Genomic DNA, 72,089 nt, shown 5'->3' on the forward strand with positions numbered 1-72,089 from the left:
GAGCCCTCATGGATGAACTTGATGGTACTTACTGATGATTATAGTACTTGTTGTTGCTACATGTTGAGTTTTATAGTTGATTTATGATATTACTTGATATATACTGTTCTCTATTTTGAGTTGGCCGATGATATCTACTCAGTACCCGTGTTTTGTACTGACCCCTACTTTTATGTTTTTCCTTCTTGTTATTTGTGGAGTGCAGCAAACGTGCCGTCATCATCGACTCAACAGTAACTCAAGCCAGTCTTCGTCACACCGGATCTTCAGGGTGAGCTAACGCTTCTAGCTTGGACTGGATCTTCTCCTTCATGTCTTGATGCCTTGAACTTCCGGCATGGACTAGCTTCTTATGTATTTTTAGCTTCTTAGAAACTCTTAGAATTAGTGGTTTAAAGTAGATGTTCTTGTGATGATGACTTCCAGGTTTTGGGAATAATAGATGTTGAATATTGATAGTTATTGAATTGGTTTTTATTAATGAGTTTAAGTCTTCCGCATTACTTTCTGTTTATATTATATTGAAATGTTAAGGTTTAGATTGGTTGGTTCGCTCACATAGGAGGGTAAGTGTGGGTGCCAGTTGCGGCCCGGAGTTGGGTCGTGACAGAATAATAAGATAAAATCTAACTAAAATAACAATTCAAGAATAGTGTCTTGTATGTATTGGTAATTTTTTCGTTTAGAAGTCTTTTTAACGGATGACCAACGTTAGAACTCAACTTAATGCTACTTGCCGGACCAAGGATGTAGATAATAGGAAAATAATTATAAAACATAGATTTAGTGTACAATATCTAATTGTATAGTATTGATTGATACGAGGTAATAACTTAGTCAAATATCGAATACAATGCTTAATATGAGGTAAAGGTAAGGGTTAGTATAGCAACACACGTAGCCGGACCAAGGTGCGGAGTGAAAGTTTTTAGATGCCGGACAAGTATTTAAAAAATAGTTCAGGCTTAAAATTTTCCTCGTGGGAATGATCTTAACCTCATTAGTTGGGTTCTTTACTTGATATGACCACTTTACTTCTTATTTGAGAAGTAAGTTTGAGCGTATCAAATTTTGGCGCCGCTGCCGAGGAAAGTAGCTTTTAGATTAACTTAAACTTATTACTATAGTTTAGTCGATATTTTCTTAATTTTACTTTGAACTATCTTCCTTGTATGCCAAATACATGGAGAAGAAGAGAACCCTTGTTTCCCTACGATCACGAATTAGAGCGTACACTACGCAGCATTAATCGAAACTTGGGTATTAATGATGATGATGCAAACCAGAACATCCTAGCTCCGGTTGATGTTTATGGTCAGTTGTTACTCGATGCTCCGAGTGAAAACCAACAAAGGGGACAAAATCCTGCTCCACGGCCCCAAGAATACTACAGAGGCTATGACAATATAGCAGACTCCGATGGGCCACTTGTATTTCCCCCTCTACCACCAGGCCACACCTTTGTGGTAACTAGTAGCCTGATGCAAATGCTCAATCCCAGAGGTTTGTTTTAAGGGATACCTTCTGAGGATCCACATGCCCATATAGCTAAGGTAAAGGCAGTGTGTAAAAGCTATGTAGGGAGGCCTGACTTGGACTTGGATGTAATAGGGCTAAGAGTGTTTCCTCCCTCACTGACGGGAGAGGATGCTATTTGGTTCACTGAGCTCCCTTATACCTAAATTTTCACTTTGAACCAACTAAGGGACTTTTTCTTAGCACGCTACTACCCGGTCTCCAAGAAACTAAACCACAAAGACAGGGTGAACAACTTTGTGACACTACCAGGAGAGTCAGTTAGTAGTTCTTGGGATAGATTCACCTCGTTTTTGAGAAGCGTCCCCAATCACCGTATAGATGATGAGTCACTGAAGGAATACTTCTATTGGGGAAATGATGATAATAATAAAGCGGTGTTGGATACTATGGCAGGTGGTTCTTATGGGGAGTGTCCTTATGCTGAGATTACCGAAAAGTTAGAGAAAATCTTCCGGAACAATAAATTTTGGAGTACTAGGAAGTCAGATACTGGGATAAATATCTTCGCCGTACAATCCACTCACAACCCAGCCATAGATGAGATTCGCGAAGAGATGGCTCACATGAGAACTGAGATTGGGTTTTTATTAAAACATAACACTGGGTGCAAAAAAGATAAATGCAGTTAACTACTTGTCTAAACCACCACCACCAAATGATGAGTGTTATTATGAGGAGAATTACTATGCGGTAAATGAACAGACGGGGGGTTTCCGACCGAGTGCCCAAGGATCAAATAAGAAGAATTGGCACCAAGGCCCTATGTCCCTCCTCAAAATCGTGAAGTTAATCCTAGGAATGGTGGAGATAGTATGGCGTGAGTTGAGGATATGTTGCACAAAATGATGAGGAGGTTCGATGCTAATGATGAGAACATTAAAGAGTTAAGGAGTGATTTAGAGATATTGAGCAAAAAGTCGATACACATGCAATATCGATTAAGCAGATTGAGTTGAAAATGGCCCAATTATCTGCTACTGTGAACACACGGCAACCAGGCACTCTTCCTAGCAACACTGTTCAAAATTTGAAAAACGACGGACAACGTATGGCAATTACTACTCGGGGTGGTAAGCAGACCATTGACCCACTTATGCCGTCTAAGGAGGAAGAGGTGATAAAAGAGAATGATAAGGTGGTATAGGGTAGTGGAGAAGTAGAATATAACACTAGAAAAAATACGGAAGTGCCTATAAAGGTAGTTCCCATGCCTAGACCACCACCACCCTTTCCTCATAGATTAGTGAAAAAAGCGAGGATGGTAAATATTGAAATTTTATAACAATGTTGAAGCAGCTTTCTATCAATGTCTCTTTGTAATAAGCTATAGAACAAATGCCCGGTTATGCGAAGTTTATGAAAGATCTGGTTACAAAGAAAAGATCGGTCACTTTCGAGGGTGATGATAGAATGCAACATTGTAGTGCTATTGCTACAAGATCTCTCATACAAAAGAAAGAAGATTCGGGTGCGTTCATTATTCCTTGTACAGCCGGGTCATTACATTTTGCGAAAGAATTATGTGATCTGGGGGCAAGCATAAATCTCATGCCCCTCTTAATTTACAAGAAGTTGGGTTTTTGGTGACCCAAATCCCACTGCCAAGTGGCTACTGATGGCCGATTGAACAGTGAAAAGGCCTATAGAAATACTCCACGATGTGCTAGTAAAAGTGGAGTCGTTCATATTTCCAGCATATTTTTTTGTCCTTGATTGTGAAGTCAATTTTGAAGTGCCTCTTATTCTTAGGAGGCCATTCCTTGCTACGGGTATAGCCTTAGTTGATATGGAAAAGGGGCAGATGAAATTTCGGTTGAACAATAAAAAAGTGAACTTCAATATTTGTAGGGCCATGAGGTAGAGTGGTGAGCTCCAATCGGTATCTGCTATATCCTACAAAGAAAAGATGAAGATGAACCATGACCTAAAAAGTGAAAAACGAGAGTTTATGGTTGGGGATTTGGTGTTTTTAACCAATTCTAGGTTGCATTTGTTTCCGGGCAAGCTTAACTCCAAATGGACTGGCCCTTACTTGATTACCCATTTATTCCCTCATGGAGCAGTTAAGTTAGAAACCAAGGAGGGGGTGTTGTTTAAGGTGAATGGAGAACGAATAAAACTCTATTTTGGGCATACTGAATTGGCATATGAAGTGATCGAGGCATATCATCTTGATGAAGGCTGAGTAAACAAGTGTCCTCATTCGTGCCGCGATATTAAATCAGGCGTTGGTTGGGAGGCAACCCAATAATTATAGTTTTTCTTTCTAATAATGGTAGCATTTTCTACTAATGGGTTTTAAATTTGTAGGCACATCGACGGTCCGTCACGAACGCGACGGACCATTGCATGAGTCCATCGTGCCAGGTACGTCTTTAAGTTATCTTCAAAGCTAGGTCACACGCGACGGAACCAATGACGGACCGTCGTCGAGGACTCATCGCGTCATTAATGAGCGTACCCGACCCGACTCGGGTGGGAACTTTTAAAAAATCTCAACCTATAAAAACCCCCACCCCTTTATTTGAACGGTTTCTTTCCCTCTTTCTCCCTTTCCCTCTATTTTAAACTTCCCATTTCTTACCTCTCTTTCAACCAATAATTTCCCCAAATTCCCCAATTCCTAAAATCCACTCTTTACTAGTCAGAGTCGGCTGCTGTGGTTCTGTTATTGCTAACCAAGTGCCTCACTTGCTTGTCTTTCCCCTGTTCTCAGGTATGTGTCTCTGATTACTACCCATTTACATTGCATTTTTGTTTTTCAATTAGTATTAGCCAGGTTCTTATTGATGGGTCTTTATTCTTTGATCCAATTTTGTCTAAACCTAGGTTGAGAATCCTTAAATTGCCCTTTTAAAACTCTAGAAATAGGTGCTTTAGCATTGCTAGTTTACTAGGTATTTGGGTAGAAACGTATAGGTTAACACTAAGTATTCCATGTGAGTCACAGGGGATGAATGTGGCATCCTCTGTTCTGCCACTGAATGACAGATCAAGACCCCGATGATGGACCATCGTACCCACGACGGACCATCATAGGGTCCGTTTCAACATTCCCGACACCCCACTGTCCAATTTTCTCCAAGTATCCACGAACGGACACATGCGAAGGACCGTCATTCCCACGAAAATCCATCCTGCACAACCATTCTGGTTGTTAGAGACTCTATTCCTAAGGGTCTCTCACTTTTATAAGTGTCCTCCGACGGACACATGTGACGGACTGTCGCTCCCACGATGGTCCGTCCTGCACAACCGTTCTGTTTATCAGAGACCCTATTCCTAAGGTTCTCTCACTTTTTCTAAGTGTTCTTTTATGGACATATACGACAGACCGTCATACCCCCGACGGTCCGTCCTTCACAACCGTTCTGATTGTAAGAGACCCCGTTCCTAAGGCACTCCAACTTTTTCCAAGTGTCCTCTTATGAACATTTACGACGGACCATCATATCCTCGACGGTCCGTCCTGCATAACCGTCATGACGAACAGAGACCCTCTCCGAAGGGTCTCCATAGTTTTTCCAAGTGTCATTTGATGAACACCTTTGACGGACCGTCATACCCTCGACGGTCTGTTCTGCACAAACCGTCATGACGGTCAGAGACTCCTCTCCTAAGGGTCCCCATACTTGTTCTAAGTGTCCCACGACGGACATCGATAATGAACCGTCATCATCACGATGGTTTGTCCTACTTATTCGTCATAACTGTCAGAGACTTTCCTTCAGGGGCCTCCACATAAACATAGTTTTAAGTAAGACATGACGGACCCCATGACGGTCCGTCGTACTCACGACAAATCGTCACCTGATTCGTCGTGTTTCACTGTTACTATAGAAACATCATTATATCTTAGCTCTTATATATTTATTTTGTTTCATTTTTGCTCCTCTAGTTTTCTCCTTCTCGTACTTATATTTATTCTTTACAGGTACTACCTATTATGGAACCAAAACAAGATCGAGTTTACGCACGTGGGCGATCAAAGTCTGTCGCCCCGTCTGCTCGCCTGGTCATTAGCTTTGATGATGACCGTGACCCCGAGTACGTGCTCCCAGGCACTGCCACTCCATCCCGAGCTGCACGTGCTGCCAGAGCCACACCCAAATAGGTGGCGTCTGGCGTAGTCACTGCTTCCTAGTCTGATGAGGAGCGCACACTGATCGACACACCTTCTGGGTCAGCTACCCATGAAGAAAGAGAATCTGACTCCTTAGGAGTTTCGTGGTCAAAGGAAGCCTCAAGGTCTGCAGAACTCCCTGCACCCACTACAGCTGCACAATCTGCCTCGTCCGATGAGGCTGACAGTTCTAAATCCACACCCAGCTCACTAACTCGTGCTCTCACCCCGATTGCCGACCAGCCCAACCGGTGATGTGTCGACGAGCAGTATCAGGTTTATTCAGATGCAATGTTTCTGAATGATAAAGGAGTCATGACACGGACCCTTACATTGGAGAGGAGGGTCCTTACGGGAAGTCTCACTACTATGCCAGAGATCCACAATCTCTTCAGCAGACACCGACTGGAGTGGACAACGCGTTCTTTGGGCCGTTATAGTGAAGAGTTGGTCCGAGAGTTCTACGCCTCCTACGTGGCTATTCTCAGATCAAAGATTGATAGGCGGGTTGTCCCCGCTAAACAGGCTCCACTTGAGCATGTCTGAGTACGTGGCATTCAGGTTGATATCTCTGTGCCTTCCATTCGTCGATATCTATATGGCGAGGATGTTGATTCCAACCGGACCCCTCTCACCTCCGAGTTTGACTACCGGTGGCAAATTGTCAAAGATGGCCAATTTTTGCGTGAGCCATCGCTGAGAGAGACCACCAAAAAGTGGATGGTCCTGCTCTTGTCTGTTGATGGATAGGGTGCCAACTGGGTAACCGAGCCGAAGGGAGCCATCCAGAAGGGTAACCTGACCTTCACGGCGAAGTTCTTATGGTTGATTGTCCGCCACTGCCTTTCCCCCACAGCCGCTTATAATATAGTCACATGGAATTGTGCAGTTCTGATGGCGGTGATGATAGCCGGGTTTGAGGTGGACTTTGCTTGGCTTCTACAGGCGGTCATGCACGAGAGGTCTTTTAAGGTCACAATTAGTTACCCTTTTCCGTGCATAATATTTTCTTTATGCAGGTTCGAAGGTGTGCCCATCTGGCACATTGATAAGCTCAAGACTCCGTTGGGCACAGTTGATATCGGCCGCGTCATTGATGAGGCCAATGAGTTGGCTCCACGCAGAGGGCCCTGTACAGAGTTTCCTCCACTTGGTGATAATCTGGCTGATATGGTAGCACAGGCTCGCATGGCTACAGAGGCTGCTTCTAAAACCACTGACACTACCCCGGTCGAGTCTATCCCGGGTAGTAGCACTGCTCCGAGCTCCTCTCGCTCAACCCCTTTCCCCGCTCTGGTCCCGCTTTCTAGGGTCCAGAAACTAAAGGCATAGATGGATACACTTCTGCATCACATTCAGCCTTGGATGCAGAGGTCTATTGTTGATGCAGAAGAGCGCTTGGAGCGGAGAATGGTCTAGCACATGGAGCGGAAGATCGCTGAGGTTCATCAGCACTTGGACGCTTTTGAGTTGCGGATGCTAGCCCTGCCATCCCCTCAGGTAGATGTGTCGACCCTTCAGGCTGCAGTCGAGGGTCTTTGAAAAGACATTGATATGATCCTAGAAGCTAGGGTGCCTGAGTTTGAGGCTCCTTTTGCAGAGCCTGCTAAGGACACAGTGATGGCGTCCTTATTTGCTACTTCTGAGATTCCACCACCTCCCTCTCGAGAGCATGCCAAGAGTTGTAGGGGTCGAGAGGAGGATGAGGCTAGAACACGGAAGAAGGAGCGCCGTGAGGAGAGCCTCGCTTGTTGATGAGGATGCGCGTCGGATCAGGGCCATAGAGTAAGTTGCTGGGGCATCTAGCTCTAGAGATGTGGCGATAGCGGGAGGAACTGCTGATAGTGATGTTTCTAATGAGTACACTACTGAGGGTGTTCATGCTACAGAGGTAAAGGGTTTCGGGGAACCAGACCCACCAGCTTGCTGATCATCGGCGCTTTGCATCCCCAGGTTTTCTTCACCTACCACTCTCGTATTTAAATTTTTTTATGCACTGCGGACAATTGCATGTCTTTTTGTTGGGGGTGGGGTAAATGAAAAGTGAGTGCTAGGTGAAGTCTTAGTAGCCAAATTCACTATCCTCTTTTGGGGTTTTCTTGCCTGTATTCTTTTTCCCCAAGAGACTGATTATTTTTACTGTTGAACCTCATGTCTATATCTTGTGTACATAGTTTAACTCTGAAGCATGATGGATAAGATGATATCCTGATGAAATGAAAATCATGCATGACTAGGCATAGTTATTTATAAATGTGTGGCTCTAAGCATGACATAGAGATACACCACTGCATGACCCTAAGTCTAAAATTCAAACTAGGTGTCTGATAATCAGGTAGAGTAATGAGATGTCAAGTGAATCTGAGGAAGATTTTAATAGTGTACTATTTGTACTAAGCTAGAACTTGCCTGCTTAGTTTTGCTAAAAGTAAGTTGTAATAGACAATTAGGAAAATATCATAGGCTCTTGTTCAATATAGCCCATTTTTAGCCTAAATAAAAAACCAAATGAAATTAATCCTTCTTTGATCCAAATGATTTGAGATTAAACTAGACTTTTCTTTTTCACCCCAACTGATCTTTTCTGGGAATAATGTGTTGGCCCTGGTCCCTCCTTGGACATGTGCACCTCAGCTTATGCCAAAAGCATAAGTTAAGGGTGGCTAATGCAGTAAACAACCTTTTTATGACCCTGACCCAACTTTAGGTATAGTGTACTTTGATTCATGGCAAAACAATGAGTTGAGGGAGCCTATTATGAGGAATGCTCTGGAAAGTGGGGTTGAAAGAATAAAAAGAGAGAAAAAACAAAGGTAAAGTGACTCAAGAACCACTTGAAAGAAAAGTGAAATAAAAAAAATACAGTAAATACAAGCCAAAAAGAAGAGAGTCACTTACACAAATGAAGAAAGAAGGGTAGATAGCAAAGTGAAAGAATATGAGAAATTGGGCGAAATAAAATGATAAAAAGTGGTATGTTTAGCCGACATGTCAAGGAGGGCAAAAACTCACTAAAGTATACCTAAATATACCCTACCTGACCTTGATCCTATGTTAAAATCTAAGAAAGTCCTATCGTGATCCTAAGAGTTGTATAGCGAACTTAAAGTAGTGAAAATAAGGGAAAACTTATGGCAATATGTATGAATGAGTTGTGAATTTGTTCTGAGAGTGAGTGTTGAAAAGTATTCCTTAAACTCAAACTAAAATCATTCTGTAAAAGATGAGGACGTTTTTTTGAAGTGAGGACACTAGTCGCAATACCGGAAATATTAGCACCCCGCTGAAAAATTCAAGAGGATAGGTGTTAGTGTGTGGTGAGTCTGTGTCAAGGTCTGGTTCCATAGAATTCAAGCCTAATAGTTATAACATGCATAAATATGATGAGACTGAGTGGGATTGATAGCCAAATGATTGCGAAAGATAAAACATAGATACTATTGTACTAAGATTTTGTAGTGAGTTATAGTGCGTCGCTTGAGGACAAACAACGAATTTAAGTTGAGAGTGTTGATATACCGTGGTTTCACGATATTTTTAATGCTTTTTCCTTAAGTTTAGTGTGTGTCCAAAAGCCTTTTTGTATTAATTTTTATGTAAGTTTCTCTTTATTTGCAGGAAATCTGTCTAAAGATTAACGCGGAAGATTTTGAGCAAGAAATGTAGAAAAGTACCACCTACGGAGCTTGTGATGCTCCGTCGTGGCTGTAACGGTCCGTAGGTGGCATTTTAGTGAAGCTGCTGAAAGAAGATGGGGAAGTCTGACCAAGTGTGGGGTTACGAAGTGCGTGACAGACCGTAGTAACCATGACGGTCCATCCTGCGTGTTCGTCGTGATGATTAGAGAATTAGTCCCAGTACCCAAATTCCAAGAGTTTAAGTGTTATGGAACGGAGATCATTGATGGACTATTGTGCCTGTGACGATCCATCATACCTTCCGTCGAGGTTAATGAAGAGAGAGTATAAGAATTTGCAAAGTATGGGACGACGTAGTCCATGACGGCCCGTCGTGACCAGACGACCTGTCGCAAGGTCCGTCGATCCAGCCGCGTTTTGACAGATTTCAGCAAATAGAGTCCTTCTTTGATTAGGTTTTTTGTTTTTTTTATAAATAGTTCGAAAAACCTCATTTTGGGGGTTAGACTCTTGGTTATTATACAATTTTATGTTAGATTCTTTGGTGATTTGATTATTACAATTTTGTTTATTACACTTTTATCTAGAGTTGATTGTTGGTAATTTTGTCGGTTAATCAAGTAAATATCTGGATTTTATTCTTTCTCATCGAAGTTAGTGCATAAATTCTTATATCATATATGAGAATATTGTGATTATGACTATGGGTAACTAAACCCCATAACTAGGGTTGTGGGAACCATGGGTGAATAATAAGATAAAATCTAACTAAAATAACAATTCTAGAATAGTGTCTTGTATTGTATTGATAATTCTTTCGTTTAGAAGTCTTTTTAACGGATGGACAATGTTAGAACTTGCCTTAATGCTACTTGCCGGACCAAGGAGGTAGATAATAGGAAAAGAATTATCAACATAGATTTAGTGTATACTATATAATAGGCTAGTATTGATTGGTACGAGGTAATACCTTAGTCAAATATCGAATACAATGCTTAATATGAGGTAAAGATAAGGGTTAGTATAGCAACACACGTAGCCAGAACAAGGTACGAAGTGAAATTTTCTAGATGCCGGACCAAGGATTTAGAAATGCATAACTTATCACTTTGCATGCAAGATACTATGAAAGCATTTTTATAGTTAGAATTATCAAATTAGGAACCTGTGGGGAACACGTAAACCCTAGTTACTTTTATTAATTGATTAAACTCCAACATTTGAATCTGTTAGTTGTCTACTTTGATTTAGCTAATTATTTTCATTCATTTAGAAATAACCCCCTTTTATTATCTTTGTTTTCTAAGGGAATAATTGTCTAAATAGTAGTAATAATAGAATGAAGTTAAGTCTGAACTATTTTCCTTGTGGGAACGATCCTAACCTTATTAGTTGGGTTCTTTACTTGATACGACCACTTTACTTCTTATTTGAGAAGTAAGTTTGAGCGTATCAAATACCCAATAGGTTAGACCCGAAAAACATTCGACAAACACGAATACAATAAACTAGATCATGCTACAACTCAACCAACAAGAATAGAATAACGTTCATCAAGAACTTCAATATTCATCAACAATTCTATTAAAAACTCGCTGAGTTAAACATGTTGGAGTGCGGGTGAACAAACCCAACACAGAAATATCTCACTTAAGTTATAGGGATCACCCCCGACGAATTCCTCTTTAAGATCTTTTCTTTCTTGATGAATTCATGTCCCTTTTTCCTTTCTCCTTCTTCTGTTCTCTTTTCTCCCAAACCCTAAGCGTATTTCAATTTTCTAAAACTTACTTTACGCTTAGTTTTATCTCCAATAAACACTTCCAACAAATTAGGAAATAGTATGGTGAAAAGACCACTTTACCCTTACTAAAATAAAGATTGGATTTTCCGAAATCCAATAGCCAACTCTTTATAGACATTTATCCCTCAAACCATACCAAATATACGTAACTCAGAAGCGTTGGAAAGATATATTCAATGACTTTCCAACCATATAAAGAACTGGACCTAACTCCTCCTGATCTAGTAGTTATGGCCATTTGAAAATGACCAAACACTAACTTTTACACTTAAGAATTTTTATAGATTTCTTCTCTTTTTTTTTTACAAAAATAACTATTCTTAGTTTTTTGTTTAATCCTAGCTATTTCGGTTTACCAGATGTTACAGAACCTAAGTTGCCTACTGGTCATATGAATTAGCGTAGAGATAGTTTGGAGAAGGAGGAACTTGCTATTGAAGTACAATATGCTAATATTGGTAAGGTTTCTAATAAAGACAATATATGTAAACATTTGATAGAAACCATCCCTCTTGAAAGAAGAAGATTGTACAAATATTGAAATTGTAAAACAAAACAATAAGGTAATAACAACAAACTCAATCAGTCCCATATGTTCAAATAGGCCAGTCCATAGTCAAAGAATAAGGAATATGATAAATCACAAAATTCACCAAGTTTACCAGGAATATTACAAAATGCAAGCATTGACAATGGTATGATGCAGTAGTCTACAAAAGAATGGAAGACAAAGGCTTTTTGCAAGAAGAAAAAGAATGATAAAAAGTGGTTTTAATTATAGAAGATATAGAGAGTACAAGAACACCATCAATTCAGCTGGAGGTCGAACATGTTAATATAGATCAGGGAGTTATTTTAACATATCTTGTAAATATTGGGACCAATACAAAAATGTCATCAATAACAGTTTATATTCTGGAAAATTGGAGTCCAGTGTTTGTCCTGGAAAAGAAAGAGATAGTAGTAGTAGTAGCAACAACAACAAAGCGGCATATGTCAAAGACAATGATCTTTCCTAGGTAATTATGATGAGATGGAAGATAGGCATAATGAACTCATCATCATGGCAGATTCGACAAATATAGTGGAACCACATCCACTTCAAACAATTAGTGAGACAAAAGTAACTTTGAAATAGTTTCATCAAATAAATTTGATTTATTAATCGTGTTGAATGAATTTCTACTACAAAATTAATGGTAATAAAATTGCATGAAAATATATTTAATAATTATCAACCAAACATTAAAGAATATATACCGAGAAAGCGTAAGAGAGGGAGTAAATTTAACCAAATATATTAGATGGAATTACAATAGATATTTCCCCAAAGATAGGCCTGGTTGTCCCATCAGAGTTCCTAAGTTCCCACACCTAGAGAATATTAAAGTTCAAATAATAACATATTTCGATTGAGAACATGATAAACTTTTCTTATAAACAATTTCAAACAAAATTTAAATAGGTTTATGCACGTATTTTGAAGTTGCACTCTCTCCTTTAAATATACACAATATATAATAAGCTTAATAAGCCTTAAAACCACATGAACATTTAGACATATTACATTTCCGTAAATTGAATTATCATCATAGGTTATTATCTAATTTGTCTTGTTAGCAATTAATTAATATTATAGAGAATCACCTATTATCACACCATAACCAACGTAATCATGTAACATAATTTTACATTGTCTATTTATGGTGTTTGAACTTTTTTTCATAAGATGATCTAAATTTGAATCCTTTTATGTATAGATGTCATCAATACATCATGTACAAAGGCGGTTGATAGATTAATATCTATACAGTAATGATGATTTTTTTTAGGTTTAGCGGCTAATATTCATTATAGACAATTACTTCTTATCACATTATAAGCAATGTGATCATGTAAAATTATTTTACACGATCTAATCATAAAGTTTGCACCTTTATTCCGTAAGATAATCTCAATTTGCATCATTTTATATATAGACAGGCGTTATCTGTACTTCATGTCCAAAGAAGGTTGATAGGTTAATTTCTATGCATTAAATATTAACAAGTATTAACCAATAATGTTGCCTAAGGATTTTAAATAATTTCCTAGAACAAGTCGGAAAAAAACTATTGTTATGAAGTTTGAAATAGTTTAATTTTATTTTGTCTATATATAGAGGATTTACATGTCCCCTAATTCGTGCTTGAGCAAAGGAAATTCTCAATTGAGGACCAAGATATGATGCTTGCAAATATACCTATGTTAGATATATTAATATTTATGAATTATAATTGTGAATCGATGGTATAATATGTACTATTAATTTTGACTGTTAGCTTATGTTAGCTTATGTTTGTTTATGCTTTTTTGGTGTGCAGAAGACTAAATTGGTAAAGTATGGAGTTAATTAAGAGTTTGAATACTTTTGCTTTGTTTTATTAGTGAAACATTTTATTATATTAAGAACATATTAAAAAAATTATATAGGTACAATAAGACAAAATTTTGTTAAATATGATTCATATATAAGAAATTATTGGTAAAATATATTTATTGTGCTCTCAACACTTTTAACAAGGTTAAAAGTGAAATGTTCAATTAATTTATATTCAAATCAAAAGCAACATCTCTATAAACTATGATTAACATATGAAAATTCATGCGAAAAAGAAATAAAAGAAAATTAACTTGTAAATTGACTTTCCATAAAAGAGAAGTTGATGATATGGAGTGTATAGGTTGTTCTCAAACACATTTTTTACTTGTAATGTATAATCTTGAGATTGTTTTATAAAGAATAAATAAAAACTTTTTAGCTTATTGCCAAAACCAAAACTAAACAAAGAAATGCATTATACTTACATTACTTTGTTTATGATATATTTCTTTTAGTTTGTCTCATTATATTTTTCTACTTTCTCTCCAAACAATTGGAGTTGTTAATTGAAGGATGTTTAAAATCTTATTTTATATTTTCCTATCATTTTATTGAAGTATGATATTATGTAATTTTTTAAGATAGTTGTCTAACTCAAATGAAGCATTTACGATATTTCTTTAAAAATATTCACAAGACTTTATATTTCATTTGCTAAGATGATTAAGACATTAAGAGTTTTGCATTACAATATTAAAATACACAATCTTAGATTCTGAAATTTCATGGATAACATAACTATTACTTGACAGATTTCTTATTTATATTTTCTAACATTTTTGTTCATCTCTTCATTAAATATGTACTCCTACATAATCATGTATACTTCATATATGTGGAAAAAAAAGAAGTAGATAATGTCCACATAGATATCCATATATTCATATTTGATTTTTCTAATGCATGTCACGTATAATATTATAGGATTGAAATCATCAAATCAAATCCTCCTTAACTTATTCTTTCTTATTTGATAGAGATACTTGACTAGCACAACATATTTGTGTCTCAATTAAACATAGAACATGTCCTAATTCCTTTGAAAAAAAGGTTTTCAAATGTGTTATGAATCTTATAAGTGTAAATTGCAAATTTTTTTGTTCAAGTTGGACAATATTTAAAAACAAGAATAAGCTTACATTATTAATTACACGTGACATCTTTTTTTTCTACATTCAACTGCTACTTAGTAAATACATTTTCAATAATCAATCATACAAATATGTAAAGAATTTAAATGTCCAAATCCATTTAGAACATGATTAATACTTCAAGATGTCATTTTCATCTAGCACTAAACACATTATTATTAAAAATTGTTGACCACGTGTCGAGTACTATAAAAATTATTCAACCAATCATGTTATTCCACATATTATGTTGTTAGCATACATTTAATGTTTCTTCAAATTCAAAAATAAAATTACATTTAGAAACATTGCATTTGTCAAATTTTATAAAGAACCTTTGTTATTGTCAAGTGAACTCAAATGAGATGGGCCATTTAACGCTAACACAATCTATGTCTGATGCTCAAAATCATTTCTCTTATGGAAATTTTTAATGCTCGAGTTTCGCAAGTTATATTATGTGGGAAAATACTTAAAAATAATTTTTTATAATGTCATTCAAATAAAACAACATAGTAAAAATTATAATTGTATTTGATGATTTATTCCAATAAATGGTGCATAAATCATATGATATTTTTTGTTTGATATATGAAATCAAAATACATGACTTCGTTAAAAAAAAAGTTAAAGTCCATTCTGGATCGACCATCTCATCATAAAATTAACTATACGCCTTCTATAATCAAGTTGAAAATCTCAATAAATAATTCTAGTTCACTTGTCTACTATTGAATCGTTAAAAACATTTTTAGGATACCCTGCTTGAACCTTTGATTTATTCAAATGAACTATAAATGAGATAGAACTTGATAATTAAGTCACAAGCAAGAAAAAAATCAATATTTGTTGTCTTTTTTAATTATTTTTATTACTTTAAGTCTTTTCACAGTTAGATTTAGTTAGCTACTAACTTTACTCCCTTTTGGGTTATTACTAAGCTTTTTTTTAGCTGTTTATTAAAATAAGTCATCTAATATATTTTAATTTTTTTTATACAATTAAGTCGATTGAATTGGGTAGTAACACGGTTGTATGACTATAGATCATTTTTTTAATGCTAAAATAATGATAAAATTTTAAAAAACAAATTATTTCTATATAAAAAAAAGAATCATTAATTTTAAAATAGTTATCACTTTATAAAACCAATAATAATACCATCTATTAATTTAATATAACACCGATTAATTTTATCTTTTATACCACCTCAAATAAAATTATGGATAATCAAATACCATAGATTCGTATCTCAATAGTTAAACTTAAATATAAAAGGACAAAAAAACACTATATCAATAACAACACTTCAAATGATATAAAAATGACCAATTTTATGAAAAAAGTTTTATTGAAGACTCAATATTTCTAATCTCTTTCTAAATCTTTTGGGTTGGGGTGGGGTGGGATGGGGGTGATTGGGTCTTTTATACTTCTTATTAATATAGATATGTTTTCTCTCTTATCCTACATTTCTAATATAATATAATGAGATACTACAACGAAAAACAATTAAATTATAAATAAAAAATTACCACTGCGATTTCTTCATTTATCCTTCCCTTTATTAAAATTTTACTCAATCTTTGCTAACAATCTTTGCAGTAGCATCCATTATTGCTTCTGTGTTCCTTGAATCCCTTTCATTCTCTAACTCAGACACATAATTTTTTACTTCTTTTCGTATCATATCTTGTAACACTGTCAAAATATTTGGGCTCAACAACTATTTCTCCATACTTGTAAGACCAGAATTACCACTCTGAGTTATTGAAGTTTGGGGCATAAAATTTGATGGATTGGATTCAGATTCTCATACAAGTGTCACTTCATCTTCTTGATCGATTCGATTTATCGGATTCAAATTCTTGATAGGTTTGAATCCAGATAAAGAGAGAATCAAAGTTGTTGATGGACTAGGCAATACTAGTGAACCTGATGAAAAAGGAAAAATTTCACTTAATTGGGCAATGTATGGATAAAGGCTCAACCAAGGGTACCTAGATATACATAAATTGCTCAAATAAGATTCATAAAAAGTCAAAGATGTAAATGGATAGGGAATTACTGGTGAATATGTTGAATGAGGCAAATTTTGACAGAGTGGGATAGTAGGCGGATAAAGACACAACTGAGGAAACCTAGAAAATTCCAAATTGCTTAAATGAGATTTAGAAGGGCTTCCTAAATTTATACATGTCCCGACACTAGAGGATCTCTGCAAAGGAAGTTGAGGCTTTTCGAATGTCAAATCTTCTGACATGGAAGAGTGTTTCCGTTTAAGGGTGGAATTCCAATGATTTTTTTTATAAATACATTGGTTCGACCCGGCAACAAAGATGCTATAATAGCCCATTGGTTACTGAATTTTTCATGAGCCTTGAAAATAATATCTTCTTCTTCAGGAGTAAAAGGTTGATGATCTAATTGAGGATTAAGATGATTGCACCAACGCTCCCTTCACGATTTTGCAGTTCGACTAGGAATCAATTGGCTGATAAACGACCAGTTCTTTGCTCCATGTTCCTCTATGAGCTTCTTTAATAGTTCATCCTCTCCAGGATTCCATCGATGCTTGATTTGACCTATTTTCATTATTATTTCCACTTAATAAAATCAGTTTAGTATATGAGATATCATAAATGGAGAATTGGACTATAGGTTTAGTTATAACAATTTGTAGGGAGAGTGGGATATATAAAATAGGAACATGGAAAGAGGGGTGTGAGTGACCAAGTTAATAGGCCGTTATTGAATATCAAGTTGTTAGTCTTAATAATTAATTAGTATTTTCCTTTAATAAGTGTTTAGTGGGTTTGGTTTGTAGCATTAGAGGGATAGATTAATAGAAATTTGACTAGAAATTAGTTTAGGGAAAAAAACAAAATAATATTCAAAATAATTATTTTAACTATAATTATAAGTTGACTGATAAAAATTTTCAGGAAAAAAAAATCTAAGTGTATTCACATCAAACTAATGAATACAAAAGATTTACTTTGATATGCATTTTTATTATTTAGTAATAATTGATCAATTATATTCTAAAGTTAATTTATCATTTAATATTACAAATGATTTATGTGAAATTTTCAAATCATTATCCGTTTAAGAAATTTGTATAAATTTGAGAAAGGAAGTGAAATATATTATTAAGGATAGGATATATAATGGACACTTGACTAGTTGACCTACCTAGAGAATATACAGTATGTTGAAAGTTGAAAGTTAATATATTCGAATCGTCTTTCATATGTATATTAAAATTTATTTGTTTATATTATATTTGTTCATTTTTTGTACTCTCATTGAATATTAATTAATTCAAATTTGTGCATTATACGGTCATTCATCATGACAATAATAGTTGCTCCCGAGGATAACCAATAGGCGCGACACAATGCTTAGTGCCACAAGTGCCACCAAGTTAACCATGGCCTGATATATCTATACAACATTAGTTAAATCAGGCATTGAATGGAACCAAAAGACAAATAATATATGAAATAGGGATAAGCCCAACAAGTATGAATATATAAATTATATGAAAAGTATAGTAATGACAGAAAAACAACACTAACAATTCAAGTTAAATCTACTCTTTTTCTAAAAGCCTCTAACTGATCTAAGTTTTTGGGACATGCCCCAAGTTAGCTTTAACAAGACTGAAACTAAAATGTGTAGACTTGAAAATAAATCATGTCTATTTTCCTCTAACTATGAGGACTCACTAGTGAAGTTGCTGAGTACGCACTGGAAGTCGAGCTAATATGATTTGTATAGTGAGTTCCTAAAACCTATTTCATAAAACGATGTAGTGCAAAAGTATGTATTCATACTTAGAATATATTGAGCATGTAAGATACATGTTAAGTTGAAAAATATAACCAGTAAGCATGGAAAGAGATATACTGAAGAATAACTGGAAACTGAATTGGATGTAACGACTAAGTACTAATCATGAAGATAATATACTGAAATGAATACTGAAGTAAATACTAAATACATATGAAGTACCTCGAAAATCCAATGACTTAAGCTAGAACCTCATATTATGAATAATGACTTAAAAATGGTTAAAACAATATTTCTAGTCCTAAATTAAGTGATTAACATGGTTTTAAAATGTCAGTACTTAAACGTCAATAAATAACCATGACGTTTGAAAAATAGTGAAATTGAACTAGTAGGAGTTCTAGAGGATTGTGAAGGCTTGGGACTGTCGTACATGGTTGAAATCTTGTATAAATACATTAAATAGTTAAAAACCAATAAGTAGGATAAAAACTTCCTGGTACGACCCCTCCCTAGGGGTCTTTGAGGAGGACCAAAACTTTTGAGCAGAATGATACAATTTGTAGCAGCCATCCACGCGACCCATTGATGGGGCGTGGGTAGGCTTCCTGAGTTGAGACTTAGTCTCCTAAACATAGCCTCCCCAAGACCACTCTCTGAATCAAATGACGACCTGAATTATGGGACGTAACACCGCTTACGGTCTGTAAGTGGTGTCCGTCAATGGTGCCAGGTAATTCGACTTTTAGTTTTAAGTCAAGGGTCTTATTTTTAGTTGGTTGTTTTATTAGAGGTTAAGTGGGGGTGGTTATTGGGTTAACTACCAAACTAAATATAACTATAAGACCTCAAACCCATTACCCCAAGTCATTCTAACTCTACAAATTAATCAAAATACAAACTCCCTCCAAACATTCTCAACCCGAGACTCTATTGAAGAGGAAGACCAAGATTTCACTAGGGCTTCAAGAACTGAAATTTCTTCCTAAATATTTGAAGATTAACAATGTATAATTTGTTTTCACTCTTCTTAGTCCTTTCCCAAAGAGTCCCCCTCAAACTAAGCTTTCAAAAGTTCCCCAAAAAGCTAGGTTTTATTCTTACACATGGTTTTCTTTCTTAAACGAAGTTTATGGATTAATTATGATTATATAGGGTTAATTATGTCTATAATGATGAGTAATTGTTGTTTCTAACTTGATATTACCTTAGACTCATGTTCTTCCCCAATTTCCTAAATCTTGATTTGATATTCAAGATTAGTTGAACATGAGGAATATACCAATTGTGTTGTTGATGGTAGTTATGTTATTACTTCATGAATTTCCCTATATTAAGTGTTGATTATGCATTGTTGGGTTTATTGAACTATCAAGTCCCTTGAAGGGTAAAAAGGTATGAAGGTTGGTTTTTGGTGGAACTTACGTATGAAAGGTGAATTACTTTAATAGTTAAACACATGCGATATATTTAAAGCTTGTGAAACAGTAAAACAACTCATTTCATTATAAAAAAATTATTAAGAAACTCAACTTTACTTATATATGAAAGTAATATAGTTTTGTTGGAGTTTCTCTAATCGACAACCACCATTATGAGCCTAAGTTGTCGTCGCATAGTTTATCCTCAACCCAGTGGATCAACTGGATATACTCACATGATCATCTAAAAAGTATGACCCATTAATACCCATGATGGCTAGGTGAAATACAAGGAGACATGAGTTAATATGAACTCTCATCCCTTTATTGATGCTCAATACTACTCCCAAAATATAGTTTAGCTTATGATTTTAAAACAACCTCCTTTCCTATGGGTTGAGATGATTTTCTCAACCTTTTTTATCTTTGAAAAGCCCTCTTGGAATCAATTTTCCCTTTTCTTGTTAAACCTCTATTGGGAAATCATAGTTTTCCTTCAACTTAAATGTAAAGACATTAGTAATATTCCTAGGGAATATTTAGTTCCCTTATATCCTTTGAAAAATAAACTCAACTCTTTACTCTTTAATTGACTTGAAGCTCTTGATATAAATCAACTCTTTAGGGAATACTTAGTTCCCTTATATCTTGTGAAGCAAAGACTTCATCTTTTGCTCTTTCTTTAACTTGAAAATTCAGTTTTAAAACAAAGCTAATACGTTTAAATAAGACTCTTGGAAGCTTTAAGATATTTTACTTTAACTTACTGCATTGCTTTAGACTTGACTTCTTAACTTCCTTGACTTTGATCCTAAGTTTCCTTGAATTTGAATTATGGATTCAAGGTTCATGATTCATGTTTAGGGATGATATTTTGATGTATCCTAGAGTATTGGAACCGACTAGGAAATGTATATACATAACTTAGGAACTATATGAAAATATAGGGAAAGAACAGGGTTTCCAGGAGTCCTTGGTACTCTGAGAGGCGTGGAGCGCTGGGCCCATAGAGCCTGCCTTGAAACACTCTGGTAGGCGCGGTGCCCAAGGGCTTATCAGACGAGACCTTAGTCTTTTCTTCTCCATTTTCAACTCTAAAGCATCTAAACTCCCAAGTATTTCCCCCAATCAATCACGATCACTAATAACCTCAATACCCAATAGATTAGACCCGACAAACAATCCAGAAACAGGAATCCAATAAACTAGGACGTGCTACAACTCAACCAACAAGAATTCAATAATTGTTCACAAAGAACTTCAATATTCATCAACCAAACTATTCAAAACTCGCTTAGTTAAACATGTTGGTGTGTGGGTGAATGAACCAAACACAAAAAGATCTCACATACCTTATAGGGATCAGCCCCGATGAATTCATCTTGAAGATCTTTGCGTTCTGTATAAATTCTTGGCTCTTTTTCCTTTCTCCTTCTTCTCTTCTATTTTGTCCCAAGACCTAAGTGTATTTCAATTTTCTAAACTTGACTTTAGGCTTAGTTTATCCTAATAAGACTTTCAAAATAATTAGAAAAAAGTAGGATGAAAAGACCACTTTACCCTTATTGAAATCCGAATTGGATTTTTCTCAATCCAACAATCCAACTTCCGATTGGCATTTATACCTCATAAGATATCAAATATATGCAAACTCGTCTGTGTTGGAAATATCTCTTCAATGGCTTTCCAACTATATAAAGAACTATCCCTAACTCCTCCTAAGATAGAAGTTATGGACATTTGAAAATGACCAAAAAGTTACTTTTACATCTAGGAAATTTTCGAGATTTCTCCTTTTTTTTTCCAAAAATTACTATTCTTAGTTTCATTGTTTAATCCTAGCTATTTGGGTTTACGAGATGTTACAGAACCTAACTTGCCTACTGGTCGTATGAATTTGCATAGAGATAGTTTGGGGAAGGAGGAACTTGCGACTGAAGTACAATATGCTAATATTGTTAAGGTTTCTAATAAAGACAATATGAGTAAGCATTTGATATGACCCATCCCTCTTAAAAGGCTAACATACAGAAATTGAGTTCTGAGAATTGTTTGGACTGAAGATGAAGTGGCGAGAATGAATACCATAGAAATATACAATATGCAATGGTTGGTAAGTTTTTGTATGGGTTACCGAAATTAGATGAACTTTGGAATTCAAATACTAACAAAGTGTGATATAAAGGGAGATTGCAAAATCGGCTTATTTCGAAATAGATATATATTAATGAGATTCACTCTATTATATTTTGTGAATATGCATACTTGATTATACCTTTGATTTATGATGATAGATTCTCAGTGGATGAGGAAACTACTCAGGCGATGGCTTGAATTTCCTTTCCCGATTTAAAACCAACATACTTTGTTAAGGAACCAAATTTTTCTTTAGCCTCCGCTGTGGGGAAACCTCTTCATGTTGATATGTCTACTTTCAACAAGACTAGACCAAGTTGTGCTAGTGTGAAGTTGCAAGTACATCTCTTGGCTCATTTTCCTAAGTTTGTTGAACTTGAAGTGGTTAATGGGGATTTAGAGACATTTAGAGTTGAGAAAGTTTAAATACATTATGACATGCTTCCTAAGTATTGTAAGACATGCAAATTACAAAGGCATAATGAGGAGGAATGTAGGGTGTTACACCTAGAACTAAGGAGAAATGATCTTGAGGCTTTGAAATAAGAAGATTGTACAAATATTGAAAACACTAAGGTATTAAAAACAAACTCAATCAGTCCAAGATGTTCAAATAGGGCAAGTCAATAGTCAAAGACTAAGGAATGGGATAAATCACAAAATTCACAAAGTTTACAGGGATATTACAAGAAATAAGCATTCACAATGGTATGATGCAGCAGTCTACAAAAGAATGGATAACAAAGGATTTTTGCAAAAAAACAAAAGAATGATCAAAAGGTGGTTGGAATTACTGAAGATATAGAGAGTACAAGAGCACCATCAATTCAGCTGGAGGTTGAACATGTTAATGCAGACCAGGGAGTTATTTCAACATATCTTGCAAATATTGGGACCAATACAGAAATGCCATCAATAACAGTTTATATTCTAGAAAATCAAAGTCCAGTGTTTGTCCTGGAAAAGAAGGAGATAGTAGTAGTAGAAGCAACAAGAAAGCGACATATGTCAAAGACAATGATCTTTCCTTGGTAAATTATGATGATATAGAAGATAGGCATAATGAACTCATCATCATGGAAGATCTGAAAAATACGGTGGAAACACATCCACTTCAAACAATTAGTGAGAAAAAAGTAACTTTGAATTACTTTCATCAGATAAATTTGATTTATTAATCGTATTGATTGAATTTTCTACTACAAAATTAATGGTAAAGAAATTGCATGAAAAAAACTTTAATAATTATCAACCAAACATAAAAGAATATATACCGAGAAAGAGTAAGAGAGGGAGTAAATTTAGACAAATATATTATAAGGTATTACAATAGATATTTCCCCAAAGATAGGCATGGTGATCCTATCATAGTTCCTATGTTTCCACACCTAGAGAATATTAAAGTTCAAACAATATCACATTTCGATTGAGCACATGACAAGTTGTTCTTATAAACAATTTCAAAAAAAAATATTAAAAAGGTTTATGCTCGTATTTTGAAGTTGCACTCTCTCGTTTAAATATACACAATATATAATACTCTTAATAAATATTAAAACCACATAAATATTTCAACATATTAAATTCACTAAATTGAATTATAATAATAGGTTATTATGTATTTTATCTTATTATCAATTAATGTTTATTATAGAGAATCACCTATTATCACATCATAACCAACGTAATCATGTAAACTAATTTTACATCGTCTATTTAAGTGTTTGCGCTTTTTTTCATAAGATGGTCTATATTTGAATCCTTTTATGTGTAGGTGTTATCAATACGTCATGTACAATGGAGGTTGATACGTTAATTTCTATGCATTAATGATGATTTTTAAAAAAATTTTAGCGGCTAATATTCATTATAGAGAATAACATATTATCACATTATAAGCAATGTAATCATGTAAAATAATTTTACACGATCTAATCATAAAGTTTGCACCTTTACTCCGTGAGATAATCTCGATTTTCATCATTTTATATATAGATAGACGTTATTAGTACTTCATGTGTAAAGGAGGTTCATAGGTTAATTTCTATGTAATAAATATTAATAGTGAAACATTTTGTATAATAGTATAAAATTAATTGATTGATATGTCATTTAACAAACATTAACTAATAATGTTGAATAAGGATTTTAAGTAATTTCCTTGAACAAGTAAAAAAAATATTGTAAAAAAGTTTGAAATAGTTTAATTTTATTTTGTCTATATATAGAGGATTTAAATGTCCCCTTATTCGTGATTGAGCAAGGGAAATTCTCAATTGAGGACCAAGATAGGATGCTTGCAAATGTACCTATGTTAGATATTTTAATACTTATGAATTATAATTGTGTATTGATAGTATAATATATACTATTAATTTTGACTCTTAGCTTATGTTTGTTTATGCTTTTTTTCTTGTGCAGAAAACTAAATTGGTAAAGTATGGAGTTAATTAAGAGTTTGAATACTTTTTTCTTTGTTTTATCAGTGAAACATTTTATTATGGTAAGAACATAGTAAAAAAATTAAATAGGTACAATCATATAAAATTTTGTTTCACGTGATTTGTATAGATGAAATTATTGGTAAAATATATTTATTGTGCTCTCAACACTTTTTTACAAGGTTAAAAGTGAAAAGTTCAATTAATTTATATTCAAATCAAAAGCATCATATCTATAAACTATGATTAACATACGAAAATTCATGCAAAAAAGAAATAAAAGAAAATTAACTTTCCGTAAAAGAAGTTGTTGATATGGAGTGTATAGGTTGTCCTCAAACACATTTTTTACTTGTAATGTATTATCTTGAGATTGTTTTAAAAATAATAAATAAAAACTGATTAGCTAATTGGGAAAATAAAAACTAAACAAAGACTTGTATAATACTTATGGTACTTTCTTTATGATATATTTCTTTTAGTTGTCTCAATATATTTTGCTACTTTCTCTGCAAACAATTGGAGTAGTTATTTGAAGAGTGTTCAATATCTCGTATTCTATATTTTTCTATCAAGTATGATATTTTGCAATTTTTGAAGGTAGTTGTCTAACTCAAATGAAGCATTTACGATATTTCTTTGATAATATTCACAACAATGTATATTTCGTTTTCTAAGATGATTATGGAATTAAGAGGTTTCATCACACTATTAAAATAAATAATCTTAGATTCTTAAATTTCATGGATAAAATAAATTTACTTGGAAGATTTCTTATTTATTTTTTATAACATTTTTGATATCTGTTAATTAAATATGTATTCCTACAGAATTATGCATACTTTATACATGTTTGAAAAAATTAGTAGATAAAGTGCACATAGATATCCATATATTCATATTTGATTTTGCAACTTCATGTCACACATAATATTATAGGGTTGAATTCATCAAATCAAATCTTCCTTAAATTATGCATTCTTATTTGATATGAGATACTTAACTAGCACAAATTACTTGTGTCTCAATTAAACATTAGAACATGTCCTAGCTCCTTTGGGAAAAAAAGTTCGCAAATGTCGTATGAATCTTATGAGTGTAGATTGCAATAATTTTTGTTAAAGTTGGACTATATTTATCAACAAGAATACGCTTACATTATTACTTACACCTGACGTCATTTTTCTCTTCATTCAACTGCTACTTGGTAAATACATTTTACTCATAATCAATCATACAATTATGTAAAGAATTTAAATGTCCAAATCCATTTAGAACATGATTAGTACTTCGAGATGTTATTTTCAACTACCACTAAACACGTTACCACATGTGTCGAGTACTATAAAATTATTCAACCAATCATGTTACTCTACATATTATGTTGTTAGCATAATCTTTAACGTTTCTTCAAATTCAACAATAAAATTACATTTAGATATTGCATTTGTCAAATTTTATAAAGAACTTTTGTCATTGTCAAGTGAACTCAAATGTGATGGGCCATTTGGCGCAAACACAATCTACGGCAGATGCTTGACATTATTTCTCTTATGGAAATTTCTAATGCTCGATTTTCCTAAGTTATATTATGTGGAAAATTACTAAGAAATGATTTTTATAATGTCATTTAAATAAAACAGCACAGTAACAATTATAATTGTATTTGATGACTTATTCCAATAAATGGTGCATAAATCATATGATAGTTTTTGTTCAATATATGGAATCAAAACACACGACTTCGTTAAAAAAAGTAAAATTTCATTCTTGATCGACCATCTCATCATAAAATTGTCTATATGCCTTTCAGAATCAAGTTGAACATCTCAATAAAATAAGTCTCGCTCACTTGTCTACTAGTGAATCGTTAACAACATTTTTAGGATGCCCTGCTTGAACCTTTGATTTCTTCAAATCAACTATAAATGAGAGAACCTGACAATTAAATCACGAGCAAGAAAAAAATTAATATTTGTTGTCTTTTTAATTATTTCTAATAATATAAGTCTTTTCATCGTTAGATTTATAGCTACTAACTTTACTCCCTTTTGGGTTATAACTAATCTTTATTTTCTGTTTAGTTATTTATTAAAATAAGTCATCTAACATATTTTAATTTTTTTATACAATTAATTAAACTTAATTGGGTATTCACACGGTTGTATAAGTATAGATCATTTTTTATGCTAAAAATGGTAAAAATAAAAAAGACATATTATTTCTAAAAAAAAAGAATCATCAATTGTTGAAAGAGTTATAACTTTATAGAACTAAAAATCAGACAATCAATTTATTCAATATAGCACCGATTCATTTTCATTGTGATACCACCTCAAATAAAATTATGGCTAATCAAATACCATAGATTATTATCTCAATAGTAAAACTTAAATATAAAAGGACCAAAGAAAAAACTATATTAATAAAAACACTTCAAATGATATAAAAAACTGACCAATTTCATCAAAAAATTTAATTGAAGATTCAATATTTCTATTTTCTTTCTAAAAATTTTGGGTTGGGGTGGGGTGGGATACGGGTGATTGGGTCTTATACACTTCTTATGAATATAGATACTTTTGATCTCTTATCCTACATTTCTAATATAATATAATGAGATACTATAAAGAAAAACAATTAAATTATATATAATAAATTACCACTGCGATTTCTTCATTTTTCCTTTTCTTTATTAAACTTTTGCTCAATCTTTGCTAACAATGTTTACTATAGCATCCATTGTTGCTTCTGTGTTCCTTGAATCCCATTCATTCTCTAACTCAAAAACATAATTTTTAACTTCTTTTCGTATCATATCTTGTAACACTGTCAAAATATTTGGGCTCAATAACTGTTTCTCCATACTTGTAAGAACAGAATTATCACTCTGAGTTATTGATGTTTGGGGCATAAAATTTGATGGATTGGGTTCATATGCTAATACAAGTGTCACTTCATCTTCTTGCTCGATTCGATTTATTGGATTCAAATTCTTGCTAGATTGGAATCCAGGTAAAGAGAGACTCAATGTTTTTGATGTACCAGGAAATACTGGTGAAACTGATGAAAAAGGGAAAATTTCTCTGAATTTGGCAATATATGGATAAAGGCTCAACCAAGGGTACCTAGATATACCCAAATTGCTCAAATCAGATCCACACAAACTCAAATATGTAAATGTATTAGGAATTATTGGTAAATATGTTGAATGAGGAAAATTTTGACAGGGTAGAATAGTAGGCGGATAGATACAAACTTGAGGAAACCTAGAAAATTCCAAATTGCTCAAATGAGATTTAGATGGGCTTCCTGAGTTTATACCTGTCCCAACACTAAAGGATCTCTTTAAAGGAAGTTTAGGCTTTGATTTGACATGGAAGAGTGTTTTCGTTTAAGGGTCGAATTCCAATGATTTTTTACAAATCCATTGGTTCGACCAGGAAACAAAGATATTATCATAGCCCATTGGTTACCGAATTTGGCATGAGCCTTGCAAATAATTTATTCTTCTTTAGGAGTAAAATCCAATTAAGGATTAAGATAATTACACCAACTCTCCCTACATGATTTTGGAGTTTGACTATGAATCAATTGGCTGATGAACGACCCGTTCTTTGCTCCATGTTCCTCTACTAGCTTCTTTAATAGTACATCCTCTCCAGAATTCCGTCGACGCTTGATCTGACCCATTTTCTTGATTATTTCCACTTATTTTTTTTATTTGGGTTCCAATTCTATTAGGAAAACGATTGGAACTGTAATCCTAATTGTAGTTGGTTTTGACTTTTAAGGAAAAGCACAACACTATAAATAGAGGATGGTCATGAGAGAATAATTAATTGCTCATTGGTATTGTCTTTGAAAGACATTATAATATAAGAGAGGTTTTTGAGAGAGCTTTCAACAAGAGAAAACAGAAAAAGAAAAGAGTTCTTTTGCTGCAGTCTTTTTCTTCGATCAGCAACGTTCAGATTGTGTTTTCGGATTAACTAACCGTTGGATCAGGTTGAAATTTAGACTGATTGTTCTTGACATATTTTTGGTTGATTTTAACAATGGATATTGGAATTTGGATTTCAAAAAGATTCTTTTTAGGTACCAAACAGAAGCAGGGTTTGGTTAGTATTTCTTTCTATTTATCTTTTGTTGGTGTAACTATTGTTTGTTATCTTTTTGCACTTGTTTTGTAGCCATTAGAATAATATTTGTAAACCTCTTATTGGTATAGTGAAGCAATTCAGATCTTGTCTATCCTGTGGTGGTTACCTTCGGTTTGAAGGGTTTTTCAACGTTAAACTTGGTGTTCTTTATTGTTAGATTTTTGGTTTCATCTTTTTATCACAATAACTGGTATTAGGTCTAAGGTTATCTATATGGAGGGGAATATGATCAAGATGGTATATCTAAACAGATGAAACTACACTATATGGAAAAGCAAGATGAAAGATCTATTGTTCGTATAGAAGATACATTTTTTGGTTTTTTCTGCTCTTAAACCAGAGAATGTGATCGATGAAAATTGGGAATTGGAGAACCAACAAGTATGTGGATATATAAGAAAATGGGTTGAAGATAATGTTCACAACCATATTGTGAATGAGACACATGCTAGAACATTGTGCGAAAAGATGGAGACGCTTTACGCTTCAAAAATTTGCAATAAAAAGTTGTTCTTGTTAAAGCAATTGATGACCTTTAAATAAAAGGAGGACAGTCCTATTCTTGACCATATAAATTATTTTCAGGGTATTCTTGATCAGCTATCAGGAATAGGTGTTAATTTTTATGATGAAATACAAGGACTTTGGCTTTTTAATACTCTGCCGAATTCTTGGGAAACTTTTCTTGTTTTTCTTTAACAAATTCTGCCACTGGTGGAAAGGATACTATGGAATATGCAAAGAGTGGTGTGTTGAATGAAAAGGTTGGAAGAAAATCTCAAGACACATCTTCACATTCAGATGTTCAATATACAGAAGATCGAGGGAGGCATAAGACAAGAGATTCGAGGAGTAGAGGTAAAACTAGAAGCAAGTAAAAATTCAAGAATCAAAATATTATATGTTGTCATTGTGGAAAGAAAGGACATATTAAAAGATTTTGTAAACAATTGAAGCAATATCTTAAAGAAGGGAAGAAGGAAGAAAACAATGAAAATAATGTTGTTGCTGTTGTCCAAGATGACCTTCTCTTCGCTTGTGATAAAGACGTCATCAATTTTATTCCTCAAGATACAAGTTGTATAGTAGATTCCGGAGCCACATCACATTTCACACCAAGAAAAGACTTCTTTTCATCTTATACTTCTTTTAAATTTGAGGTGTTAAAGATGGGTAATGCTGGTGAGGTTAAGGTGTTTGGTGTTGGCACTATTTGTTTGAAAACCAATACCGGTTCAATGTTGGTCCTTCAGAATTTCAAGCATGCTCCAGACATTCCCTTAAATTTGATCTCTGTAGGACAACTAGATGATGATGACTATCATAGTGACTTGTGCAATGGACAATGAAAGCTCACCAATGGGTCATTAATTTTAGCTCGAGGAAGAAAACATTCAAATTTATACGTGACACAAGGATCGATTCTTGGTGACTCTATAAATTTGGCACATGAGGCGTAGTTATATGAGCGAGAGGGTGATCACCTGTTTGGCTAAGAAGAATTTGCTTGCTGGTATGAAACAAACAAACGTGAAAAGATACGTTCATTGCTTAGCAGGGAAACAGAAAAGAGTTTCTTTTCACATTCATCCTCCTTCAAGAAAGTCTGAGCTATTGGAGCTAGTACACTCAGATTTGTGTGGTCCTTTCAAAGGGAAGCCAAAAGGTGGTGCACTTTACTTTGCTACTTTCATTGATGATCATTCTTGCAAGATTTGAGTATATCCTTTAAAATCCAAAGATCAAGTGCTTGATGTGTTTAAAAATTTTCAAGCCTTATCTGAGAGACAAACGGGAAAGAAATTAAAATGTATTCGCACTGATAATGGTTGTGAGTATATTGGTTTCTTTGATAATTACTACAAATCACAATGAATTCATCATCATAAGACTCCTCCAAAGACTCCTCAATTAAATGGTTGGCAGAGAGGTTTAGTTGAGAGAGTTAGATGTGTGCTTTCAGAGGCTTAACTTCCAAATTCTTTTTGGGCTGAAACACTTTACACTGTTGCTTATGTTATCAATTTATCTCCTGTTGTTGCTTTGGATGGTGATTCCAAACAGAGTTTGGTTTGATAAGGATATTTCTTATGATCACTTGAAAGTGTTTGGGTGTAAAGATTGTTTTGCATGTTCAAAAAGATGAGAGATCGAAAGTGGATGTTAAAAACTAATCCATGCATCTTCATTGGTTATGGTCAAGATGAGTTTGGATATCACTTTTATGATCAAATTGATAAGAAACTCATTAGAAGTAATGTTGTGTTCTTTGAAGATCAAACTATTGAAGATATTGACAAGACTGAGAAACTAGATTCTCATTCTGATGGGAGCTTAGTTGATGTTGATCCAATTCCTATTATTAATACATCTTCTGCACATGTGGGAACCCAAGGTAATGATCCAGATAATAATCCGAGTGTAGAATATCTAAATGTTTCTACTTATGATGTTGTGGTTGATAATCAACAAACTCATGGTGAGATAACCACTTCGAATGATCCAGAAACCTCTTGTAGAAGATCTACTAGAGAAAAGCGAAGCTCAACATGTTATTCTCCTAATGAATATATCCTCTTGAATGACATGGGAGAACTTGAAGGTTATGATGAACTCATGATAGATACTCATAGATATAAGTGTAAAGAACTCACCGTAGACAATCATGAGTTTTGTAGAAGTGTTGCAGGCAGGAAGCCTTTCAAAAGTTACTTCACTTAAAGTTCATTTGGCCCCTTGGCTGAAGGGGCAGTTTGTTGGGCTGTTGCCCATGTTCCAGCCGAAGTTCCATGGCCTAATCCTACTTGAAAAAGGATTGGAATTATTCTCTTTATTTGATTTCCAATTCTATTAGGAAAAGGATTGGAATTGTAATCATATTTGTAGTTGGTTTTGGCTTTGTAAGGAAAAGCACAACTCTATAAATAGAGGATGGTCTTGAGAGAATAATTAATTTCTCATTGGTATTGTATTTGAAAGACATTAAAACATAAGAGAGGTTTTTGAGAGAGCTTTCAATAAGAGAGAAGAGAGAAAGAAAAGGGTTCTTTTGCTGCAGTATTTTTCTTCGATGAGCAACGTTCAAATCGTGTTTTCGGATTAACTAACCGTTTGATCAGACTGATATTTGTACTGAGTGTTCTTGACATCTTGCTTGTTTATTTGAATGGTGGATATCAGATTCAGAGGTCAGCAAGATTCTGTTTTTGGTTCCGAACAGAAGTTGGGTTTGGGTAGTGTTTCTTTCTATTTATCTTTTGTTGGTGTAGCTATTTTTTGTTCTCTTTTGGCACATGTTGTGTAGCCATTAGAATAATATTTGTAGCCCTCTTATTGGTATAGTGAAGCAATTTGGATCTTGTCGATCCCGTAGTGGTTACCTTCGGTTTGAAGGGTTTTTCCACGTTAAACTTGGTGTTCTTTATTGTTAGATTTTCGGTTTCATCTTTTCGTCACAACAGCTGGTATCGACCTAAGGTTATCTATATGGACGGGAATATGATCAAGATGGTATTAGAGCAAGATTCAATTCAAGATTCAATGACAGAGTCATGTTTAGTGGTTCGATAATTAACGATTGAACCAGGTTAGAAAGAGGCGTTCATCTTGACGGGTGTAGTTGTAGCCGCAATCTTTTCGACAACAATGAAGATTTTATTGGAGAAATTGTTTAAGAGAGGTTCTCTGTGTTGAGACATAAATTTTGCAAAAGAGATTGTGGAGAGGAGAAGCAAGTTGTTGAAGATTAAGTCAAGAAGGTGGAGAAATTTATTATGTTAGAAATTCAGGTCAAGCGGGAGATTTGTTAGGTTTTATTTACCCCAATTTCTTACCATAAATAGGTTTTCCTTTTAGGAAAAGGTTTTGGATTAACTAAGATTTTTCTAGTAGGAAAAGGTTTAGGACTCTATAAATAGAGGAATGTTCCTTTTCACTTAATTAGCATTCATAGTGTAATCTTAAAGGCTTTGAGAGTTTTGGTTAGGGGGAGAATTTGTGGTTCATAAGCTTGATACGTTATCACTTATGTGAATCATCCATGTATTCCGAGTGAATTGGTTGAGGTTGTGTCTCTTTGTATTTTGTACCTTCATATTTATAGTGGATTGCTCATATCCTTTGTGGACGTAGGTCGATTGACCGAACCACGTTAAATTTTTGTGTCTTTTGGTATATTTCTCATTGTCTTCTTACTCATGGTCTTTTGATGTTTGCTTTGCTAGCTTCCGTATTACACCTACTTATTTTCATCCTAACAGATTGGAGGTTAAGGAAGGTGGTTAGTGGGTTAATTACCAAACTAAGTCTAAGTAAAAGACCCCAACTACATTAACCCAAGTCATTTTAACTCTACACATTAAATTAAAATACAAACTCCCTCCAAACTCTCTCAAATCAAGACTCCATTGAAGAGGAAGACCAAGCTTTCACTAGGTCCTCAAGAAATGAACTTTCTTCCATAATCTTTAAAGATTAACAAGGTATGGTTGCTTTTGACTCTTCTTAATCCTTTCCCCAAGAGGTCCCCTCAAACTAAGCTTTCAAAAGTTCCCCAAAAATCTAGGTTTTATTATTACACATAGGTTTCCTTCTTAAACAACAAATTGATTATGATTAGTTAGGTTGAATTTATGTATAACGATGAGTAATTGTTTTTCCTCACTTGATATTCCCTTAGACCCATGTTCTTCCCCAATTTCCTAATTCTTGGATTTGATATTGTGGATTGATTGAACATGGTTAATATACCAATTGTCTATGTTGATCGTAGTTATGTTATTAATTCATGAATTTTACTATTTATGTGTTTATTATTCATTGTTGGGTTGATTGAAAATGAAGTCCTTGAAGGGCAAAAAGGTACGAAGGTTAGTTCATAGTGGAACTTACGTATGAAAGGTGAATTACTTAGATAGTACTGATGTTATATCTATTGTGTTGTTGTTATATTGACGACAAGGTTTAGCCATCCTAAACCCTTAAACTTGAATTAAGCATGAATTGTGTATGCATGGTATGGTAAGATTGTTATATGATTGAAAGGTAGTTATCACGATTATACCTTACTGAAAAAATAAAAGGTGTACTCAATTGCTATTGTTTCTTAAGTGAAATGATCATTCTCACTTATGAACATATATGAGCTATATTATGATAAGATGTTGACATGAGTGTATAGTAAAGAGTAATGTGAATGTATGTAATGACTAAAAATGACTACTAAAGGGAATAAATGTGTAGAGCATCGAGAGGACATGAAATTGAGATGGAGTGTTTTACGTTTAGCAAAACCAGCTCCACACATGGGTTCCTTACATGTTAGTAAGTCCGGGTTTCCAAAGATATGTTTTGTCTCATGAGATGGAAGCCTTCTACGTTAGTAAGTCCGTATTTCTAGTGGCAATCTCCTTGTCCATTAAATATGTGCCCACATTGGATGATATCTTAGTGGATCCACTTAGATAGAAAGTATGAAAGGTTCCACCTTAGGCAAGTGGAAACCCTTTCCTTTCATTGTGGGATTAGAAAATGGGTTCCATGTAGCTCACACGGTCTATGTCGATTATTGCAACTTTTCTCTAAAATTTATAACTAAATTTATGAAAGAATGAACGAAAGGATATGAGATACCACTAGGACTTTCTCAAGGAGTTCTACATAATGAAAGGGATGGTATGGGACTTCTCTTGAACAATGCATACGTAGGATTCTAAGAAGTGGTTGTAGTAGGGTTCTTTTATGATTGTGATGATTATGGATTATATATTGTAAGTAATGTATGAATATAATGAATGATCGGTTTCATCTAATGGTATGCTTATAATGATTATGATTTTATGACATATGACTGTAGTAGGTGGCTTATAGTTGTGTTGCTTAGGTTGCTTCTATGTTAGATTACTATTATGTTGATTTAGCTTATGTTCCCTATCTTGCATGCATATTGAGTTTTACTTGATAAAAGAGCATGTTTTCAACTAAAACGTCCGTTTGTGCGTTTCAAATGTTTTATGTGCATGGCAAGTCGGGCCATTGAGGTGATTCAACGCCATTTCTTAAGAAGCTTGGATTTTCTTTCCCAAGTCGGTGAGCCTCAAGTCCGAGGTAAAAATACCCATATTTTTATCTTTAGTTTATTTTGTTTATTTGATAGACTATGTTGTTCTATCTTATTCTAAGACTTATATTGATGTAAGGTTAAGTCCCAATTGTCATATTCCTATTTCCAAATGGTATTTATGAGACAAAGTTAGGTTCTATTTTGGTATAAAGAAGAAGTTGACTTCTAAATTGTAAAAGTTTATATAATTCCTTACTTTAGATGACTATATGTGATAATGAATGCTAAGAGCTAGTCTAAGACCTCTTTAAGGTCGATGATGCCGATTACAACTAGGGTTTTTGGTTATTTTTGACTAATTATTTAGGCTTAGACTAAGTAAAATGACGTAGTTTAAGTACAAAACATATAGGGAAAATACCAATACAACCCTGACTTAATGTTTACAAAGTGACCTTCACGAGGGGTTTGATATCCCGTCTAGTTGGTCTCATGATTGCCTGCACGACATGACTTCACTAAAACAAGCATAACTTTTTAGTCTGGGCTTGAAATTAGGTAAACTTTGTGGCATTGGAAATTGGACTCAAAGATGTTTAATTTGATAGGTCATGGGAAACCTAATTTACTATGTATTGAAAGATATGATCGTTGAAGTTGATCCAAAACTTAAAGTCTAATAAGTCTCTTTCATGGATGACTTCATGGTCTATGTGAAGCTCCAAGGATCGTCTAGGCATCTTAGGTGTTTCATAGTGACCTTGGGTGTAATATCATTCTATAGGTGACCTGTATAGACCCTTAGATGGGTCGTCCAAGTCAGCAAAGGTCATCAAAGAAACCTTCTACGTGGATCCCTCTTAGGTAGATCCTAGCGGATTATTCAAGATGCCAATTATGGCCGTGACCACTAGACAGACCGTCTAGGGTGCTGTCACGGTTACCCCTACAGGGTAGTCCTAGATGAGTACTTACAAAACCCTTAAGCGGTCATGGATCCGCAAACTACTCATCTAGGGAGTTATAAAGGGTCCATGGTCCATTTTAGGCTTGTGATCTTGCTCATTTTCCTTTTTAGAACCTTCTCAAAGTCTGATGTGTTCCAATATCTCCCCCTTAAGATCATTCAACCTCGAATGAAGACTAAAAAAACTCAATTCGGAGGAAAGAATTGCAATCTTTCAGTTGTTATTGAACTCTTATTACATTAAATATATTCAGAGTAAAATGAGTATTCCCCACTTTAAGTTACAATTGTTTTAGCTTCCGCACACTATCTCTTTATTCAGATTGTTTTTGTATGCTTATGATATTTCACGTTCAGGGTTAGCTTGGGTCACTAATGATCCTAGGTCCCATTTTTACATCAAAGGCTTAGCCTCAGGGAGTAACAAATCATGTGCGCTGCAAAGTCCACCAAACAAGTGTTTTACCCTACCAAACCACGTTCGCCTGTTTCCAAATTATCACATCAATGATCATGGCATCAATACAAAATAATTGTAAATTGGTCAAAAAAAAAACTAGCCGAAATCGCTTGGTGGGACCCACACAATGAAACACAAACTTTGTTCTACCAATAGGTCCTAACCAGCTCAAGGAACTTGTGCCCCCAAAACATGTACAATCTGAGATTTAACTCACCCAAACAGGTCAAAGTACTTCCAAAAACACATATTTTTTTTGGAGAAGCACGAACTCCGACTATCGGGGATTTTCTTTGATATCACTAACAGTCATGGACGGCCCGGACACTGATAAACCACCCCAAGTGATTGATCCGAATAATGATTTTCAACCTTTAATAAACCCTAACACTTATTCTTTTTCAAACCTTAGGTTGATTGAACCTAACTTGCCTACCAGTCCTATGAATTTGCCTAGAGATATTTTAGATAACGAGGAACTTGCTTCTAAATTACAATATGCTAATATTGTTATGGATTCTAATAAAGACAATATGACTAAACCATTCATAGAACACATCCCTCTGAAAAAGCTGACGTACAATAATGGAGTCCCGAGAATTGTTTGGACTGAAGATGAAATGAGAGAATGAATACCATAGAAAACTTACAATCTGCAGTGGTTGGTAAGTTTTCGTATGGGTTGCCGGAATTAGATGAACTTTGAATTCAAATACCAAAACAGTGTGATATAAAAGGAAATTGCAAAATCAGCTTATTGCGGAATAGACACATATTTAATGAGATTCAGTCATGACGATGACTTTATCAATATGATGTGTAAAACTAGATATAATATTTTTCTAAAGATGGATATGCATACTTGATGAGACCTTTGATTTATGCTGCTAGATTCTAAATGGATGAGGAAACTGCTCAGGCGATAGCTTGAATTTCCTTTCCCGATTGAAAAACAACATACTTTGCTAAGGAATAAATTTTTTCTTTAGCCCCCGCTGCAGGGAAACCTCTTCATCTATATACAGCTACTATCAACAAGACTAGAAAAAGAGTTGCTAGGGCTAAGATCCAATTAGATCTATTGGCTAATTTTCCTAAGTTTGTTGGACTTGAAGTGGTTAATGAGTCTATACAGACATCTATAGTTGAGAAGTTAAAGTACATTATAACATGCTTCCCAAGTATCGTTAAACATGAAAATTACAAGGGCATAATGAGGAGGAATGTAGGGTGTTACACCCATAATTAAGGAGAAGTGATATTGACAATACAAAAAGAAGAAAGTCGAGGAAGAAATAATAAAGAAGCTACTGAAGTTCATATTCCTTAGATAAAATTTGGAAGATAATTTATGAAATGGCATCCTACTAACAAAAGATTTCCCACAAAAACTCACAATGATAATGAGGATATAGAATCAGTTAAAATTGAAGAAGGAATTTCTATTGCTAATGCTTTTGAGGGTTTGAAATAAGAAGATTGTACTAATACTGAAATTGTACAACAAAACAGTAAGGTAATAACAACAAACTCAATTATTCAAAGATGTTCAAATAGGACCAGTCCACTGTCAAAGAATAAGGAATGAGATAAATAACAAAATTCATCAAGTTTACCAAGGATACCATAAGTAGTAAATATTGACAATGGTATGATGCAGCATTCGACAAAAGAATGGATAACAAAGGCTTTTGAGAAGAAGCAAAAGAATGATGAAAAGGTGGTTGGAATTACAGAAGATATAGAGAGTACTAGAACATCATCAATATAGCTCAAGGTTGAACATGTTAATACAGATCAGGGAGCTATTTCAACATATCCTGCAAATGTTGGGATCAATACAAAAATGCCATCAATAACACTTAAATCGGAGTTTTGTGTTAGTCCTATAAAAGAAGGAGATAGTAATAATAGTAGAAACAATAACAAAGGGACATATGTAAAAAAAATGATATTTCCTTGGTAGGTTATGATGATATGGAAAATAGGAATAATGAACTCATCATCATGGAGATTTGGAAATACATTAGAACCACATCCACTTCAAACAATTAGTGAGACATGATTAATTTTGAATTAGTTTCATCAGATAAATGTGATTTATTTATCGCGTTGAGTGAATTTTCTACTACACAATAAATGTTCAAGTAAATGCATGAAAATAACTTTAGTAATTATCAACCAAACGTAATAGAATATATACTGAAAAAGAGTAAGAGAGGGAGTATATTTAGACAAATATATTATAAGAAATTACAATAAGTATTTCCCCAAAGATAGGTATGGTGGTCCCATCAGAGTTCCAAAGTTTCCACACCCAGAGAATATTATAGTTCAAACAAAAATATTTTGATTGAGCACCCGATTACCTGTTCTTGTAAACAATTTCAAACAAAATTTAAAGAGGTTTATGCATGTCTTTTGAAGTTGCACTCTCTCCTTTAAATATACACAACATCTAATACTCTTAATAAACCTTAAAACTGCATACACATTTCAACAAACATCATAATCACATATTAAATGTTCCTAAATTGAATTATCATAATAGGTTATTATGTAATTTTTCTTGTTTGTGATTATTGTTTAGTATGGAGAATTACTTATTATCACATCATAAGCAATGTGATCATGTAAAATAATTTTACACCATCTATCTATGATGTTTGCACCTCTTTTCCATAAGATGATATAGATTTGAATACTTTTATATATAGATGTGATCAATACTTCATGTACAACGGAGGTTCATAGGTTAATTCCTATGTATTAGTGATGAATTTTTTTTTGTTTAGCGGTTAATGTTCATTATAGAGAATTACTTATTGTCATATTATAAGCAATGTGATCGTGTTAAATAATATTAAACAATCTATCCATAAAGTTTTCTCTTTTTTTTTTTACATAAGTTAATCTTGATATGAATCCTTATATATAGAGACGTTATCAATACTTCATGTATAAAGGAGGTTTATAGGTTAATTTCTATGCATTAAATACTAATAGTGAAACCTTTTGTTACATAATAGCATAAATTAATTGTTTGCTAGATTTATTTAACAAGTACTAATTTATAATGTAGAATAAATATTTTAAGTTGTTTACTATAATAAGTGAAAAAAAGACTATTGTAATAAATTTTGAAATTGTTTAATTTTTTTGTCCATATATACAGGATTTACATGTCCCCTAATACGTGCTTGAGCAAGGTAAAGACTCAATTGAGGACCAAGATAAGAAAGACGCAAGGAAAAGACTTAATTGTGTTTCATTTGAGACACTTGACTAGCACAACATACTTGTGTATCAATTGAACATTAGAACATGTTCTAGCTCCTTTGAAAAAAATTCTCAAATATGTTATGAATCTTATGAGTTTAGATTGCAAAATATTATGTCAAGTGTAACTATATCTATCAACAAGAATAGGCTTATGTTATTAATTATACGTGATGTCATTTTGTTCTTCATTCAACTGTTACTTAGTAAATACATTTTTCTCATAATCAATCATGCAAATATGTAATTAAGAATTTGAATGTCCAAATTCATTTAGAAGATGATTAGTACTTCGAGATGTTACTTTTCATCAAGCACTAAACACATGATTATTAAAAAATTGTTGACCACATGTGTCAAGTATTATAAAAATTATTCAACCAATCATGTTCTTCTACATATTACGTTGTTAGAATCATCTTTAATGTTTCTTCAAATACAATAATGAAATTACATTCACATGTTGCATTTGTTAAGTTTTTAGTGAACCTTTGTCATGTTCAAGTGAACCCAAATGAGACAAGGCATTCTAGCACTTATACAATATATGTTAGATGCTCGACATTATTTCTCTTATAGAAATTTTTAATGCTCGAGCTTCGTAATATATAGTATGTTCGGAAAAATATTTTCTATTGACTTTAAAAATGTCATACAAATAAAAAAACACAATGAAAATTATAATATGTCTTTTGTGATTTATTCCACTAAATGATGCATAAATCATATGATACTTTTTTGTTTGATATATGAAATCAAAATACATGACTTCTTTAGAAAAAGAATAGTCTACTCTTGATTGACTATCTCTCCATAAAATTAATTGTACACCTTTCATTATCAAGTTGAACAAGTGAATAATAAAAGTCACCCTCACTTGTCTAGTATTAAATCGTTAACAACACTTTTAGGATGCCTTGCTTGTACCTTTGATTTAATCAGTTGATCTATAATTGAGATAGAACTTGACAATTGATTCACAAGCAAAACAAAAAAAATAATTAATATTGTTTTTTTAATTATCTTCATTAAAATAAACCCTTTCATTGTTTGTTTCAGTTAGCTACTACCTTTACTCCCTTTTGGGTTATAATTTATCTTTAATTTCTTTCTAATTATTTATTAACATAGGTTATCTAATATATTTTAATTTATTTTATATACTTAATTGAACTTAATTAGGTATTAACACAATTATATGACTATAGATTATTTTTATGGTAAAATAATGATAAACAAATTTAAAATTAAATTATTTCTAAATATAAAAAAGGATAATAAATTTTAAAATAGTTATCACTCTATAAAATTAAAAATAATACCATCTATTAATTTAATATACCATTGATTAATTTTCTTTTTGATACCACCTCTAATTAAATTTAGTTAATCAAATACCATAATACCTTATCTCTATAGTTAAATTTAATTATAGAAGGACCAAAGAAAAGCCTATATTAATAACAACAATTCAAATAACATAAAAAATATTGATTTCATCATAAAAGTTAATTGAAGATTCATTATTTCTAATTTCTTTCTAAATTTTTTGGGGTGGAGTGGGGTGGAATGGGGTAGGATGGGGTGATTGGGCCTTCCATACACTTCTTATGAATATAGATAGTTTTGCTCTCTTATCCTACATTCATAAAATAGTATAATAATATGCTATAAAAACAATTAAAGTTTAAAGAAAATAATAACTGTGATCTCTTCATTTTTCCTCCTCCTCCTTATTCAACTTTTACTCAATCTTTGCTAACACCAATATTGTTGACAGTAGCATCAACTGTTGCTTCTGTATTCATTGAATCTCTTTCATTCTCTAACTCAGAGACATAATTTTTTACTTTTTTTCGTATCATATCTTTTAACGCTTTACAAATATTTTGGCTCAACAACTGTATCTCCGTACTTGTCGGACCAGAATTATCATTCTGAGTTGTTGAAGTCTAGGACATAAAATTTGATAGATTGGGTTCAGATGTTAATACTGGTCTCAGTTCATCTACTTTTTCGATTCATTTTATTGGATTCAAATTCTCGCCATTTTTGGATCTAGGTAAAGAGAGACTCAAAGTTGTTGATGGACCACGCAATACTTGTGAAACTAATGAAAGAGGCATAATTTCACCCAGTTGGGTAATGGAAGAATTAAGATTTAAATGATATAACTTAGCTAAATTTGAATTGCTTAGATCAGATCTATATGGACTCACAATTGTTAAAGGATTAGGAATTACTGGTGAAACTGATGAATGAGGGAAAATTTCAACTAATGGGGGAATGTGTGGATAAAGGTTCTGCGAAGGGCACCAAAATATACCCAAATTGCCTAATCAAATCCATACAAATTCGGAGATGTTAATAGATCAGGAATTACTGGTGAATATGTTGAAAGAGGCAAATTTTGGCAGGGTGGGACAGTAGGCGGATAACGACACAACTTAGGAAACCTAGAAAATTTCAAATGATATTCAGATGGGTTTCTTGAATTTATACCTATCCCCACACTAAATGATCTCTTCAAAGGAAGTTCAGGCTTTTCAAATGTCAAGTCTTCTGACATGGAAGAATGTTTCCGTTTAAGGGTGGAATTCCATTGAATTTTTCTGCAGTCATTGGTTCGACCAGGCAATAAAGATACTATCATAGCTCATTGATTACCAAATTTGGCATGAGCTTTGAAGATAGTATCTTCTTCTTTAGGAGTTAAAGGATGATGATCTGATTGAGGATTGAGATGATTAAACCAATGCTCCGTACATGATTTTTTTACAGTTCGACTAGGAATTGATTGGCTGATAAACGACAAATTCTTTGCTCTATGTTCCTCTACTAGCTTCTTTAATCGTTCATCTTCTCCAGGATTTGATGTACCGTGGTTTCACGATATTTTTGATGCTTTTTCCTTAAGTTTAGTGTGTTTCCAAGAGTCGTTTTGTATTGATTTTTATGTAAGTTTCTCCTTATTTGCAGGAAATTTGTCCAAAAATTAACACGAAAGTTTTTGAGCGAGAAATGCAGAAGAGACCACCTACGAAGCTTGTGATGGTCCATAGAGTCTGTGACGGTCCGTAGGTGACATCGTAGTGAGGAGAGAAGCTGCTGAAGTAAGATAAGGAAGAATGACCTAGTGTGGGATTACGGAAGTCCATGACGGACCGTCACAGCCACAACGGTCCATCCTGCTGGTTCGTCGTAATGATCAGAGAGTAGTCCCAGTACCCAAATTCCAAGAAGTTAAAGTATTATGGAACGGATACCCTCGACGGACCGTCCTGCATGGAACGGTCCGTCATACCTGTTCGTTGAGGGCAATGAAGAAGGTAGCAGAAGAATATATGAAGTATGGGACAACGGACGCCATGACGGCCCGTCGTGACCACTACGGTCAATCACGAGGTCCGTTGACTCAGACGCGTTTGGAAAGATTTTCAGTAATTAAAATCCTTCTTTTATTAGGTTTTTTGTTTTTATTATAAATAGTTCAAAAAACCTCGTTTTGGGGAGAAGACTTTTGGGTTAGACTTTTCGTTAGACTGTTAGACTTTTCGATAATCTTTAGTTCTCTTGTTCAAGTATTGAAGGATTAATTTCAGTAATTGATACACTTTTTTCTGGAATTGATTGTTGGTACTTTTGTTGATTAATCAAGTGAATTTCTTGATTTTATTCTTTCTCATTAAAGTAAGTGCATGAATTCTTATATTAAATATATGAATAGTGTGATTATAATCGTGATAACTAAAGTCCATAACTAGGGTTGTGGGAAACATGGGTGGATATTGAGGTAAAATCTAACTAAAATAACAATTCTAGAATAGTGTCTTGCATGTATTGATAATTCTTTCATTTAGAAGTCTTTTTAACGGATAGCCAACATTAGAACTCGCCTTAGTTCTACTTGCCAGACCAAGGAGGTAGATAATAGGAAAAGAATTCTCGACATAGATTTAGTGTACACTATCTAATAGGGTAGTGTCGGTTGGTACGAGGTAATAACTTAGTCAAATATCGAATGCAATGCTTAATATGAGGTAAAGGTAAGGGTTAGTATAGCAACACACGTAGCCAGACCAAGGTGCGGAGTGAAATTTTCTAGATGCCGGACCAAGGATTTAGAGATACATAACTTATTACTTTACATGCAAGATGCTAGAAAATAATTGTTTTAGTTTGAATTATCAAGTTAGGAACTTGTGGGGAACACTTAAGCCCTAGTTACTTTTATTAATTGATTAAGCTCAGAGATTTAAATCTGTTAGTTGTTTACTTTAATTTTTTAACAACCTCTTTAGTCGGTTCGAGCAGTAGAACTATTTTTGATAAAAAACTGACTGGGTCGACGGATCAAGCGACGGACCGTCATGGTCATGACGGACCGTGATAGACTCCGTTGTCCCATACTTGTGTAATTTCTTATGCTGCTCTCCTCATTACCCTCGACGACAGGTAGGATGAACCGTCATAGGCACGACGGTCCGTCGAGGGTATTCGTTCCAAAACACTTCAACTCTGAAATCTGGGTACTAGGATCGACTCTCTGAACTTCACGACGGAACTGCAGCACGGACCTTCGTAGATACGACGGACCGTTACAAGTTGCGAAACCTCACTACTGAAATTTAACTCTCTGAACTTTGTGACGGACCGTCATAGATACGATGGACCGTCTCAAGCTGCGTAACTCCACCCTGGATCGGATTTCCTAAATAAATTTAAATGGGTGTTTTGGAATATTCATGATTATAATTATGAAATTAGTGGGGTAAGTTCAATAATTTATTTACTTGGGGGTTAAAGAAGATAATAGGGAAATAAATAGTGGGTTACTTTTATCATAATGGATCATATGATAATTAGGGTAAAAGAAAAAGAATCTGCAGAAGAAAAATAAAAAGAACAGAAAGGGAGAACGAGCGAGAGAGAGAGAGAACGAAGAAGAAAGCAAGTGACTTAGACTTCAGATTGAAAAGGTTCAAAGGCATTGGGGAGGTAGCTTGCTTGATCACGATTCTTCGGTGGAGGTAGGTTATGGTTTATTTCTATGTGATAGATAAACTCTAAATAGTGATTGATATGTATTGGGTGGTATTGTAAAGTCTTCTATGTACTTGATTGTGTGATTGTATGTTTTGATTGTGCAGTTGTGGTTGGTTAGAATGATGAGATTGTTGAGCCTTCAATCTTAAATCCTCTCTACTAAGATGATGCCTTAACATAAAGAAAACTTGATGAAATAAAATAATGAGATAATAATGGATTGGAGTGTCACGTTCCGACACGGTAATAATGGATCGGAGTGTAACGTTCCGACACGGTAATATTGGATCAGAGTGTAACGTTCCGACACGTATTAGGGGATCGGAGTGTCACGTTCTGACACGGTATATGGGATCGGAGTGTCACGTTCCGACACGATAATAATAAAGAGAAGGAATCTTAAATTAGGTTAATATGCTCAAATTTGAAGAACCTATTTCCCAAATTGGTATGGTGTGGAGGCTTGAGTCCTCATAGGTGTGCTTGGTGTTGTTGCCAATGGTTCTTGTACTTGTTGTTTGTCACCTGTTAAGTATTATGGTTGATTTTATATTATTGTTCAGTATATATTATTTTCTATTTTGAGTTGGCCGATGATACCTACTCAGTACGTGTTCCTTGTACTGACCCCTACTTGTATTTTCTTCTTGTTGTTTTGTGGAGTGCAGCAAGTGCACCATCGACTTCGACTCGCCCTCAACTCTAGCCAGTCTCCAGCACATTAGAATTCAGGGTGAGCTATTGTTCCTAGCTCGGACTGGATTCTCTCCTTCACGTCTTGTTGTCTTTGAAGTTCGGACATGGACCATTTCTTTTACTTAATTTAGCTTCTTAAATACTCTTAGATTTAGAAATTTGAGGATAGATGTTCTTCATGTGATGACTTCTAGATTTTGGGATTAATAAATATTGAAATTTAGAAGTTTATTTAATTGGTTACATTCATAAGTTTTGGATCTTCCACACTATATTTTGTTATTCATAATTGATATACTGGTAAATGTTGGGGCTTTAGATTTGTTGGTTCGCTCACCTAGGAGGATAAGTGTGGGTGCCACTCGCGGCTTGTTTTGGGTCGTGACAAATTTAGTTGATTATTTTCATTAATTTTAGAAATAAAAACCCCCTTTTTTGTATTTTTGCTTTCTAGGGAAATAGTTGACTAAATAATAGTAATAATAGAATAAAGTTAAGTCTGAACTATTTTTCCTCATGGGATCGAACCCAGCCTCATTAGTTGGGTTCTTTACTTGATACGACCGCTTTACTTCTTATTTGACAAGTAAGTTTGAGCGTATCAAATTTTGGCGCCCCTGCCGGGGAAAGTAGCTTTTAGATTAACTTAAACTTATTACTAAAGTTTAGTCAATGTTTTCTTAGTTTTACTTTTCTATTGTTTTTTATTCTTGTAGAACTAAGTTCCTTATATGCCAAATACACAGAGAGGAAGAGAACCCTTGTTTCCCTACGACCACGAATTGGAGCGTACACTATGCAATATGAATCGAAACTTAGGTTTTGACGATGATGATCCAAACTAGAACATCCCAGCTACAGTTGATGCTCATGGTCAGTTATTACCTAATGATCCTTGCTAAAATCAACAATGGGACAAAATACCGCTCCACGTCCTCAAGAATACTACAGAGGATATGATAATATTGCAGACTATGATGGTCCACTTGTCTTGCCCCCTCTTCCACAAGGCCACACCTTTGAGGTAACTAGTAGTCTGATGCAAATGCTAACTGCTAGAGGTTTGTTTTAAGGGCTACCTTCTGAGGATCCACAAGCCCATATAGCTAAGGTAAGGGAAGTGTGTAAAAGTTCTGTAGGGATGCCTCATTTAATTTAGATGTAATAGGACTAAGAGTATTTGATCACTCACTGATGGGAGAGGCTGCTAGTTTGTTCACTGCGATCCCTTATAACTCAATTTTCACTTGGAACCAACTAAGGGGCGTTTTCTTAGCACGTTACTACCCGGTCTCCAAGAAACTAAATCACAAAGACAGAGTAAACAACTTTGCGGCACTACCAGGAGAGTCAGTTAGCAATTGTTGGGATAGATTCACTTTATTTTTGAGAAATGTCCCCAACCACCGTATAGATGATGAGTCACTAAAGGAATACTTTTATCGGCGATAAGATAATAATAATAAAGCGGTATTGGATAGCGGGTGGTACTTATGGGGAGTGTCCTTATGACGATATTGCCAAAAAGTTAGAGAAAATCTCCCAGAATAATAGAGCTTGGAGTACTAGGAAGTCAGGTACTACAAGAAGTACCTTCTCAGTGCATTCCAGACACAACTCATTCACAGATGAGATTCGTGAAGAGATGGCTCAAATGAGAACTGAGCTTGGGTTGATATTAAAACATGTCACTAGGGGTGCAGAAAAGATAAATGAAGTGAACTTCTTCTCTAAACCACCACCACCACCAAATGATGAATATTATTATGAGGAGGATTCCTACGCGGTAAATGAGTAGACGGGGGGTTTCCGACCGAATGCCCAAGGCTCAAATCGGGAGAATTGGCGCGAAGGTGTAGGAAACCAAGGTCGGAACTATGGTAACTATAACCGTGAGGGTAATTATGTCGTAGATGGAAATTACAACCTCGACCAAAACTTCAACAGGGTAACTATGGTAACATAAATGATAGGAATGGGCCCTATGTTCCTCCTCAAATCGTGAAGTTGCTCCTATGGATGGTGGAGGTAGTATGACGCGAGTTGAGGATATGTTTCACAAAATGATGAGGAGGTTCGATGCTAGTGATGAGAACATTAAAGAGTTATGTAGTAATTTAGCGGATATTGGGCAAAAAATTGATACACATGCAATATCTATTAAGCAGCTTGTGAACACACGGCAACCGAGCACTCTTCCTAGAAACACTGTCCAAAATCAAAAAAGTGATGGACACTATATGGCAATCATTACTCGGGGTGTAAGCAAACCATTGACCCACCTATGCCGTGAGGAAAAGGTGATAAAAGATAATGATAAAGTGGTAGAGGTTTGTGGTGAAGTAGAAGATAACACAGGAAAGATGTTGAAGTGCCTAAAAATGTAACTCCCATGCCTAGACCACCACCCCCTTTCCTCAAAGATTAGTGAAAAAGACCGAGGATGGAAATATCGGCGTTTTATAACAATGTTGAAGCAGCTTTCTGTCAATGTCCCTTTGGTAAAAGCTCTAGACAAATGCCTGGTTATGCAAAGTTTATGAAAGATTTGGTTACAAAAAAAAAGATCGGTCACTTTTAAGGATGATGATAGAATGCAGCAGTGTAGTGCTATTGCTACAGTATCTCAACTACAAAAGAAAGAAGATCTGGGTGCGTTCATTATTCCTTATACATCCGGGTCGTTACATTTTGCGAAAGAATTATGTGATCTGGGGGCAAGCATAAATCTCATGCCCCTCTCAATTTACAAGAATTTTGGTTTTGGGTGACCCACCCAAATCCCACTGCCATGTGGCTATTGATGGCCGATTGAACAGTGAAAAGGCCTATAAGAATACTCCACGATGTGCTAGTAAAAGTGGAGTCGTTCATATTTCCAGCATATTTTGTTATCCTTGATTGTGAAGTCGATTTTGAAGTGCCTATTATTCTTGGGAGGCCATTCCTTGCTACGCGTAGAGCCTTAGTTGATATGGAAAAGGGGAAAATGAAATTTTGGTTGAACAATAAAGAAGTGACCTTCAATATTTGTAGGTCCATGAGGCAGAGTGGTGAGCTCCAATTGGTATCTTCTATATCTTACAAAGTTGGTAAGTCATTTGAGACACGAATAGAAGAACGTCTAGGTGTAGAAGCATTAGCGGCTCTTGATCGTGGTGATGTTCAGTTTAAACCAAAGAAATATAAGTTAGACATGAAGAATCGCGAGTCTCCACCCGCGAAACCATCTATAGATGAGGCTCCAATGTTAGAACTAAAAGATCTCCCACCTCATCTCAGGTATGGATTCTTAGGAAATGGTGACACTTTGCCGGTAATCATTGCATTAGACCTGAATGAACAACGAGTTGAGAGTTTGGTGAAAGTGTTATGAAGGTTCAAAAGAGCTACTGGATGGAATATTGCGAACATTATTAGGATCCCTCCTGATATTTGTTCTCATAAAATCCAACTCATTCCCAATCATAAACCAAGTATTAAGCACCACAGACGCTTAAATCCACCTATGCAAGAGGTCATGAAGAAGGAAATCATTAAATGGTTGGATGCCAGAGTGATATATCTGATCGCCGATAGTAGTTGGGTATGCCATATTCAGTGTGTACCTAAGAAAGGGGGAATGAATAAGGTTCCCAATGAGAAAAATCAACTTGTTCCAAAGAGACCGAATACTGGATGGAGGGTGTGTCTGGATTACGGTATATTAAATGCATGGACCGAAAAAGACTATTTTCCTATGACCTTCATGGATCATATAATGGATAGACTTGACGGAAAAGGGTGGTACTATTTTCTTGATAAAGTCTGAGTAATCAAGTGTCTTCAGTCGTGCCGCGACGTTAAATCAGGCGCTAGTTGGGAGGCAACCCAATACGTATCCTTTAACCCAACTATAGTTTTCTTTATACTAATGATAGCATTTTCTACTAATAGGTTTTAAATTTGCAGGTAGCACATCACCAGGAAATTCAACAGAAAATCACTCTGCAACATTCACTGACGGATACATTGGCGAACTGTCATGCTTGCGATGGACCGTCACATGAATCCGTTGTGCCAGGTACGTTTTTCATTTATTTTCAAAATTAGGGCATCCATGACGGAACCCATGACGGACTGTTGCAACTGCGACGGACCATCATCAGGGACTCATTGCGTCATTAACCAGCAACACCCCACTATTCATTTTCTCTAAGTGTCCACCAACGGACATATGCGACGAATCGTCATTCCCATGATGGTCCCTTCTGCATAGCCATTATGGTTGTCAGAGACCCTATTTATTAGTATCTCAAACAACATTTTATAAGTGTCCTCTAACGGACATCCACGACGGTCTGTCCTGCACAACTGTCATGACGGTCAGAGACCTCTTTCCTATGGGTCTCCATACTTTTTATAAGTGCCACACGATGGAAAACGACGATGGACCATCATTATCACGATGGTCCGTCCTGCTTGTCCGTCATAACTATCAGAGACTTTCCTTCTGAGGGTCTCCAAATAAACATTGTTGAAGTAAGACATGACGAACCCCATGATGGTTTGTCATACTCACGACGGGTCGTCACCTGGTCCGTCGTGTTTCATTGCTACTCCAGAGATGCGGAGACAGCGGGAGGCACGACTGATAGTGCTGTTGCTGATGAGGACACTATAGAGGGTGTCCAGAGTACAGAGGTAGTGGGTTCCGGGGAACCGGACCCACCAGCTTGGTGATCGCCAATACTTTACGCCTTAAGTTTGCTTCACCTACCACTCTCGTATTTCAGTTTTTTTATGCATTGAGGACAATTGCATATCTTTTTGTTGGGGGTGGGGTAAATGGAATGTGAGTGATAGGGTGAAGTCTGTGTAGCCCAATTCACGATCCTTTTTTGGGGTTTTTTTACTTGTGTGTGAAGTCTGAGTAGCCCAATTCACGATCCTTTTTTGGGGTTTTCTTGCCTGTGTTCTTTTTTCCCCAAAAGACTGATTACTTTTATTGTTGAACCAGCATGTTATATCTTGGTTACATAGTATAACTCTGAATCATGATGGCTAAAACAAATATGATATCCCGATATGAAAATGATGCATGACTAGGCATAGTAATTGATAATTGTGTGGCTTTAAACATGACATAGAGATACACTACTGCATGACCTTGAATCCAGGACTCGAACTAGGCGTCTAATAATATGGGAATGTAATGATGTCAAGTGAGTGTGAGGAAAATTTGAAGGATCCACCATTGACACTGAGCTAGAACTTGCATGTTTAGTCTTGCTAAAAGTAAACCAAAATGAACAATTCGGAAAGGATCATAGGCCTTTGTTCGAAATAGTAAATATTGAGCCCAAATAAAAAAAAACAAATGAAGTTAATCCCGTATTGATCCAAATGATTTGAGCCTACAAACATATCTTTCTTTTTCACCCCAATTGATCTTCAGTGGGAACAATGTGTTGCCCTGGTCCCGCCTTGGACATGTGCATCTCAGTTTATGCCAAAAGAATAAGTTGAGGGTGGCTAATGTAGAAAACAACCTTGTCATGGCCCTGACCCAACCGTGGGTATTGTGAAAGTTGAATCATGGCAAAGTCATGAGTTGAGGGTTGCTGTTATAAGGAATATTCCGGAAAGTGGGATTGAAAGAATGAAGAGAAAGAAAGAACAAAACAAAAGTGACTAAAAAAAGAAGAAAAGTCACTTACATATAAGGATAAGAAAGGAAAAACAACAAGATAATAAGAAAATTAAGAAATTGGGCGAAATAAAACGATAAAAAGGTGGTACATTTAGCCGATATGTCAAGAAGGGCAACAAGTCACTAAAGTATACCTTAATATACCCTACCTAACCCTGAGCCTATGTTACAAGCTAAGAAAGTCCTATCATCATCCTAAGAGTTGTATAGCGAACTTAAAGCAGTGAAAATAAGGGCAAGCTTTTGGCAATATGTATGAATGAGTTGTGAATTTGTTCTGAGAGTGAGTGTTGAAAAGTAATCCTTATACTTAAACTTAAATCATTGTGTGAAAAATGAGGATGTTGTTTTGAAGTGAGGACACTAGTTGCAATACCGAAAATATTAGCACCTCGGTGAGAAATTGAAGAGGATAGGTGTCAGTTCATGGTGAGCCTCTGTCATGGTCTGGTTCCACATAATTCAAGCATAATAGTGATAAAATTCATAAACATTATTAGAATGATCGGGATTGATAGGCAAATGATTGCAAAAGATAAAACGTGGATACTCTTGTACAAAGATTTTGCAGTGAGTCATAGTGCGTCGCTTGAGGAAAACCAACGAATTTAAGTTGAGGGTGTTGATGTACCGTGGTTTTACGGTATTTTTATTGTTTTTTTATTAAGTTTAGTGTGTGTCCCAAAGTCTTTTTGTATTAATTCTTATGTAAGTTTCTCCTTATTTGCAGGAAATCTGTCCAAATATGAAAGCGGATGTTTTTGAGTGAGAAATGAAGAAGAGACCACCTACGGAGATTATGATGGTCAGTTGAGTCTGCAACAGTCCTTAGGTGGCTTTGTAGTGAAGGAAGATGGTGAAGTCTGACCTAGTGTGGGATTACGGAAGTCCATGATGAACCGTCATAGCCACGATAGTCCATCCTGCTGGTTCTTCGTAATGATCAGAGAGTAGTCCCAGTACCCAAATTCCAAGAATTTAAATTATTATGGAACGGAGACCCTTGACGGACAGTCGTGCTTGGAACGGTTCGTCATACCTGTTCGTTGAGGGTAATGAACAAAGCAGCAGAAGAATTTGTGAAGTATGGGACGAAGGAGGACATGATGGCCCGTCGTGACCACTATGGTGCGTCACGAGGTCCGTCGAGTCAGACGCGTTTGGAAAAATTTTCAGTAATTAGAACCTTTCTTTTATTACTTTTTTTGTTTTTATTATAAATAGTTCGAAAAATCTCGTTTTTGGGAGGAGACTTTTGAGTTAGACTTTGCGTTAGACTGTTACACTTTTTGATATTCTTTAGATCTCTTGATCAAGTATTGAAGAATTAGTTCATTTATTGATACAGTTTTTCTGAAATTGGTAGTTGGTGCTTTTGTTAATTAATCAAGTGAAAATTCTGGATTTTATTCTTTCTTATTAAAGTAAGTGCATGAATTCTAATATTAAATATATTAATAGTGTGATTTGTGAATAATGAGGTAAAATCTAACTAAAATAGCAATTCTAGAATAGTGCCTTGCATGTATTGATAATTCTTTCGTTTAGAAGTCTTTTTAACGGATGGCCAACGTTAAAACTCGCCTTAATGCTAATTTCTGGACCAAGGAGGTAGATAATCGGAAAAGAATTCTCAACATAGATTTAGTGTACACTATCTAATAAGCTAGTGTCGATTTGTACGAGGTAATAACTTAGTCAAATATCGAATACAATGCTTAATATGATGTAAAGGTAATGGTGAGTATAGCAACACACGTAGCCGTACCAAGGTGAGGAGTGAAATTTTCTAGATGCCCGGCCAAGGATTAAGAGATACACAACATATCACTTTACATGCAAGATACTAGGTAAGAATTGTTATAGTTAGAATTATCAAGTTAGGAACCTGTGCGGAACATTTAAGCCCTAGTTACTTTTATTAATTGATTAGGCCCTGAGATTTGAATCTGTTAGTTTTTTACTTTAGTTGAGTTAATTATTTTCATTAATTTAGAAATAAAAAAACCCCTTTTTTATCTTTGGCTTTGTAGGGAAATAGTTGACTAAATAATAGTAATAATAAAATAAAGTTAAGTTTGAACTATTTTCCACGTGGGATCAACCCTAACCTCATTAGTTGGGTTCTTTACTTGATATGACCGCTTTAATATTATTTGAGAAGTAAGTTTGAGCGTATCAGGTTTCCATCGACGTTAGATTTGACCTATGTTCTTGATTATTTTCCTTAGTAAAATCAATTGAGTATATGAGATATCATAAATTGAGAATTTGGATTGGTTTACATATAACAATTTATAGGAAGAGTGGGATATATATAGAGGGGATAAGGAAAGAGGGGTGTTAGTGACCGAGTTAATAGGACATTATTGATTATCAAGTTGTGTAAGTCTTAGGAATTAATTAGTATTTTCCTTTAATAAGTGTTTAGTGGTTTAGGTTGGCTGAATTAGAGGGATAGAACAATTGAAGTTTGACTAGCAATAAGTTTAGGGAAAAAAACAAAATAACATTCAAACTAATTATTTTAACTATAATTATAAGTTAAATGATAAAAGTTTTCAGGAAAAAAACTTTAAGTGTATTCACATCAAACTAATGAATACATGAGATTTACTTTAATAGGCACATTTGTTATTTAGTGATAAATGATCAACTATATTCTAACATTAATTTATCATTTAATATTACAAATGATTTATGTGAAATTTTCAAAATCATCAGCCGTTTAAGAAGTTTGTATAAATTTGACAAAGGAAATGAAATGTATTATTAAGGGAGAGGATATAGAATGGACAGACTTATCTAGAGAACATAAAGTACAACGGGAGTGGAAAGTTAATATATTTGAATTATCTTTGTGAGTATTTTAAAATTTATTTTTTTATTGTCCATGTTCATTGTTGATACTCTCATTGAATGTCGATTAATTAATACTCGTGCATTATAAGGGTCATTCGTCTTGACAGCAATTGTAACGCCTCGAGGCTACCCCCTAGTCAAGACACATTGCTTAGTGTCACAAGTGACCCCAAGCTAACCCATGGACTGATATATCTATACAATATTAGTTAAATAATGCATTGTGAGGAAGAAAAAGTCAATTAATATATGAACCAGGAAAAATCCCAACAATTCCAAATATATCTAATATATGAAAGAATAGGGATGACGAAAAACAACTCTAACATCTCAAGTTGAATCTACTCTATTATGAAAGCCTCTAACTAATCTAAGGTGTTAGGACATGCCCCCAGCTAACTCTCACAAGACTGAAACTAAAAATTAATGATCGGAAAATAAAGCATGTGTATTGTCCTTGAACTATGACGACTCACCACTGAAGTTGTTGAGTTCGAATAGGAAGTCGAGTTAAGCGTGATTTGCATATTTAGTGCCTGAAACCTACATAACACAATGATGTAGGGCAAAAGTATACATTAGTACTTAGATATACTGAGCATGCAAGATACAATCTAAGATAAACAATATAAGAAGTAAACATGGAAACATATACATTGAAGCGTTACTCCAAACTTAGTTGGATGCAATGATCCAGTCCAAAACATGAAGATAATATGTTGAAATGAATACTTAAGTAAATAATGATACATGGTCAATGCAACATGACTCAAGGTGTAGGATTACTATTTACCACTATAAACCACGTGAGTTAAAAGTTGAGTCCGATGATATGCCCCATCGACAGGATTCAATATACCTTGATGGGGTATAAGGACATGATTGCGGAGTGAGCACTGAAACTGATGCCCAATAGAGAGGATCTATTGACCTATGAGGGAAGGTTTGTTTGGGACTTGAAGGTACATTGAACCGTAGTCTAACTCAGTGCTAAGTCTACTCCCACATGAATGTAAAGCTGAAATCCAACTAAAATATTGAGTATCTCAAAATACTGATAATCTTTTAAGAATACAACAAATGTATACTAACATATATGACATTCAAAATATGAAGCATGATTGTATAACTAATCTTCCTAGAAAATATAATTCATGAAATACTGATAATTTACACAAGATAGGGTTTTTGACTTCTATACATAGGACTACACTAGTTCTTCACGAAACATGTAATTGTCATTATAGAGACTATAGCAGCTGAATTGCAATGGAAAGATTATAGAACCCTAATTCTGAACAGTTTATGGAGAAACTGAAGAACTGAATGAATTCTCGGGATCTAATCGATGAAAGGAACCCACTTGTGAAATCTCAAATATATACTTAAAAAAAACTACTAATAAATCCTTTCTATTATTGGGCATAACTTAAAGCAAACCTCTACTTGTTCTTGGGACAAGTTGTCTCCTTTTTTAATTTTTTCTTTCAAAGGTAGAAGATTTTAGGAGAATGATGATTTTAGGTTGTTTCTGACTAGTTACTCAGGCTTTGACTAAGTAAAATGACGTATTTTAAGTACCAAATGATGTAGTTTAAGTAACAAACACGTAAGAAAAATACTAATACAACCCTAACTTAAAGTTGACGAATTGACCTCCACAAGGGGATTGATCCATCTAAGACATGATGGCCCATATAGTGGGTCTCATGATTTCCTGCCCAATAGGGCTTCACTAAAACAATCATAATTTTTTAATCAGGCATAGAACTAGGCAAACTTGGTGAAGTTGAAAAAAGGACTTAAATATGATTAATTTGATACGTTATGGGTCACCAAATTTATTTTGTGATAAAAGAGATGATCATTAATAGTTGAATCAAAACTCAAAGTTTGACAAGTCTCTTTCACGGATGACTTCACTCTCCATGTGAAACTCCACTGAACGTCTAGGCATCTTAGGTGCTTCACAATGACCTTAGGTGCAACCTTATTTATGGTGCGACTTGCACAAACCCTTAGGTGAGTCTTCCAAGTCACTAAAGGCCGTTAAAGGCACCTTTTAGGTGACTCCATCCTAGGCAGCTCATGGAGGATGGTTCAGGATTCCCTTGACGGTCGTGAATAACTAGATGGACCCTCTAGGGTGCCGTCTAGGTGACCCCTGAAGGGTAGTGTTGGATGGGACTAACAAGGTCCTTAATGAAGTGTGGACCCCCAAACTTCTCTTCTAGAGAGGCGCAAAGGATCCGTGGTCCATTTTGGGTTTGTGAACTTGCTCATTGTAATTTTTAGACATTTCTCAAAGTCTGAGGTGTTACAATATCTCCACCTTGGGATAATTCATCCTTGAATTCAGACTAAACAACCTCAATTTGGAGGAAAGAGTAGCAATCCCTACCATTGATTTCTAGAAACTAATATTTAATTAAGTTGAGTTCCATGAACATGAAAACATTTTGAAATTGATAGTTAACTGTGGGAACAATATACTAAGACTGAATTACGCAAGAGTAAGGTGAGAAACTGAAGAGGAAATATTTCCTCAAGATGAAATTGAATTGGAAAAAAAAGGGAAGGATACTTGGCCATCATGGTTGCTTCTAGTTCCCAAGTAACTCCTTGTATGGAAAAATTCAAATACAAATCCCTTTACTAAAGACATCTCCTTATTTCTCAACTTACGAACCTAATGGTAAAGAATCTCAGTTAGAACCTCTTCATAAGTGAGGCTATGCGTCGCCACACTCTATGAAGGTACTACCGATTTTGGATCACCCACTCACTTTTTCAATAAGAAAATGTGAAAGACTAGATGAACCGATACTAGTTGCAGGTAAATTTATCTCATAAGTGACACTGCAAACCCTTTTAAGGATTCGGTAAGTACCTACATACTTGGGAATAAAATTCTCTTTCTTATTGACTATCATCATCCCCCTTCATGGGTAAAACTTTGAGGAAAACCCAATCATCGATTTCAAACTCTAAGTTATTTCTCCTTACATCTTCATAGGAATTTTGACGACTCTAAGTTGTCCTTAGTCTATTTTTGTTGAAAATAACTTTCTTCATAGACACGTGAACCTAATCTTGACAAATGAAGACTGCTTCACTAACTTTTAACCAACCGATGACCGACATCTATACCCATAGAGTTCCTCAAAAGGGGTCATCTAAATACTGGAATAGAAGTTGTTATTGTAAGTGAAATCAATGATAGGTAGTTTATCATCTAAATTAACCTTTGTAAAATATCGCAATTTGAAATAGCAAAGAAGAAGCTATGAACTGAAATAGTCATTTTTGGAAACAAGCAAAATCAAGCAAAATGTTTAAGTTAGTAAAAATGAGTTTTTGATGACCTTCAAACATCCATAACTTCTAACTCAGGATGATTTAGGTGTAATTCAAGATATAATTGGAAATATCATAGAATAATATTTCCAACGCCGCCAAGTTCGAGTGATTCCAAGGTAGCATGAGTGAGTTATTTCCTTTGGAAGTTGGGTTGTTGGAAAAAGAAAAGTCAAATTCAGATTTTAAAAAAGGGTACTTTGGTCTTTTCCTTACCCAATTAATTTATTTTTTTGGTAGTTAAGTTAAGGTCTAATAAAAATTATATCAGTTTACACTTTTACCATAATATGCTAAGACTAGGAGAAGAGAGAGAAGAAGAGAAGCAATATTCACAAAGATTGTCGAGTTTAGCTTGTGGATTTCGTCGGGAGGATCCCTACAAGGTATGTAAAATCACATAGCATTGAGTTAATTCACCCACGCACCAATCATTATTAATCTATATGGGTTTAAGTTCTTGAAAGAGAGAAGTTGAGTTCATGATGGGTTTGATGAAGTTATATTAATTTCTTGATTTGTTGAAATCATAGAGGTGTTGCTTGAATCTAATCCATGAAATTAGGTTGATTTTGAGTAGAATCTAATTTACTTTTAATATTTAGTATAAGTAGAAGGGATCTGCTCCATCATTTGCCAGTGCACCTACACCTAGGAACAAAGGTGAGTACAATGGTCAGAATTATAGAGCTAAACCTTTTTATTATCGAGGTAGTTTGGCGCAAGGGGGTAGTAAGCCTGTTTCATGTGCAAAGTGTGGTTGAAACCATTTATGTACATGTCGGGAGGGCTCCACTGTTTATTTCAGGTGAGGTCAGAATGGACATTTCATACGAAAGTGTCCAAAGAATATGAAAGGTAATGGTAATGGGGGGGAATAGAGCTCAGTCTGTTTCAGTTGATCCACCAGACATAGCTGCACCTAGAGGGGATACTTTTGGCACTGGCAAAGGAACAAACCGTTTATATGCTATCAATAATCACCAAGAGCAAGAGGATTCGCTAGATTGTTGTCACTGATATGATCAAAGTCTTTGACTTTACTACTTTTGCTTTGTTAGACCCACGAGCAAGTTTATTTTTTTGTAACCCCTTATGTCCCAAAATAAGTTTGATGTTCTTCCTAAGAAACTTAGTGAACCATTTAGCTTTTCTACACTTGTTGGTGATTCTATTCTAATCGAAAGAGTCTATCGCGATTGTCCTATTTTCGTCAATCAGAAGAGTACCATGGATGATTTAATTGAGTTAAACATGGTAGATTTTGATGTCATTCTTGGTATAGATTGCTTCATGCATGTATACCTCAATTGATTGTCGAACTCAAGTAGTAAAGTTTCATTGTTTAAATAAGCCAGTCTTAGAGTAAAAAAGTAGCTCAGCAGTGCCTAAGGGTCGTATCATTTCATACCTTAAGACAAGGAAGTTAGTTTCCAAGGGGTGTGTCTATCGCTTAGTACGAGTTACTGAATCTAGTGTTGAGATACTCCCATTCAATGAGTTCCTATAGTAAGAGAGTTTCTAGAAGCCTTCCCTAATGTTCTACCTAGAGTCCCTCTTGAGAGAGAAATAGACTTTGGTATGGATATAATTCTAGATACTCGTCATATATATATTCCTCCATATAGAATGACATCATCAGAGTTGAAACAACTTAAGGAGCAACTGAAAGATCTTTTAGAAAAAGACTTTCTTCGACCAAGTGTCTCACCTTTTGGAACTCCGGTTTTATTTGTGAGAAAGCAAGATGTTTTCCGTATAATGTATGGATTACCGCCAGTTGAACAAGGTTACCATCAAGAACAAATATCTTCTTCCAAGTTTGATAATCTTTTGGATCAACTTTAGGGTGCCATATGTTTCTCAAAACTCGACCTTAGACTAAGTTACCATCAGTTGAGAGTAATGGAATGTGATATTCCAAGAACAACTTTTAGGACCCATTATGGTCATTATGAGTTTTTGGTTATATCTTTTGTTTTGACTAATGCACCAGTAGTATTCATGTAGATTGTCAATATATTCTTCAAACCTTATTTAGATATGTTTGTTATCGTATATATTGATGACAGACTAATCTACTCAAGGAATGAAAAAGATCATATAAGTCAACTCTTAATAGTTCTTCAGACTTTGAAAGATAAAGAGTTAAATAGGTCAAGTTCTCAGAATGTGAGTTTTGTATTGAGTCTACGTCATTCTTGGGCCACATAATTTACGGTGATAGAATTAGAACTGATACAAAAACAATTTAGACAGTGCAGAATCGGCCTAGACTCACCTTTCCAATTGATGTTAGGAGTTTCTTGGGTTTTGCTGGCTATTATAGAAGTTTTGTAGAGGGTTTCTCATCAATTTAATCCCATTTGACTAAGTTGACTCAAAAAACATTGACGTTTCAATAGTCTGAAGCTTATGAGAAAAGCTTTCAGGAATTGAAAAAGTGGTTGACTACTACCCCAGTTCTAACCTAACCGGAAAGTATTCTCAAGGTTTTGTGGGGTATTATGATGCATCTAGATTTTTCTTGGGCTGTGTTTTAAAGAGAATTACAAAGTTATAGCTTATGCCTCCAGACAGTTAAAAGTTTATGAGAAGAACTACCCAACCCATGACTTAGAATTGGTTGTTGTAGCATTTGTTTTGAAGATATGGCGTTATTATTTGTATGGTGTTCATGTTGATATATTCACTAATAATTAGAGTCTTAAGTATGTGTTCAAGATTAATCTCAGACAAATGAAATGGCTAGAATTACTTAAGGATTACGAAATGAGTATTCTTTACCACCCAGGTAAGTCTAATGTTGGTGTTGATGGCTTCAGCAGGTTGTATATGGGTAGTACCGCCCATGTTAATGAAGAAAATAGAGAGTTAGCAAAAGATGTGCTTAGGCTTTCAATCTTAGGAGTCCGACTTATGGATTCCCCAAAAGGAGGAATAGTGGCGACGAATGGGGCTGAATCATCACTAGTGTCAAAAGTTAAAGAAAAACAAGACCAAGATCCTATTTTGCTTGAGTTGAAGGCAAATTTTCAAAAGCAAAAAGTATTATCTTGTGAACAAGGGGGAGATGGTGTATTGAGATATCAAGGTAAATTCTATGTACCTATAGTGGATGGACTCCAAGAGAGGATCATAAAGGAAGCTCATAGCTCTATATATTCCATTCATCCAGGTTCCACAAAGATGTATCACGATTTGAGAGAAGTGTATTGGTGCAATAACAAGAAGAAAGGTAGTGCAAAATTTGTTGTTAAGTGTCCAAATTTCAAGAAGCTTAAACTTGAGCACCAAAGGCCCGTTGGTTTGGCGTGATATATAGAACTTCCAGAATAAAAGTGAGAGATGATAAATATGGATTTCATCACAATTTTACTAAGGTCTCATAGGCAACATGATTTTATTTGGGTGATTGTTGACAGAATGACATAATCAACTCATATTCTGCCGGTAAAGACTACCCATTCAGCAGAAGATTATGCCAAGTTATATATTAAAGAGGTGGTAAGACTTCATAGAGTGTCGGTCTCCATTATTTCGAACAGAGGTGCATAATTTTACACACAGTTCTGGAAATCCTTTCAGAAAAGGGATGGGTTCTAAGGTGAATTTAAGTATTACCTTTCATCCTCAGACTGATGGGCAAGAAGAGCGTACTATTCACTTATTAAAAGATATGTTTAGGGCTTGTGTGTTTGAATTCAAAGGTAAATGGGATATTCACCTACCTCTTATTGAGTTTGCTTACAACAGCAGTTATCACTCTAGCATCCAAATGGCTTCTTATGAAGCTCTTTATGGGAGAAGATGCATACCTTCTATTGGATAGTGTGAAGCTGGTGAAGCAGGGTTGATATGACAAGATTTAGTTCACAAAGCTATGGAGAAGGTGAAAGTGATTCAAGAAAGGTTGAAAATGGTACATAGTCATACAAAATCCTACACTAATGTTAGGAGAAGGGCATTCGAGTTCCAAGTAGATGATTAGGTATATTTAAAAGCTTCACCCATGAAGGGTGTTATGAGGTTTTGTAAGAATAGGAATTTTAGTCCCCGATATATTGGACCTTATCAAATAGCCAAGAGGATTGGAAATGTAGCGTATGAGGTGGAGCTACCACATGAATTAGCACCGGTTCATCAGGTGTTTCACATCTCTATGTTGAAAAAGTGCATGGGCAATCCTTCATTGATCACTCCAACTGAAAATATTTGAATAAAGGATAGATGGTCTTATGAGGAGATTCCTGTTCAGATTCGGTCAAGGTCCTTTGGAGGAACCATTTGTTGAAGAATCTACTTGGGAAGTTGAGGAGATATCCACATCTCTTCGAATCTAGAGAAATTCCAGAATTAGGTACTAGTCCTTTCTAAGAATCCTTTCTAAGAATTTACAAATTGGCATATTTAGAAATTGATGATACACCCTTAGACTAGTAAGTGTAATCCCATTCGAGCAAGAAATTTCCAAAGGGGAGACATTTCAACATCTCGCAATTTCAAATATCTAAGAAGAAGTTAGGAACTGAAAATAGTCATTTTTTGAAAGGATGAAAAACTCGAAAATTGTTTAAGTTAGGAAAAATGAGTTTTTTGTCAATTTCAGACGATCATAACTTCAATCTCAATATGATTTTGGTGTACTTCTAGATATAATTTGACATCTCTCAGAATAATCATTCGAACGTCGCCGAGTCTTCATGATTTTTAGTTCATATGAGTGAATTATTTCCTTTTGATGTTGGGTTGTTGGAAAAAGGAAAGTCCAATCCAGAATTTGAAAAGGTAGTTTGGTCTTTTCCTTACCAAAAAATTTATTTTGTTTTTGGTGATTAAGTTAGGGTTTAATCAAAATTAGATCAGTTTATGTTTTTACCAAAATAAGCTAGCACTTGGAGAAGAGAGAGCAGAAGGGAAGAAAGGAGAAGAGAAGCAAGATTCAGAAAGATTGTCGAGTTTAGTTTGTTGATTTCGTTGGAGGATCCCTACAAGGTATGTGTGATGACATAGCATTTTTTTAATTCGCCAATGCGCCAATCATGATTTATTTCAATGAATTTAAGTTCTTGAAAGCTTAGAAATTGAGTTCTTTATGAGTTTGATGAAGTTATATTAGTTCCTTGATTTGTTGAAATTGTTGAGGTGTTATTTGAATCAAATCCATGAAATTAGGTTGATCTTGAGTAGAATCTGATGTGCTTTTAACATTTAATCAATTCTAAGTGTTAGGGGAAAGAACTCATGGAGTTTAGAGGGTTTAGAACTAAAAAACGAAGAAGAAATTTTGTCGGACGATATTTGACATCAGTGGTATGTCGCACTCCCACCTCCAAGATTTGAAAATTTCTGCTTTACGTCTCGGAGCTGACCAAGGTGTTCTGCCTCAAAAGTCGTTTCAAAAACAAATTTTAAAAGCTTCTACGCGTCGCGAACCCACCTTCAAATTTTTATTTTTTGGTCTTTTTTTATTTCTAGCTATCTAGAATCATTCCTAAACATCATGAATCTTTCCAATCACATCATAATTCAATCCAAGGATCAGTTAAGAGTCAAGTCAAGAGTAGTTAAGAATCAAAGTCAAGAGTCAAGTTATCATAATTTTTTCATGTTTTTCAAAAGTCTTTCACAAATGTTTTAACTCTGTTTTTAGAGTTAAGTTTTAAGTTCAATAAAGAGTAAAGTTGAAGTTCTTTTCTTCAAAGAAGTATATGGGACTACGTATTCCCAAAGAGATTTAAAATGTTTTCACATATAAATAAGAACAGAAGCTGAGATTTCCAAGAGCTTATAGGTCAATTTTCTGAAAGCGTAATCTCTTTCTAAATGAAGAAAGAGAGGAACTGATATTTCCAAAATAGCCTTTGAGATAGGTTTTTGAGCACTAATCTCAAATCTCAGAAGATGTATGTTTTAATACATAAAGACAATGGGGAAGATCTTAAACAACTATCAGCCCCCAAATACCATGTATCCATCAACGGAAGAAAAGGGTCATACTTTTTAGATGAATCATTTTCACATTGACAGTGGATAAACATAGTAATTAAGGTCATATACCTTTGGACGGATATAAGATGCACTGGCACTGTGAGGAAGATTGTTGTATCATCACAATAAATCTTATGTTATTGTTGTCGGTTAGAGAAACTCTCAAAAAAGTTATTGTATTATTGTATACATCAGTTTATTTTTTTAACATACAGTTCAAAGTTATGTTATATCCTTGATATATACACAGAGTTGTCATCATGTTTATAAATAGTTTTTATTTGTATTGCACTTGTTTTAAACTACTTTATCTTGGAATGAGTTCAGTTAAATATTCAGGAGTTTAGAAGATCTAAGGTAAGTATTTTTTTTGAAAATCTCTTTCAAGACTATGTTGTTTTAGAATTTCAACTCGCATACCCACACATTCAATGTACTTATATCAGTTGGCCTATATCGTATATAATGTAGCCGCAGGTAACAAGGATCAGCAAGCAGCGCATCGTTGACTAGTGAGCACTCTAGAATCAGTAGGTCAGCCTCTTTGCATTCCGGAGGACTCCTTTTTATTTCTTTCAGTTATTATATTAGTTCATTAGGATGTTGTGTGGTTTGTCTCGACATCCATCTTAGTTTTTCTGAAGGATTCAAAGACAGTCATGTTAGTACTTTGAGTCTTTTCATTACCATTTCTAATTGTTAAGACTTGGGTTGTCACTTTTGGCAAAGTTGAATGTTTGCCCTTTAAGAATTCTCAGTCTTTTTAGTATTCAATCAGTTAAGTGTTATTGATATTTATTAATTCCGTTGAGTTAAGTAAGGCATGTCAAGGATTCTCTATAGTCCATCAATAATTTTTGAGTGCCAGTCCCGCTCGGGGTGTAGGCTCGAGGCATGACACCCTTGAATTTTATAACTCAAGCGCTCAAACATGTCCACTAATGTTTGCTGGTACACTTTGCATAAGCATCAGTCGATGGGTGAAATGATGTACTGATATTTACCTAAGTACCAAGTCCTTTGTGAAATGACTTTCTGAAATGACATGTAAACTAGGGACCACTATCTGAGATGAAAGGCAAGGAAAATCCATGCAACCTGACTATCTCGCTAATGTAGATTATGTAATAATACTCTCCTAAACTTGTAGTCCTGACCACCAAGATGTGAATTTACTTATTGACTCTATCCACTATCACCCAAATTTATTCATGTTGTTTGCAAGTACGAGGTGAACCCATGAATAAATCCATGTGTATAACTTCTGTAACACCCGGGTCAAATGGAGATGATACATACGATCGTGATCGACGGTCCATTGATGGAACCCATGGTCTGTATGTGGGGTCCCTCCATTGGGGTTCAAGATTTAAGAGTCTCTAACACCCCAGAAAAAAAATCAAACTAAGACTCAAACCATTCTTCGTGGAGAGATATATTTTACTAAAGAATTAAAAAATTCCTAAGTATTAAGGTCAGGTCATTAGATATAAAAACTTTATTTCCAAAAAGAACTAAATTGGAAATAGAAAAATTTGAAATTTTGTAAGTTAAGCTTAAATTTTGAGTTATAGATCATCTTCAAACGATCATAACTCTCAGTATATGATGAGTTTGGTGGACTAATATATAGATAATGAAATTTATTTGAATTATATTTCAAATTTGACCTAGTTTTCTATGTTTCAAGTCCGGATGAGTGAGATAAACCCTTTACAAGTCAGACTGTCCAAACAAGGAAAGTTACCAAAAAATAGTGAGAGGCATTTTGGTATTTTCCTTATATAATCGGATTTACACATTTTTAATGGAGTTTAAAGATTCTAAGATAATTAGAATTAGTTTCATTATTTCCAAAAGCATGTAGGGTTATAAATAGAAGATTCAAGAAGAGAAAAAGTTCAAAGTTTCAAGAGTTCAATCAAGAAATTCAAGATTTTGTCAAGAACCTAGTTCTTTGGGATGTGTAAGCTGCCGTGGTGTTTTTTTCGTTCACTGACACACCAATCATGAGTTTTTTTTGTGAATCTATACACAATGTTGAGCAATTTAATTTCTTGATGAGTTCTTGATAAGTGTTCGTGAAGTTTCCTCATCGAATTAGTTTTGATGTAAGATTCTACATGGGTTAACTTCAAACGGTCATATCTCTTAGAATATAAAGAGTTACACGTTACATAAGATATGAAATTAAAATTATTTGAATCAACCTTATAATGCCACAAATTTTTCTTCAATGTAATTTTTGAGTAAAAAGTAAGACTACTTTAGTAACCTATCCAATGTTGTTACAAATTTAGCGGACGGAACACTAAAAAGGGTTGTTTTTGTTGTTTTACCTCCAAGAAAACCCTAAATGATTTTTTTGACTAATAAAAGATTCAAAACAATCAAAGTTTCATATTTTATTCCATTATTCTCTTCTCTTTCAAACTCTAGGGAAAAATCAAAGTAAAAGACTCCATTCAAGATTCTTTCAATCTTTTTTTCAAGATTATTTTTCAAGGGATGTTTTTATCAAAGAATTTCATTCTTTCTAACTCAAATTCATTCACAAATTATGAATAACTAATGCAAATAATAAATCTTTTACATAGAAACTAACTCAAGAATCTCAAGAAAGGTTTCTTGATTGTTTACCTTTAAGTTAGGGTTCCAAGACTTCTAATCAAATACTTCTTCAAGATTCGACAAGACTATTCAAGAACCTTCTTTTTGTCAAGTATGTTAGTAATTCATAGTGCTAAACTATTTTATACTCACACCCTACATCTAGTTTAAAATTAATAAAAGACAAATCTAGGATTCTATCCCTAATTTGAGTAGTTTTTAGCTAAGTTGATTTTGAGTTATTGAGTGTATGTTTCTTTTAAAATTTATATTCCTGACTATAGAATTTCTATATTTTTATTGATATCCTTTACATCACGAATCACCTGTTTAATTTGAATTTCAAATTCAACAAAGAGTTAATAGTAGAGTTCAAGAAAGTTTGAGTTCAATTGTGAATCCTTTGAGATCAACTGTCAATTTGACCTGAGTTTTGAGGAAGAAAGTATGAGAAAGAGAAATTCATATACATGGGTTCCATATTGTTATGTAGACCCTTGAGTCGAGCTATTAATGCCCATAAATTCCATGAACTCCATAATTTGAGTATCTCTGAGATGAGTAGCATCTTTAAGTTCTAAGTCTTGGGTATTAGTTCCTAACCGTTTTGAGATTATATTCCTAATCATAGGATTACTATATGTTACCATGAAGCCCTTGAGTTGAATTGTTCATGCTCATAATTCCACATGAACCATATGAGTCGAGCAGTCTAGAGATGTGCTTTATTATTGAGTCTTGAGTTCTCATATGCTCAAATTAGACCTCCCTAAAGAAGTATTAGTGGTCGTTGTACAATAAAGAACCCAACTTGTAGGTTTGGATCGATCCCACAAGGAATACAATTCATACTTAAACTTATCTCACAATTATATTTGTTAAGTCAAACTATTTCTGAAACAAGTAGTCAAAAGAGGGGGGATTTGTGTAAGCAAATAACTGGTTGTTGTTTAAGCAAATAGTGAGCAAGATTCAAACTTTGATTTATCAATGAGAGAGAGAAACTAGTGTGTGTACCCCATAAGCTCTTAATGTGATAATCCTAATAATAGTAGTCCTTTCCTAGTGTATCACATGCAAAGTTGATAAGTTAGGTATCCCAAGGCGATTGGTCCTCCAAGTAGGAAATTTCACTCTGCACCTTGATATTAGACTATTAGACATAATCGCACTAAATCTTTGTGGATAATTATTTTCTCATTAACTACCTCTTTGGTTCGGAAAGTAGCAACAAGGCAAGTTATAACATGTGCACTCGTTAAAAAGACATTTATGCGAAAGAATGACCAATATATGCATCAACACTAGTGAAGATTTACTTAATCATTATACGTACATTGTTAATTGTTCATGGTTACCCAACCCTAGTTGTATATTTAGTTACTCATGATTGAAATAACACAATTCTTATTTTGATAAAGAGATTACATGAACTTATGATTACAATAGAAGAAACCTGAAATCTTAATTGAATTTCAAAACCAAAATCCAATAAACGGAAATCCAGAATTCAAATTGTTAAAATTGCAAGTTAATTCCCAAGAAAATACTAAAAGTTGATAATAATGGCTAACCTCAAAAACTGGGGTTTAGATACCCTATTTGTAGAAAAACATGTCCTACACCAAAAGAAAACAAAATAAGTAAATAAAATTCTGGGACACGACTTTGATCGACAACTCGACCTACAAATCGTGGGTTGACCTACAATTTGTAGGTCCCCTCCATTGATCAACACTTAGATTTTTTTCTTCAGAGGCTTGGAACCATCATTATCTAATTAGAATCAATGGACATGCAGGACCAACGGTCCATCTGTCCTCTTATGTGGCTCCACGTTTAGGAATTTCATCAGGTACTGGAACTTCAACTCTTTGAACACCTTCTACGGATGTGTAGGACGGTCCGTGAATCGCTTTGTAGTTACACACTTGGTCAAACTCCCCTGATGTTCCTAACTACGCCTACCCATCGGCGGACCATCATAGGACCTACGGTCTGTAGGTCCCTTCGTGGGTGGCCACTTCTGCAGAATTTTCAGTTTTCATCTCACTCAATTACGTCCAATCCTATTTCCTGAAAACATGACACAAAACATTATTTTTAATACAAAATAACCCTAGACACACACAAATCTTAAGTGAAATGTATCAAAAATACCGTAAACTCACGGTATATCAACACCCTCAACTTAAATATGTTGTTTGTCCTCAAGTGATACACTGATACTCTAAACGACACTTGTGTAAAAGTAGATATACAAAATCAACAATCACATGGACATTTCAACTCATTCAATCTTCTAAGAGAAAAACATTTTTATTAGACTCAACAAGCTAACTCATTTAGATCAAGATATGAAAAAGAACAACCAATATGCACCACAAAATACACTTTATCATAATCACCAATGTACAAAATTTCCGACAATATAACTAGTGCCCTCACTTCAAAAAAAATCGTTTTCACATAGAAGATATGAATTTTGAGTTTTTATATTCATTCAACACTCACGCTCAGAAGTGATTTCAAGTACAATAAGGGATCGTTTGATTAATGTATAAGAGACATCTTATATATGTATCAAATATTGCATTAGCTTTACTACGTTTGGTAGAAGTTTTGTATTAGGTGAAAAAGTCAACATAACTTATACCATGTTTGGTTGGTAAAAAATTAAATGTTATATAAAGTTATACAAGTATTAATTTATACAGTGCTTGTTGTGTTTTTTGTAGTCCTACATAATTAATATTAACATAACTTATGAGGGAATTTATGTACAGAGTTATGCTGGGTAGAAAGTGGAATAAGTTATGTGGATATTAGTTATACATGTATTAAAATGACCGATTACATATTTACCCAAATAATTTTTTTAATTGAGAACTATATTGTTTCCCATAGTTTTATTTCTTTTTAGGGAAAATGCACAAGTACCCCCTCAACCTATGCTCGAAATCCCAGAGACACACTTATACTATACTAAGGTCCTATTAGCCCCCTGAACTTATTTTATAAGTAATTTTCTACCCCTTTTTAGCTTACGTGGAACTAGTTTGAAAAAAAAGTCAACCGTCGTTGGGCCCACAAGATAATGCCACGTATGCTAAAAAGGGGTAAAAAATTATTAATAAAATAAGTTCAGGGGGGGGGGGTAATAGGACCTTAGTATAGTATAATTGTGTCTCTGAGATTTCGGTCATAGATTGAGGGGGTACTTGGGCATTATCCCTTCTTTTTATATATAGACCAATTTCATTTCTTTTAAATTATTTTATTTTTTTAATTTAAAATTTTACTATTTTCCTATCTACATTTGTTGGTTGTATTTATATTTATATATAGGACATTTTCATTTTTTTATATACTTAAAATTTTTATTTATTTATTCAAATATAAATATTTTTTAATACTAGAAATTTTATTGTATAATTTTTATGGTACATTGCAAATCAAATATTAGCATGTATTATTATTTTGTAAATATATATATTAATAATTTACAACAAGTTTAATATTTAATTACTAATTATTCATGTATTGCAATCTCTACTAAATAATGCCTACATAACTAATATCTGCATAGCTAATACCCGCATAATTAAACCCAACATAACTAAATCCTCCATAACTAATACCTGCATAACTAAACCCTTCATAACTAATACTTGCATAGCAAAACCCTGCATAACTCGAACCGGTAACCAAACAGCCACTTAGTGCTCAATACCATAGGTTTGCCCTTATTTTCACTTCATAGACTCCAAAATAGTTGTTAAGATCATTATAGGACTTTCTTAGATTTTAATGTAGGCTCAAAGTCATGTGGGTACATTTTGTATTTTTTAGTTACATTCTAACCTCATTGACATTATATTGGTTTTTTTACCTTTTTTCTCAACCTAGTTTTGTCATCCTTTCATTTTACTTTATTTCCCTTGATTCTTTTCAATATGGATGTGACTTTTACTTTGTGGCACTTATTTTTCAGTTTCTTCTTTTCTTTCACTTTATTTTTCTTTATTTCTTTCAGCATTTTTATTTATGATCATTTTACTTCTTTTGCACAAACTCACATCCTCTTCTATCTTTTCTTTTTCTTTTTTCAACACAGAAGTCTTTTCATACATTTGTTTCTTTCATAGTAACCCCCTACTTATGGATTTTGCATTAGTTGAGGTCTATCCGATATCGGACCAAGGCAACATCAGGGAAACTTTTGACTTAGCCATCCTCAACTTAGAAAATTGGCCTAAGTCAAGGTGCGCATGTCCAAGGAGGAATCGGGACCAAGACAATTATTTAATGGAAGGTGAGTTAGGTGAATCAAAAGAAATGGTTTATTTAAGGCTCAAACATTTGGATCAAAGGGAACATTGACATTATTTAGTTGGATTATCTTAGCCTTATTGTAACTTCCCAATTTCTAGCCTAGATCATCTTTACCCCATACAGTCACTCATGTTGATCTTGTAGAGTTTGATAAGTTAATTTCGATGTTATTCTTAATTAGCATGGACTGACTATAATTTTGTTAAGCTTCTGTTGATTTTAGGACCCGAGTGGTCAAGTTTTAATTCCCTAATGAGTATATCCTAGAGTGAAAAGGGGGGATTATATTCCTAAGGGTCAGTTTATTTCTTATCTTTTTTAAAGCTAGAAACAATTTCTAAGGGTTGCATATATCATCTTGTTTAGGTTAGGATACAGATACTGAAATCCCTACTGTTGAGTTGGTCCCTATTTTTAATGTGTTTCCATAAGTGCTTTCCGATGATTTACCAGTGCTCCTCCCAAAAGGTAAATATGTATAACCTCTTACCAAATATGTAACCTATATTTATACCTCCCTATCTTATGGCTCCGGTAGAACTTAAGGATTTAAAAGAGAAATAGAAATATCTATTATAAAAGGGTTTCATCCAATCGAGTATTTCCATGGGGTTCTTTAGTTTTATTTCTTAGGAAGAAAAATTGTTCACTTCGTATGTGTATTGACTACCGGCGGTTGAAAAGAGCTACCATTAAGAAAAAATATCATTTTCCAAGGATTGGTAAATTTTTTAATTAACTACAAGGAGTAAGTTAATTTTCTAAGATCGACCTCTAGTCGGGTTATCACCAATTAAGGGTGAAGAAAGATGATATTCCGAAGATGACTTTTCAGAATATCAATTTTATTTCTTCGAAAGAAATATTGTTAACTTCCTATGTGTATTGACTACCGGCAGTGGAAAAGGGTTACCATTAAGAAAAATTATCCTCTTACAAGGATTGGTGGTTTGTTTGATCTACTACAATGAGCAAGTTAATTTTCTAAGATCGACCTGCAGTCAAGTTATCACAAATTGAGGGTGAACAAAGATGATAATCCGAAGACGAATTTTTAAATTCAGTATGGTCATTATGAATATTTGAGAATGTCGCTTTACTTTACTAAGGCTCTGATCACATTTATGAATTCGATAAATAAGGTGTTTTGACGATACCTTGACATGTTTGTGATTGTGTTTATCAATGAAATCTTGATTTACTCAAGCAGCGAAGATGAGCATGCCCATCATTTGAGGATTGTGTTGCAAGCCCTTGAGTATCAAAATCTCTCTACAAAGTTTATTAAATGTGAATTTTGGTTAAGATTTGTGGTTTTTGTTTGTCACATTATTTTCGTTAAGGGTATTGAGGTAGATCCTAAGAAAATGGATGCAGTTAAGGATTGACGTAGACCTCCTCCTTTGGATATTCAAATTTTCTAAGGTTTGGCTTGTTACTATAGAAGTTCGTTGAAGGGTTTTGTTTGATTTCCTCTCCATTGATGTCATTGACCCAAGAGAAAGTTAAGTTTGTATGGTCTGAAGCATGTGAGAAGTGTTTCCAAGAATTTAATTATACACTTCCCTTCGCTCCTATGTTGACTTTACCAGAATGATCAGATGGGTTTGTAGCATTTCACTTTCAAATTCTATAACCTTTTTAACGATCATACAACTTATTTTATATAGAATCTAACTAAGCCGAGTCTAAAGAAAAAAATAGTAACCTATCTCAAGATCGAAATAACATTCAAATTACTATTTGGGAGGTTTCACCTTTCGAGCAACCTCAAAATGATGCAACACTAACAAATTAGTGATGTAGACATCAAGATAAGAAAATTGATACTCAAATTGCTTTATAAATTTTTAGGCATAAACATTGGGTAAAAATAAGACCTTGAGAACTACGTGTGGAATTACAAAATTAATTTCTTCAAAAGATTACAACAAGCTCAAGGAACTTGTACCCCAAGAAATTTGCACAATCTAAGCATAATTGAGGTAAAACCATCATAATAAAAGAAAGCTAAAAATAAATAATATAGGAATAAAAACATGTGATGTTTGTCTCATGCGAACTTAAGGGGTGCAACTGACACCTAATTCCTTAAGGAAAAAAAACAAGTATGTCTCGGCT

At 34.4% G+C, this 72,089-nt stretch overlaps 1 protein-coding gene across 1 annotated transcript; it reads right to left on the reverse strand.

Annotated features, from left to right (window-relative positions):
* Nucleotides 1–27,156: 27,156 nt before the first annotated feature.
* LOC101245137 (uncharacterized) lies at nucleotides 27,157–28,142 on the reverse strand. The gene is made up of 2 exons (XM_010315814.1): nucleotides 28,060–28,142; nucleotides 27,157–27,577 (listed from the first exon to the last, which is right to left on the reverse strand). Exons 1-2 carry the CDS (start codon nucleotides 28,140–28,142, stop codon nucleotides 27,157–27,159), a joined length of 504 nt encoding a protein of 167 aa, XP_010314116.1.
* Nucleotides 28,143–72,089: the final 43,947 nt, after the last annotated feature.

Source organism: Solanum lycopersicum, chromosome 12 (genome assembly GCF_036512215.1).
Source record: "Solanum lycopersicum chromosome 12, SLM_r2.1".
Taxonomy (NCBI): Eukaryota; Viridiplantae; Streptophyta; class Magnoliopsida; order Solanales; family Solanaceae; genus Solanum; species Solanum lycopersicum.

Coding starts and splice junctions, on each gene's coding strand:
- LOC101245137 (XM_010315814.1), bottom strand. CDS start 28,142: ATGGGTCAGATCAAGCGTCGACGGAATTCTGGAGAGGATGTACTATTA. Junction 27,578..28,059: donor GAACATGGAGCAAAGAACGG/GTCGTTCATCAG, acceptor GGGTATATCTAG/GTACCCTTGGTTGAGCCTTT.